Source organism: Juglans microcarpa x Juglans regia, chromosome 3S (assembly GCF_004785595.1).
Source record: "Juglans microcarpa x Juglans regia isolate MS1-56 chromosome 3S, Jm3101_v1.0, whole genome shotgun sequence".
Classification (NCBI taxonomy): domain Eukaryota; kingdom Viridiplantae; phylum Streptophyta; class Magnoliopsida; order Fagales; family Juglandaceae; genus Juglans; species Juglans microcarpa x Juglans regia.
Genome location: NC_054599.1, coordinates 7261403 through 7333491, shown reverse-complemented (window position 1 = coordinate 7333491; position 72089 = coordinate 7261403). Strand labels below are relative to the sequence as shown.

The 72089-nt window shown below is 36.8% G+C and overlaps 4 protein-coding genes across 4 annotated transcripts; 2 read left to right on the top strand and 2 right to left on the bottom strand.

Moving 5' to 3' along the window:
• The first annotated feature begins 13440 nt into the window (after nucleotides 1-13440).
• LOC121258250 lies at nucleotides 13441-18254 on the top strand. Its single transcript, XM_041159687.1, has 8 exons — nucleotides 13441-13660; nucleotides 15351-15622; nucleotides 15850-15905; nucleotides 15995-16073; nucleotides 16163-16301; nucleotides 17164-17277; nucleotides 17890-18084; nucleotides 18115-18254. The coding sequence occupies exons 2-7, from the start codon at nucleotides 15453-15455 to the stop codon at nucleotides 18079-18081; spliced, it is 750 nt and encodes a 249-aa protein (XP_041015621.1). The 5' UTR covers nucleotides 13441-13660; nucleotides 15351-15452; the 3' UTR covers nucleotides 18082-18084; nucleotides 18115-18254.
• A 4433-nt stretch (nucleotides 18255-22687) lies between these two features.
• Nucleotides 22688-25407, top strand: LOC121258088 (WUSCHEL-related homeobox 1-like). Its single transcript, XM_041159443.1, has 4 exons — nucleotides 22688-23266; nucleotides 23457-23771; nucleotides 24240-24316; nucleotides 24639-25407. Exons 1-4 carry the CDS (start codon nucleotides 23065-23067, stop codon nucleotides 25122-25124), a joined length of 1080 nt encoding a protein of 359 aa, XP_041015377.1. The 5' UTR covers nucleotides 22688-23064; the 3' UTR covers nucleotides 25125-25407.
• Nucleotides 25408-43321: 17914 nt separating this feature from the next.
• Nucleotides 43322-58326, bottom strand: LOC121257955 (protein ESMERALDA 1-like). The gene is made up of 11 exons (XM_041159246.1): nucleotides 57949-58326; nucleotides 54635-54704; nucleotides 53714-53781; nucleotides 53492-53580; nucleotides 49870-50067; nucleotides 45995-46199; nucleotides 45747-45914; nucleotides 45026-45184; nucleotides 44747-44937; nucleotides 43668-44173; nucleotides 43322-43455 (listed from the first exon to the last, which is right to left on the bottom strand). Exons 1-10 carry the CDS (start codon nucleotides 58324-58326, stop codon nucleotides 44011-44013), a joined length of 1689 nt encoding a protein of 562 aa, XP_041015180.1. The 3' UTR covers nucleotides 43322-43455; nucleotides 43668-44010.
• Nucleotides 58327-66701: 8375 nt separating this feature from the next.
• On the bottom strand, nucleotides 66702-67584 carry LOC121257956 (10 kDa chaperonin-like). Its single transcript, XM_041159247.1, has 3 exons — nucleotides 67387-67584; nucleotides 67158-67297; nucleotides 66702-67043 (listed from the first exon to the last, which is right to left on the bottom strand). Exons 1-3 carry the CDS (start codon nucleotides 67489-67491, stop codon nucleotides 66995-66997), a joined length of 294 nt encoding a protein of 97 aa, XP_041015181.1. The 5' UTR covers nucleotides 67492-67584; the 3' UTR covers nucleotides 66702-66994.
• Nucleotides 67585-72089: the final 4505 nt, after the last annotated feature.

Here is a 72089-nt window from a genome sequence, read left to right as displayed (position 1 = left end):
GTTTGTGAAGCATATATATATATATAATATATATATATATAAAAGCAGTAATTTTAACAAAAATTAATTGGTCAAATAAACAGTTTTCTTGTAATATAGTGCACAAATTTCAAAATGTAATGTTGGTTTATTGGAACCATATAATATAAACCGATACCTAGAACTCCTATTAAAAAAAAAAAAAAAAAAAAAAAAAACAGAACTTGTGTACAAAATAAACTTTGTTGTTGAGTATAAACATTTCCCCCCCCTCCCTCCACACCTGTAAATGCCTTCTTTAAAGCTGAGTCTTGCATATGCAGTTTGCCCCCATCTGATTCTCCACAAAACCCTTTCTTTGTCCATGATAATGGCCTAATGGGGGCAGCGCATGTCAAATGAAGGTGAAACCGTGAAAGTATTTGGGCTCCCAAGTCTCATTTCCCCAGTTGTGGATGCTCATCCATTTTCTTAATTTTGGCCCAAAATGATATGAATATTCCTTCTTTTCCTCGAGCTGAGCCATGTGTGCACTTGAAACCATGGCCCAAAGTTGAGCCATGGTTTCCATGATGTCTAAAGTTAATGTGATATGTTATGTTATAAAATTTATTTTCTTATAAAGTAGATTTAAGGTTGCATTTGAATGTTGAGATGATCTAAATTGATCTATAAATAGAAATGTCTTGTGGGTCTCAATAAGATGAGTTTGAATGTAAATAGGTTGAGATATGTGTTTAAATATATGAACTAGGTTGAGAAGAGTTTAACTTTTTTTGCATTTGGATGTTGAAGTGATCTTAGATGATCTAAGTTGATCTGTAAATAGTAGTAATTTGTGGATCCCTTTGAAATGTGTTTGAATATAAATATGTTGAATTTGTATTTAAATATATAAAATACGTTGAGATAGGTTTAACTTTTTTATGGGAAGCCGAAAAAGTAATGAGTTCCATCAATAATTGATTTGAGATTAGTTGAGGTAGGTTTGCCAACCAAACAAAAAAGTAATGGGTCTCATTAATAATTAGATTGAGATGAGTTGAGATAAGTTCAAATTAGTTCAACAACCAAACACAACCAATACATCGAGCTACATCAATTTGTAAATCTAATTTTATAAGATCTCTTTATATATAGAGTGCTACTAGGATGCCGCCCGATAGTGACTGCTGGGCGTGCCCCTAGGCCAAATTTATTTTTTTAATTTTTCTAATTTTTCTTATTCATATATATATATTTTTTTTACATTTCTAAACATTTTTAAAAAAAATACCAATACACTAATAGTCAAGCCTAGCAACTAAAAGAAAAAAATGTAAAAAAAAAAAAAATTAAATACATGAGCAGTCAAAATGAGGAGATAAAATGGAGGGCCATAGTAGCATTATTCAAATATGTATAGCACTCCTCTTTGTTCAAGACCTGTTCGGTAACAAGTAAAAGTAAAAAAAAAATTAAATACATGAGCGGTCAAACTGAAGGGACAAAATGGAGCGACATAGTAGCATTATTCTTATATATATAGCACTCCTCTTTGTTCAAGACTTGTCTTGTAATAAAGGTTCACAAGGGAGGAGGTATTGGTTTAAGTTTATTTATTTATTTTGTTAATTGGGGAATGAGATGTGATGTGAAATCTGTGAATAATAGTAAAATGGTTTGTGAATAGTAGTTAAATGGTTTGAGTTACGATATTTTAATTGATTTTGAGAAATGAGAGAGGAAAATTTAAAATATTATTTTTATTTTGAGATTTGAAATTTTTGAATTATTTTTTGTATTTTGGTTGAAAGTTTGAAAAAATTGTAATAATTATGTGATGATTAGATGAAAATTTTAAACATTTTAAATTGAAAAGTATTTATATTGAGTGATATTTGGGAAAAAAAATTGATGAGAAAAGATGAAACGAAATGTATTCCCAAACAAGCCCTTACTCACGTTGATGTAAAAAGTCTCCTTTTTCCAACTGATGCAATAGACAAACTTTTGGTTATTCGTCATGACTTTTAGCTGATAATCATCAATGTTGACACTCATCTGTAGTAGTCCTCGAGTTCTTTCATAGAGTTTGTTGATGTCGTGTTTCACAGCCCAAGCAGTACCATGATAACCAAGCACCACGCCACCTGCAACTAAGAGGGAGAAAAGGCTCCGTGGACGTCCGGGGTCACTCCGATGCCAAAGTCAGTGAATAATCCTCTAGGGACAAATAAAACTCAAAAGATAAGAGAGAATAGTAAAGGGTTGCTAGAGAGCCTCCCCGTAGAATGGATGGCTGCTATTTATAACTGACTCAGGTCCCACTGTCGAGGGAGATCGTGGTGTGTCAGGCCGTACTTGAGTCAAACCTGCTGCCACTCATTCCCTGCTACAACAGTGTGTCAGTCTGGGCCTTAGGCAGCAGACGGAGATCGTGGCGTGTCAGGGCTAGGTTAGACCTACCGCCACCTTTCTACTAGGACTAGGTGTCAGGTCGTGGTCAAGCCATCCTACACGCTCTAGAGGCATGTCGTTTCGTGCCGGGCCTTCTGACACATGCATTGAATGCGACATGCCTTGAGTCTGACGAGACCATGATTGGGCACGTCCAGTCGTCCGCGTGCAGTAGGGTGTGGTGTCATATGGTAGGGCTTGGTGGGTTGTCGAGTCTTGAGACCCTCTCCTTGGCGTATCTGAGCTCGGTGTCGGAAGGCCTTCCCGGGTTGGTTTGCAGTTACAAGCTTGGCCCGGGGTCCTCTGGCCCTGGTTCACAACCCACAGCTAGGTTTCGTTTTTAGGCCTAGAGTTCCGTAGCTTGACCTCCTTGGGCCTGGGCCCTTTTGGGATGGGCCCCTCCCTCACAGTATCTCGCGAATTCCTATCACGGGCACTTGGTGGGAATTCATAACACTTTTAATTATGGGGTTGCCAATCTAGCTTCCATCGCTTCAAGTTTCTCGAGGTCACTATTCAGTTCTGGTTGATTCGACTTCCCGAGGCCATTTGCCTATTCAATGAATTAAAGATTCTCCTCATGTCCTGCGATCGTCCCATCTCCCGACGATTGATCGGACATGCCGGCTATCTTTCTTCACGTCTTGGGACCTCATTGGTCCGTGCCGCCCATTCTTCTGACCCTTACAACTGCCATATGTGCCATCATTTCGGCCGCTGGTGACACATTACTTTTGACCCATCATTGTCGTCAGTACTGCTTCGTTTCCCGCTTTCCCTCCAGCCTTCCTCTCCTATATAAAGTGCTCCTCTCCTTTTTCTTCCTCTATTTCTTCCTTCAACTGTTTTGTGTGTCTTAGTCACTCCACTCTATTTCTTTCTCCAGTCACCGTGTTCCAAGCCATCATGTTTTTACTGTCGCTTCTTACCATTATCATGGCACCCAAAGTTGATCATGTTCCTTTATACTCGGGGGTAAACACTGGGTTTCCTCCATCTCCGGTGACGACCTCAGGACATTTCGCTCGAAGTACAGGATTCCTCCTTCTGTTGTTCATTCCTGGGAGTGGCAAGCATGCGGTGAATCCTGACGGCACTACAACGAGGGTGGCTCTTTTCCAGTTAATGTTCACCAATGGTCTCCGCATCTAGTTCTGTCTTCTGGATCGCGAGGTTCTAAATTATCTCGGGCTGGCCCCGGCACAGCTCCATCCTAATGTGTGGAGGCTCCTGATATCTAGCTGCATCATCTTCCGAATGATACTCAGCAAGACCCCTAAAGAATACCCGGATCTGATGGCTCGGAAGTTCTTATATGTATATCGACTTAACTACCGGCCAGGTAGCATCTGCAGTTTCCAAGCCTGGTCTCCAGGCAGGAAGATCGCCTCGCTCGAGCAGCGCTACTCAAGCATAAATGAGTGGTCCTAGAAGATTTTCTTCGTGTCTGGCCCGGATTGGGGGTACCCCGAGGGGGAGGCTGCCTACAAGGAGTATCATATTCAGGTGTGTTGGGAATTCTCCCCTTCTGCGAAAAGCCTAGAACTTACCCTCAATTAGAGGGAAGAGGCTCAGTTAGAGTTGGTAACAGCTTGGGTACGGGCCCATCTTGACGAGTCGCAGACTGATCTGGTCCTCTCAGACGAGAACATCCGCAATTACTTGTCTACGCCCAAACACTCGTATGCTATTGGGAGAAATTTCTTAGGTGCTATCCGTTCTTCTCGGGTCCGGTCCTCTCCCCGGACCAGGAAGAGCACCTCGAGTTCTTTTAGTCATCGGGCAAAGTGACCAAAGGTTCACCATGATCCTCCCCTACAAAGTGGTGAGGCAGGGGGTTTTTCTCTTTCCGGTGGTCGCGACCGGGAGCCAGGAAGTCAATCCCACATTCCTCGCGACCGGGAGTTCACACGTGCAGAGATTTCGGTTCCTTCATCATGGGGGAGCACAACGTCATTTTCTAGTGGTTCAAGCTCTGCTACCAAGCCCTCTACTTCGGTGTGCTCTCAGCTAGCTCCCGCTTAATATTTTCCAGACCTGTTGCTTCCTTCTGCAAAAGAATTGGACGCTTGCGACCATCAGGCGTCATTTTTTTACTCTCTGGCACACCCCCTGCCTCGCGGGCCTAGCTCGTTCAAGCTCTTCACTTCTTTCGATGATACACTTTGGGAGGAGATGGTCTGCGAGGTCCCCCAAGTTGGCTCAGCGGCAGGGCCCCGAGACGTAGAGCAGACTCCTTCCTAGGACACAAGCCATGGAGATGCTGAGGGCGATGAAAACAAGACGGTCTCGAGGCCAGGGTCACGGGAGGCTAAGCCAAGCCCCTATAGAGCCACAAGCCAAGAAGGGATGGGGCAGAATTCACCTTCCAAGACGAAGGAGAAGAAGATGAAGAAGAAAGAGAAAGAGACAGTGGGGAAGGAAAAGGCCTGACACCCGAAGCTCCTCCTCCTGCAACTCAGAGCTCGGAGGAGGTCGCCAGACCTGCCTCTGTGATCGTGGGGGTCGTTCCCCCCTTCGTCTACTAGGCCGAGCGGGAGCGATTGCGGCCCAGATTTCCAAGACCCTCCCATTATCATAGATCTGAGTGATGATGATGACTCTGAAGCTCTATCTCCTGTGGCGCCCTGGCCATGCAGCGAAACCTGGGGATCCATTCTAGATTTTTCTTGACAGCTAGCGGTCACTGGCCCCTTATCTTCCTCCAGGGCAAAGGGGACGCAAGCCCCCAGCCAAACCCTGGACGAGGCTCGTGCCGCTGCCACCGAGCGTGTGAGCCAGATGTTGAAACCCATTTTTGCCCAGGTAGGCTTTTCCTTCATTTGGTGTATTCTATCAAGCCTTCTCCATCTTTTGCTTCTTACTTATATAAATATATATATATATATATATATTTGCAGGTTGCAGACTAGTTGGCCACAACAATCAGGGAGGAATTGCGAGAGTTGGAGGAGGCCAACAAGGAGCTCGAGACCTTTTCGTGTTTTGGATATTTCAAGATGAAGCAGGCGGCCCGAAGAATAAAGAACCTCAGGACCGAGTGGAAGGAGCAAATCAACGAGGTGGTGTATGTGAAGGAACAAAACCAGCACTTGGAAGAGGTCGCAGCGAGGCATAAAGAGAAGAAGAAGACCCTTAAGGGTTTATTGCGCAATGCCGACCGAGACATCCTTCAGCTGACGTCGGTGAAGAGGCGCACAGAAGAGGCTCGCCAAACTTCTAAAAGGAGTTTCATCACTCGGGAAGCAGAGTTGGAGGCCGCTCGGGAGCAGTTGGAGTCTGCTCAGAAGGAACTGCGAGAGTCTAGGGAGGAGATAGAGTCCGCCCGAAGGGAGCTAGAGGAATCCTAGCGGGATCAGGCTCTAGCAGTTAGACAGCATTCACGGCTGTTGTTCGGGCATTTTAGGCATTCTCATGAGGCCCAACACTTAAGGGAGCAGCTGTGACAAGTAAAGACACGCATTGGTGAGCTTTTACAGTCCGGGATCCAAAAGAACATTGACCTCCTATCCCGCAACTTGGAGATTGCCAGCCTGAGGTCTTGTTTGGATGGCATTCACCAAACATTCCAGGAGATCCGATCTCGGATCGTGAATGCAAACGCAATCCAGGACACAGCCTGGTCTCACGGCTACCAAGATGGCCTCGATCGGATGCACAAGCACTTGTTGCAGAACCCCAAGCTGGACTTGCACACTTTGTCTCTATCCTCCCTTCCTCCAAGTTCCAAGGCGCAAGCTTACGCTAAAAACATTGGGAAGCCAGGGTGTCCCCGTTCCCCCTAGGCGCTCATCTGCCTCCTTCACCCCAGTGATGGGCTCAACCCCCTTCCCTTTCCCCTTTTTTTGTAGTACTTCATATAGCGCTCCCCGAGCTTTTCTTGTAACTGTGTATGTTTGATGATGAATGAAATGAAAACTTGTTTCTCATAACTACTGTGTTCTTTTGTTTCTCTTTCCTCTCCTTCTCCTTTCTTTTTTTTTTTTTTTTGTGGTTCTGACGAGGGCTTGGCTTTGTTGGACAAGGCGTCAGGACCCAATTCGGGGACTTGGGACCTTACCCCGTAGCGAGTCAAGGGACTCATTTTCTTGCTAGTGTAAAAACTCAGCTTTGTTGGATGAGGGGTCAGTACCCAGTCTAGAGACATGGGACCTTACACCGCAGCGAGTCAAGGGACTAGTCTTCTTACTAGTGTAAGGACTTGACTTTGTTGGACGGGGGGTCGGGGCCAAGTCCTAAGACTTGCCCTTACCCCACAGCGAGTCAAGGGACCCGTCTTCTTGTGAGTATAAAGACTCGGCTTAGCAAGTCAATGGATCTGTCTTCTTACGAGTGTAAAGGACTTGGCTTTATTGGACGGGGGGTCGGTACCCAGTCCGTAAACTTGGGACCTTACCCTATAGTGAGTCAAGGGACCCATCTTCTTACGAGTGTAAAGACTCGACTTTGTTGGATGGGGGGTCGATACCCAATCCGGAGATTTGGGACCTTACTCTGTAGCGAGTCAAGGGACCCGTCTTCTTGAGAGTGTAAAGACTCGGCTTAGCAAGTCAAGGGACACATCTTCTTGTGAGTGTAAGGACTCGGCTTTGTTGGACGAGGGGTCGGTACCTAGTCCGAAAACTTGGGACCTTACCCCACAGCGAGTCAAGGGACCTGTCTTCTTGTGAGTGTAAATACTCAAATTAGAGAGTCAAGGGACTCGTCTTCTTGCGAGTGTAATGACTCAGTTTTGTTGGACATGGGGTCAGTACCCAATCTGGAGACTTGGGACCTTACCCTGCAGCGGGTCAAGGGACATGTCTTCTTACGAGTGTAAAGACTCGACTTACTTTTTTTTAGAAAACAAGATATTTGAGATGAACATCTAGGCGTTCTCATTCATTCATATTTGTTTGTACATAGTGTTGCCTTACATTTCTACACATAGTACTTCTTTAAGTGTTTGGCATTTCAGAGGTGTGGTAGCTAGTGTCCTTGGCTATTTTTAGGCAATAGGAACCGGGTCGATTGCTCGCAGTTACTACATACGGGCCCTCCCATCGTGGTCCCAGCTTCCCTTCTTCTAGGATAGTTATCCCAGCCTATCACAGCACCAAGTCACCTACCTTGAAGGAACGCGACCTAACTCGTTTGTTGAAGTATTGCTCCACCTTTCGCTTATTATTTGTCGTTCGCACCGTTGCTTCTTCCCTTCTTTCCTCCAGGACATCCAAGCTCTCGGCTAGCCTTTCATTATTGGTGTCCGGGTTGAAGTGTTGGACACAGAATGTGAGCATCTCAACTTCTACATGAATTACCATTTCACTGCCATAGGTGAGGCCGAAGGGTGTCTTCCTGGTGGGGGTTCAGATAATGGTCCGGTATGCCCATAACAAGTTTGGGAGCTCTTCGGTCCATGCCCATTTGTGTGCCACAATCTTTTTCTTGTGTGTGGAGAGTAGGGCTTTATTAGTTGTTTCGGCCTGTCCGTTGTTTGAGGGTGTCCTGGTAAGAAGTATTTCACCTTAATTCCGAGCTCTGTGCACCATTCTCGATAATGTGTGCAATCAAACTGTCTTCCGTTGTCTAATATGAAGCTCTTAGGTATGCCAAATCGACAGACCACTGACTTCCACAGGAATTTCGTGATGGTTCGGGAGATGATACTCGCGAGAGACTCTGCTTCGACCCATTTTTTGAAGTAGTAGACTGCAACAATGATGAAGTTGGCCCCCTCTTGCTGTTGGGAATGGGCTAATTAGGTCCAGACCCCATTGGGCGAACGGCCACGGGGCCGAGATTGATGTTAGCTCCTCTGCCGGGGAGTGCAGAATCGGCCCGTGCTCCTGACACTTCGGGCATTTCTTGGCAAAGTCTTTTGCATACTTGAGGGAATAGGGCCAATAGTATCCGGCCCTAGTTACTCTCAAGGCCAGAACCCTCCCTCCCAAGTGGCTTCCACAAATTCCTTCGTGAATCTCAGCTAGCACGTATTGGGCTTTGTCCAGTGAGAGGCATCTGAGGAGCAGCTCGGAGAAACCTCTTTTGTATAGGATTTCTTCCAATAGGGTGAACCGGGTAGCCCTGTTCCTGGCCCTTCGTGCGTCTTCCGGGGAACTGGGCAACTACCCTTCCCGCAGGAACTTCTGGATGTCCATTGCCCACTCGGGAGATGTGGGGGTCATGACAGACACTTCCTCCCCGATGGAGGGGGCATCAATTGTTCTGACCATGGTATGTTCTAGAAGGGGGAGTTCTTCCTGCCTTGATGCAGCCCTTGCCAGACAATCTGCCTTCTGGTTTTCTCCTCTTGGCACCTGTTGGAGGCTGGAGTAGCGAAAGCAGTCGCACTAGTTGCAGACCAGCTGGAGATACTTCTTCAGCCTTTCTCCTATTGTGGCGAACTACCCCAGTACCTGGCTAACTCCCACTTGGGAATTAGCCCTCACTTCTATTTCTTCAACTCCTAGTAACCTGGTGACTGCCATTCTGGCTAAGAGCACTTCATACTCGGCTTCATTGTTAGTCATTTTGAAGGCTAGTTTGACTGCATAGTTGTGCTCATTTCCCTGTTTGGTGATAATGTGCACTCCCACTCCCCTACCAGCCCGAAAGGATGAGCTGTCCATGTAGACCTACCAAGGCTTTTCTTGGGGTGCGCTAAGAACTTCTTCCGGGAAGTTGGTGAACTCGACAACAAAATCTGCCAACACTTATCCTTTAGTTGCGGCTCGGGGTTTGTACTCCATATCTAGTTCGCTGAGTTCGATCACCCATTTTGTGAGTCATCCTGAGGTGTCTGGCTTCTGCAGTACTTTCTTGAGGGAGAGATCGGTGAGCACCTTCATCGGGTGGGCCTGGACATACAGCTTTAATCTCCTGGCCGTGATAACTAGGGTGAATACTAACATTTGGGGGTACCTTGCCTCTGCTCCATGGAAGGCCCGGCTCATGTAGTAGATAGGCTGCTACCCTTCTTCCGTTTTCCAGACAAGTACGGCTGATACGGCATGCGGCAACACCATTAGGTACACCGTTAGGGTCTCCTCGGGCCTTGTCTAGCTTAGCAATGGGGGCAACTCATGTACAACTTCAAAACGATGAAGGCTTTTTCGCAGGTCTCATCCCATTCCTCGACCTCCTTCAGGACTTTGAAGAAGGGTAAGCACCGATTGGTTGATCGAGCAATGAAGCAGTTCAGGGCTGCTACCCGCCCAGCCAACCTCTGGACTTCATGAAGGTTGCGGGGGGGAGGCATTCCTATCACTACTTCCACCTTTTCGGGATTCACCTCAATCCCTCTCTGGAAGACCATGAACCCTAGAAATCTACCTGTCTCCACTCTGAACGTGCACTTCAACGGGTTCAGCTTCATCCGATATTACCAAAGGACAGAAAATGCTTCTCGTAGATCTGCCAAATGATGTTCGGGTTCTTTGCTCTTCACTGACAGGTATTCTACGTACACTTCCATATTTCTACCGATTTTCTGTTTGAACATTCGGTTGACTAGTCGTTGGTAGGTAGCCCCCACATTCTTGAGGCCGAACGACATTGCTTTGTAGTAGTAGAGGCCTCGGTCTATTACGAACGCTGTCTTTTCTTCGACATCTGGGTTCATCTTGATCTGATTATACCCAGAATAGGCGTCCATAAAGCTAAAGAGAGGATGCCCCGCCGTCGAATCCACGATCAAGTCGATGCGGGGTAAAGGGAAGTTGTCTTTCGGGCAAGTTTTATTCAAGTCGGTGCCCATTCTGACAAAGGCTTCCTAGAACAGGATGCAGCCGAACTACCGTTGTCGACCAGGATCCTCCGGGTTTTAAAGTTTGCCACTTGCATCGTCATATGGGTGGAGGATGCCTTCTTCATCCCTTTTGTTGAAGGTTATCGTGGTGCCTCCAATGAGCCATAGGGGCCTAATTGCACCCCTTTCGGTAGCGAACACTTCCCCGTAGCATGCCCTTCGGGCGTGTGCCTTGAGGGTAGACGAAGTGGCTCTGCCTCTAGCATATCCTTCGGTGATTGTGCTGATTTTCCCAAGTGCTCTATTCTCAACTGGGAGGCTCCTCCGCGTCTCATTCCTTGCTCCCTGCTTTCTTGGGCTCGCACCCCTCCGAAAATCCTAGCGCATACCTCCACATAGGTCCATCTGGTCCTTCGACCGACATGTTCGGTTTTCACTACTCATCCTCCTTTATTCTCTTCAAGGCAAAGTAATCTCGGGTGCTATGTCAGTTGTTCATGTGATACTCGCAATACGGGCGGTTCTCCACATCTCGGGGTCGTTCTCTTTTGGGGCTCGAGCTTTGGTTCCCTTCCACAGCCAGGTTTGTGTGAGTGTGGCTTCCCCTAGGGGGTCGAGCCGGTTCTTCTCCCCTTCTCTTCACAGCTGGTGCTCCCCTCTTCCCCCCCCCCCAGGCGGTCGCGGCCTCCTCGTTGCCCTAACACCTTTAGATTCGCTTGATCTACCTCGGATTGTCGTGGGGCAGTCAGGGCCTCGAGGGTGTCTTCAGCATTGATGAACCCATATGATTGGTCCATGAACTCCCTTAGCGTGGTAAGAGTCTTTCGTGCTATCTTGGTCATAAACGAATTCCAATGCCTAATTCCTCCCAGGAGGATCGCCAATGTGATATTCTCGTCTTGGTCTTCTATGCTCATATGCACCTGATTGAATTGCGAGATACAATTTTAGATTTTCACCATCTCGTTTTTTGACAGTAAGGAGGTAAGCTGCTCAGCACCTCCTCTTAAGACTTGCCAAGAACTGTGGCATGAAGAGGCTGGCGAGCTCCTCAAAGCTATCTATCGTCCCTGACGATAGTGACCCAAACTAGGTCCGAGCGGCCCTTTTTAGTGTTAGTTGGAAAGCTTAGCAAACGACTTCTTCTGGGAAACCATGCAAGGTCATATGGGTCTTGAACATCTCCAGGTGCTCCAATGGATTTTTGGACTCGTCGTACGCTTCCATCTGGGGGACTTTGAACTTGGGGAGAAGCGATACTACCATGACTCCCGCACTGTATGGGAGGCTGATGAGTAGTTGGTCTATGGTGGATGGGGTGTCTATTTTCTTCTCCATTTTTGCACATTTGTCTCCAAGCTCTAGGATTTTGAGGTGCATCTTGCGTCTCTCTTCTTCTGTCGTGGTATCCGTAGGATCCACATGCTTGTTGCCGCTTGGTTCTCTGTCCCCCACCAACTCCTCATTGGCGAGCTTGAGGGTCGCGTTCTCCTGGTGGAGCTTCGTAGTTTCCTCTATTAGCCTTCTTATTGCCTCCTCCATGCTCGCAAGTTTTGCTTCCATCATTCTCTCCTCGTAATCCCCTATTCGTTTAGTTTGGGATCGCGCTGCTACCGGCATGCGAAGTACACGCTTTTATGGAAAAATGAATCTCATAGACAACGCCACTGTTGATGTTGTGTTTTGCATCCCAAGCAGTACCACAATAACCAAGCTCCACTCCACCTACAACTAAGAGGGAGAAGTGGCTCCAAGGACGTTCGAGGTCACTCTGATGCCAAAGTTAGTGAATAATCCTCTAGGTATGAGTAAAACTCAAAAGATAAAATAGAATAGTAAAGGGTTGCCAGAGAGCCTCCCTGTAGAAGGGATGATTGCTATTTGTACCTGATTCGGGTTCCACTGTCAAGGGAGATCGTGGCGTGTTAGGCCGTACCCGAGCCAGACCTGCTACCACTCATTCCTTGCTGCAACAGTGTGTCAGTCCGCAGCTTAAGAGGCCGAGGGAGATCATGGCATGTCAAGGCTAGGTCAGACCTGCCACCACCTTTATGCTAGGACTAGGTGTCAGGTTGTGGTCGAGCCGTCCTACACGCTCTGGGGGCACGCCGTTGAGTGTCGAGCCTTCTGACACATGCATTGAATGCATCGTGCCTTGAGTCTGACGAGACCACGATTGGGCACATCCAACCGTCCACGTGCAGTAGGGCGTGGTGTCATACGGTAGGACTCGGTAGGTTGTCGAGTCCCGAGACGCTCTCCTTGGCGTATTCGAGCTCTGTGTCGGAAGGCCTTCCCAGGCTGGTTCGGGGTTACAAGCTCGGCACGGGGTCCTTTGGCTCGGGCTCACAACCCATAGCTGGGTTTCGTCTTTGGGCCTGGGGTTCTGTCGCTTGACCTCCTTGGGCTTGTGCCCTTCTGGGATGGGCCCCTCCCTCAAAGAGCTCAACTTGGAAACTATTAAAAAAATAATAAAAAATTAAAATATATGATCAGTAAGCACATTTAAAAATCATATTAGCATTTTCCTTATTCATTATTCATCTCTTGTACTTCTCTTCTCTTGTATTTCTCATTATTATTACTTGTACCATTTATTATTGTTTCATTATCCATTTCTTGTATTTAATGTCACTTACAATATTTCCTATCAGTTACCGCTTTGCTCATTAATACTTCTACTGATCTTTATTACTACTTAATTCATAATCTATCTCTTGCACTTCTTGCCAATAATTTTTTTTTTCATTAATTATCATCGTTGTCTTCTTACGTTTATGATATTTTTTTTCGTCTTTCATATTAATTTGTGAGTTTATTTTTATAGCATCGTATTTATCAAAATGCAAATGTAATACGTAGCATAACTTAGGTTTATATTTATAATTTTGGTGCAAAATATAAATTACTCTTATAATTTAAAGAGAAATCATAAATATAATTTTGAGTGTGTAAATATCGTGCAATCATTTTGAAAAAAATGAATAAATACGAGACTCATAAAAAATAATAATTTTTTAAGTAGATTTTACTTTTTTATTTTTTAAATGATTGTATAATACTTGTATATTTTATAACTGTATGTAATATTACTTTAATTTAAAAAGGGTAAATATATTTTTCTCCTAACAATAAAGAAGACAAATAAGTTAGGAAGAAGTATTTTAGCTAGGAAAGGTGTGGATTGCGGATTGGTTGAGAGTGGAGAGTTGAGGGTTGAGAGTTGAGAGTTGGAAACAAATGAGGTTGGTTGTAATTTGGACTTTTAATAGATGGTGAGATGCGTAGGCCTGGAAGGAATATGCGCAAGTTGATGAGGAAGATTCGAGGATCATGCGCATCTCCGACTTCCCGATTCTCTTTACATTCCAGTTTCATGTCTGACCCAATACGACTTTCCCATTCAACTCAGCTACACCCCCAGTTCCTTTTCTCTCTTATAAATTCTTCATTCTTTTATATTGCCCGTCCACCTTGTCTCCTCAGCTACACCGCTTCGCCACGTCTTCCCAGGTTCTCTCTCTCTCTCTCTCTCTCTCTCTCTCTCTCTGAACATATTTTATGATTGTGTGCTAGTGCTTTTAAATTCTCAATGAGATGTTATCAGGGAGTATTTTTTACTCAGTGAAGATTTCCCTTTTGATTTTGTCTTTTGGTTGGCTGGTGTCATCGTGGGAGAGATGAATTAAAGATCGAATGGCTTTTAAGATAAACCGGATTAATGGGTTTAGTCTTGAAACCCTGTTGATAATTCGTGAGGGATATGGTAATGTCAATGCTATGTTCGACGAAATACAGCTGTGGGGATTCTTGAAACACTTGGCTTGTCTAATCAAATGGCAAGAAATAACATTATTTTCCTCATACACCTGGGAATTCTTTAAATTTGAGTTTCGCGATATGGTTGCTGAGAAAAGTTGCATTTCTGTTCTAGATTTATATATCGATTGGACAGTGTAGAAGTTCAGAAGGAAGAAATGTTTTGTATTTCTCATTAATTGAATAGCTGTGTACAAGAGACCCTAACATTAACCTTCACCTATTTCTGAGAATATTCTCAAACAGTTGGTGTGCATTACAATCCATTGCACATTACACAGAGTTTGTTACATAGTGTCTGCCATAATACTACAACCGTACCCAGAGGGTAGGCACCAACCTAGTCTAAGTAATTCCAGAAGATTCTAGAGTAGCATCTGACGTGGTGGAGAATCTTGGACCAGCTGAGGTGGTGGAGTGTTGCTGAGTCATTTGAGGAGTGGAAGATAATGTAGACTGTTCAATAGACAGGCTGAAGGCTAAGGCTACCAAGAGGCCTATATGCTTCCTATTAATGTCCTTTTCTGCTTTGTATTCCTAAAATAAGGAATGCAAAGTCAAGGAGGCACATCCTTTGAATGTCATGGGCCTCCTCTACATTCAAACTGGAGCTCAAAAGACAAGTTTTATACGAGCAGTCAAGCCAAGTTTTACACGAACTATATTATTTAATAACCAATCCTAATTTTGTATTCATGAGTGTCTAGTTAATAGAATGATTGAGCCGAGCTCAAATTTGATGAGCCAATTTTGAGTGGCTTCTCAAGTAGTCTTGGTTATTTACAGCCCTGCATGTGCATTGTGTGATGACTATCTTTCCAATGGGCTTAGATGTTATTAGAATTGAAACTTTGAAAGCTAAAGCAAAGAGTATTTTTTCATATAGCTAAACCATGTTACAATTAATTAAGCGCAAATAATGTTTTGCACCCCTAAACTACCGATCAAAAAAAATATTTTGCACCCCAAAACTAGTTATTATTTTAAAACTATCATCAAAACTAGCAAGTAGCATATCCTAAATTACCAAGTTCTGGCAATCCACACATGAATTTGTTGATCTAACCATTAAGATGGTTGAAAAATAGGACATCTAATGTAATCCTAACATTAACATCTTAATCCAAAATGCAAATTGCCAAAATTTGATAGTTTAGGGTGTTAGTTGTCAGTTTTTGTGGTTTAGGTTGCATATTGCAAAAGTGGTGGTAGTACGGGAATACAACTTCTAATTCCTCCATTTATCAAAGTACGTGATATTGGAAATTGGCACTTTGGCCCCGCATTGTTCAGTTGAAGCTTTTGCTAGTGCTCAATTCATTAAGTTCATTGTGTTCATACTTCATATTTGCACTAATCTCACTGCTGCTTTGTATTGTTACAGAATCAAGCAGTATAGTTGGATGCTTTGGGTACTCTTGGTCCAGTTAATGCCAGCAAGTTCTTGCTGGAAATCAAATTGATTCAATTTATTACTAAAAGGTTTATGAGGCACCAGACTACACTGAACCCAAGCAGAGCCCTTGAGGGTGTCCATGGGGTACATGTGGTGCCTCATTCACCGTTTGCATTGGAAGAGAATAATAAAGATGGGGACTTTCCTGAAGCAATCAGTAGAAGCTCAGCTATTGAAGCAAATCAGCGGCTACTAATGCAGTGAGTGAAAAATCCATGCTTGTTAAGTATTCAGATATGGTAAAGTAATTTGTATAATTTCATAAATATAAGAAAAATAGTGAGGAATTTGTCTGTAATTCTTGGGAATTGATTTCTCCAATGGTGAAGTCTGATTGCTACCTAGGTAACATAGCAGATCAATGGATGCTAAATTGATCGTGAAGCACCAGCTAGCCATACTAACTTTTTGTTTACATATTCCCCAGATGGATATGGCAACACAGACCAGCCTGTTTGAGACCCATCCAAGGGTGTTGTCATGGTATTGCAAAGAAAAAACCATTTTACTTTTCTCTTATGCAACCCAATCTCTAGGGAAACAATTGATTTACATGCTATATCTTTTGCCAGGTGACAAGAATCTGGCAGAAACAGTGGCTAATGTGCTTACTTCACTTCCTTTTATAGCTCTTGGAATCCAGGCCCCAAGGTTATATTTTTCTGCACATAACTTGAAGTGCATGAAAAAACCGTGCCTATTCGTTACATCTTGTTTATTTGCTTTTGTTGGGAATGCAGGAAGAACCTGAATACTAAGCTGTATGCTAATTCATTAGTTGGAGTTGGAGTTGCCTCAAGTTTGTACCACTCTTCAAGAGGAAAATTGAGGCACTATCTGAGATGGGTGGATTACACAATGATAGCCACGGCATCAGTTGTAAGTCAGACTTAATTTATTGATTAAAGACAACATAATGGGCTAATCAATCTTGGTTTTCTACATGCATAAAATGTTTCCCATTTATGGCTTTTGATTCTATAATATCTGCTGGAGGGAAAACTTGATAGGACAAGTATGAAGAAACAGGATTTTGGAAGATCTGCTATGCATTTTGTATTAATTTCTTGAGCTTCATGGATCTCGATTGAATATACCAAGATTAGCTGACCCGATGTGTATATCTGTTAGTATATATAACTCGGTGCCTTGGTCTTCTTTTGGTATTTTCCATCGGCTGATCTAGTTTAGTTTGTGCAAATCTACCAACAAGATGTATATGTGTGGTCTCAAACTACTGAGACGTTTCATGTATATGATAAATCCCCATGCGGTATCAGCACATGTAAGTTACTCGGTCAAACTAATCTTTAGCTTTAAATCATTCAAGTTAACTGGGAATATGCTTTGGTCAGTTTGCACACGTAGCATTGATTATGCTAATGTTAATTAAAGAAATGTCAAGATTAACTGCACAAAAAAATTACACATTATTACAACAAGCAAATGGTTTAATTTGTCAATGCAGTTGGTTTTTTTTTTTCAAGTGATTGATAAGTTACATAGCACTTAGCACGTCTTAAATCCAAAATCTTACACTTCATCCCTAATCTGTGAATATGCATATTTGTATATCGATCTAAGATCTTACATATTTCTATATCTGTATACAAGAAACCGTTATCAGCACTTCTTTTCTTTGCAAGCAATTAGTTCCGCCTACTTTGCTTTGCTTTTTCTTCAGGTATTTTCATTTACCCACTTAGGCATAAACTGAAAAACTTCAAAATTGTTTTGTCAGTGTCTATCGAGAGCCCTCAGAGATGATAACCCAAAGTTACTGATGGCTGCATCTGCATTTCTGTTACCTGTCCAGCCTCTAATGGTTTCAGCTGTTCATACTGGGATGATGGAGGTAACTCACCTTATTTCTGGACATATTTTATTATTAATTCATTACATGCTTCTTTTACTTTTCCCGATATCATGAGTTGTTTTGTTGCTATAGGAAATTATGTAGGGGATTAGCACCCCACGTGTTCCTTTGTTGAGTATCCATTAATTAATTGCTTGATTCCATTGTCCGTTTCTGTCATATAAGATTCATTATATTTTTATTTTTCTGGTGTAGCTGGTAAACGCAACACCAGAAGAGTTTCTCAATGGTCTTACTGGATAAAGGATTTTCAATTTGAACTTAATGTATGGATGGGTATGCCTGTTATTTTTCCTTTGTCACTACAAGAAAAATGAGAATTTGTGACGGATTGTTTGCGACGAGAATAATTATTTGCTATGAAAACAAAACAGACTCATTTTATTAGGAAATAGTCATTTTTTGCAGAAAATAGCTGGCCAAAAATAAGCTATTTTTTTTGTAGTGTATTCATAAATTGTTTATCCATATTGCACTGGCCCATTGCCACTGAAATGTAGTGTTTCTATATTTAAGATTCGTCTATATTTTATAACATCATGCTTTTGTTCATCCTCTTTAACTAGAATTATTTTTCATTTCTTCTTCCAGTTAGTATTTTCAAAAAGAGCATCAAAAGATCCAGATCTGAGGATGGCCCACAACGTGCATAAGATGTCATCGCTGTTGGGTGGTGTGCTTTTTATAGCTGATGATGTTTTTCCTACGACTCCATTCATTCATGCTGGGTGGCATCTGGCTGCAGCTGTTGGTGTTGGCGCATGCAATAAGCTTCTTGAGTAGTTGCATATATATATATATATATATATATATATATATATATATAAATCAAAAATTGATTCCAAATGTTCAAGTCGTCTAAAGATCAGCTGCAGCATCTTAATTACTAGGGATGGAGTAGTATATATTTCCTCCAAAGCTATTGTAGATTTAGATCAATTCATTATTTCATGCTGTAATCTTCTTAAGAATGATGAAAGTTTGGAACAGGCCAGGACTTCTGTATGAATATTGGTGCAGCTTTATTAAACCATGGAAGACAAGTTATAAGTTTTATGGAGTACTTTGTTATAGGTTTACTGCAATCTTCATTAGAACGATAAAACTGCAGACCAAGCTAGCTAGCCCCGGTCATGGTACCGGTGGACCGGTTTGTTTGTAACTGCAAATACCAACATGCAGATAGATCAGAGAGACAGAGAAGCACAAAATATCATCGGATCAACTAGGGTTTATTCGCTTTAAACTTTGAAACAAGCATGACGGAATCGACTTGTCCATAAATAAATGACTCAGAGCTTCTTTTGTTCAATTCCAAACCTTTTTATGTTTTGGGTGGTTACAAGTCATTTCCCATACTGACCGGGAATTATAGAACAAGCAAATAGGTGAACTAGACAGTACTCTAACATGAGATGAAGGGTGATATTTCCTTATAATAACGATCGAGTTTGATTAAGTTGTTTTGGCTTCAAAATCTATATATAGGATCAGACAAATGAAGGTTATTAGGGGTTTGGATTCTATTATGAATATATTTTCCTTAATTCACTTACTGATCAGGAACAAACATAGAGGGAAAAGATCAGCTTTAGCTCCAGCTTTTTGGAGCTTGGCGGTATGCATGTGTACGCGTGAGAGAAGTAGTGTTTAAAAAGGCGAGAGGGAGGCATATACACACACGGGAGAACGGCCCGGGTGCCTTAGCTCCAGGATGCATCCGATATAATGATTTAAATAAAATAAAAAAAAAATGAAAAAATTAGTAATTTATTTATCTAGGAAAAAAAATATAAGATTAAAGAAAGATAAAAATTAAAATTAAAAAAAATCTAAACTTCAGTAAATTAAGTATGAGCATTGATCTGCATCCATATTGGATTATCTATTTACTCTCTATATAATAATAAAATATTATTAATTTAATAATTTTTAATTTTATCACATTTTATAGTTCTACTAATTATTAAAATATTAATAATAATTATATTCTAATCAAATTAATAATATTCAATATTAATAATAATAATAATAATAATTATATTCTATTAAGAGTTTTTTGGTAAAACATGATCATTCATTAAATTCTATAAGAGAGTTACATGTCAAATAGTCAAAGGTCTTAAAGACCTTTTGGTAAAACAGGATCCTTCATTAAATTCTATAAGGGAGTTACACGTCAAATGGTCAAGAATTTTAAGGATCTTTTGATAAAACAAGACTTAACGAACATAACGGAAAAACAATAAAAATTATTATTTACAGTTAGCTAACCACTTATTATAATAGAGTGTATATATATATATATATATAATTAGGTAGGTCAGCATGATCATGAGTATGCTGCTGCAGATTGTTAAATAGCTAGCTAGGATGATCAGGTTTTTTCTACCTTCATATATCAAAAAAACTATGGGGAATTCATGATCATCATAGATATAAATTATATATAGATCATCTAGGCCGATCTACCCTAGCTAGCAAGGAAAATATATATATATGTATATGCGTGCGTGTGTGCAATATTGGGGTGTCATAGCGGCCAGTCATCGACATCACGTGTGCTGCATGTACGACTTATTAATGCAACATTCATGTTGATCTCCATGGTATTCACCTATATATACCAATATATGCTTAACTAACCCCACCAATTCATTACAATATGACACCTTTCCAATAATAAATTCGTAATCATGTACGGCTCTTTCAACTCATGTCACCGCACACACATGTATACATGCAAGCTGGCCATGGCGCCCTAGCTAGCAGCTAGCTCCTTTAATTGATATATAAATACATGATCTTGGGGGCGGTCTGGCAGGCATATATATTATATATATATATATATATATAAATGTTAAATGGATTTAAAAAAAATTTATAAAAAAAATTATTATTTCTCTACATATCAATTATTGATACATTAAAAATCATAAAATTTGAAATAATTCAAAAGAAAATTAACTAAATGAGTCTTATAAGTAAAACTGTAAGTACATATAATACTACTCACATATATATATATATATAATATTCTCTCTGTTCATTATATATATATATATATATATATATATATATATTACCTTAATATTCTCATAAATTTGCAGACAATTAATAATTATAGTACGCACGTCAAAAGTAATATCAAAACTTATAGCTAGCAAGCAAGCATATTATATATATATATATATATATATATATATATATATATATATATACGAACAATTATTATGATGGACAATTATTATGAGCAACTGAATAAATTCAGCATGCAATTTAATAATGATGGACACGGCCTCCCGCGGGCCCAGACGTAGTACGTACACTTGAAAAAAATTTATATTTATGATTCGAAAGGCTAATTAAGAGGGGAGGCAAGGAATAGAAAGTCAGGTTCAAGTTGGCATGCGAATTAATTTACATATACTAGATCGAGCCGACATGGAATTATGGAAAGCCCCACTAAAATCGAATTAAGCTTATCAAATATTTAATTAATAGGACAGCACCCATTACGTACGTGGTATGTGGACGATCGAACATCATCGATCCCAGCTTTAATTTCCATGTTGCAACGTTATTGCATGGTTACAATTCACACGCTACCACATTATTCATGTGAGGGGCAGGGCTAGCTAGCAGCTTTATAAATATTTATCATGTTGATCAATATTAATATCCTTTTTCTTTTTCTTTTAGTTTTTTTCTTTTAATTTTTCTAGTCATAAAGTGGATTTTAACTTTCTCCCACGCAAGCCGTACGTACATATATGTATTAAAACCACTTTCATTTAGGGCTCGTTCTATAATTAGAAGGATCAAAGAAATTCAAAAAATAACTTTCATGTAGGGTTAATTGTCTTAGCTAGCTCGATCGCATGCATGTTAATATCAATTAGTCCCTCTACGCCTTGGGATTTTGATCAGAACATGATGCATGCATGTAAGAGTACGTACGGTAATTGGAGTTCATATATATGGTGTCTAGTACTGATGAATAGACCTCATTTGGTTACACAGATGAAATGAAAGTTGAATATAAAAATATTATTAGAATATAATTTTTTAATATAATTTTTATTTAGAGATTTGAAAAAATTGAATTATTTATTGTATTTTATATGAAAATTTAAAAACATTGTAGTGATTAGATAAGACGAGATGAGATGATTTGTGTAACTAGACGAGACCTAAGACTATTTGGTTCAACATTATAAATTCAAACCATTTTTTGGGTACTCAAACTCCTCAATTTTGACACATGAACTGATCATTATTATATAAATAAATGCATCATGTTAATTGTATCACCAGCATAACCCAAATCTAACTGCAAATAGTTCTCTAATTAACTGAGTTGACCCTTGTTTACCCTAACTCCACTACACATGAAGCCCTAATCCTTTATTTTATCTCTTGTCAGGTTGACGAGTCGTATAATAAATTGTTAGGTCTGAGTCCATGGATCGAGTGAGATTCTCGAAATGGAAATGCATCCTAGCTATAACAGTACTGTGGGGGTTGATCTAATAACTAGCTAGCAAGCTGATTGTGCACTAATTATTGACCCTTAATTTGATGCATGGATTTTATGATCGATCGAACCAGAATTAATTGTCTTTTGAGGAAGGTTTGAATGAATATCTTTAACGAGACAAGAAATCTTTCGATCGAAACAAATCTTTTGTGAATAATAGTAAAAAAATAATAAAAAAATAATGATAGATTATAGAATAGTAATAAATAATAATAATAAATAATAATAAAATAAAAAATAACAATAATATATTTTCACCTCAGTATCCAAATTAGGCCTAAAACGTGTTGAATGACGATGATGAAATCAAGCCTTCAACAATTATTATATTGGTTTAGGTTTTACTTGACAAGTTAATGTCATGTAAATATTTATCATCCATATATATAATTAACTAACAAACTTTAGATGAAGTAAAATGATTTATACACAATATTTTTTATAATATTTTATACAACTATATTTTAAATATGGAATATTTTTATAAAATATCTTATAAAAATAATATTATTTTATAAAAATATCTTTATTTTATAATATTGTTATGAAATATATTGTGAAATATATTTTGGCTATATCATTACTACTCATATAGTTATTATCTTATATATGTATCATTATATATAGTAAAAATGTCAGATAGATATTTTTGGAGGATGGAAATATTAACGGTTTAGATTTCATCTCGAGAAGTGTGAAAGGCATGCAGCAGAAGATCATGGAACAATAATGGGGAGGTGGTCGATCTGGTGGGGCTTTATGATATAAAGATCAACATCATGATGAATATTGCGTTCACGTCCTTTTTATACTTCGTCTCCCTATATCTCCTAGAATTCCACGCTTCTGGCCTGCTCCCAATTCTTCTGCTTTGTCCTCCTTGAACCCTCCCTCCCTTTCTTTCATGCATGTTCTCTATATATGCTTGTGATTTAGGTTTTCAGCCCTTTTAATTAATTCCATATAAGATGATCAGGAAAGCATATATAGTCAACCTAGCTACTGTCTTGGTCTTCCCTCAGACGACTCATCTCTCATCTGTTTAAGACCAAATACTTCAGAACTTTCTTCATCTATTTCCCCCCTTCCAGCTTGCTTATTCTTCCTTCTTTTTATCTTTTCCTCTTGCCAGGATTAATATCCTATTACACCATCATCTTGAACTTATATCGACGGTCCCTCAACAAGAGACAGATCAAAACTAGGTAATTTTTTGGTGCTTCACAATGTGGACGATGGGTTCTCATGGCGATGGCAGGGAGATCACTAACCTCTCTGACCCAGTCAGTGGTTTTAAGCTTCGGCCCCTTATTCCAAAGCCAACATCTTTTGTCCCCAGAAATACTATAATCTCTCCAATATTGGCCCCTCCTTATCGTGATTGCAGCACTCATTTCACCAGTCTTTACTCATTGAATCACCAACCAGGTATGCCATGATCGCTGGCGTGCATGTGTGTGTGAGAGAGAAAAGATATATAATATGTACTTGATTTTGGCAATCTTACTTTATTTTACGTACATCTGATTCTAATTTCTCCAGCTTATACTTCAATATGCTCTTATATATTCATTAATTTACTCGCCTTTTATTCATCCATGATTTTGTTATTCTACAGGCCGTTATGTAACTGAACAATTTAGGACAAATTTCAACCCGCAGCCATTGGTGACTACTCGGTGGAATCCAACTTCGGAGCAGCTTCTGGCCCTTGAAGATTTGTATCGGCGTGGAACACGAACTCCAACAGCTGAGCAAATCCATCAGATTGCAGCATATCTTCGGAGGTTTGGAAAGATTGAAGGGAAGAATGTTTTCTACTGGTTTCAAAATCATAAAGCGAGAGAGCGGCAGAAACGTCGGCGTGAAATGGCATCACATTTACCAGAGCAGCAACATGGTGGTAGCAGTCCAGCTGAGAAAGAATCGGCCGGTAACAATTTATATATTCATATAGAATCATATCCGATCTATTTTACCAATTATTATTTCTTGGGTCTTACGAAAATCAATCCAAAAATTTCAAAAAAGAAAATAGAGAAAAGAAAAGAAAGGCTATAGGGCACTATGACCTATTCATGATCTATATTTGCATGCATCCATCACAATTAATGTCTGGTTGTGTTTTCACAAAATGATTTTAGGACTATTGTCTTTACAGTATACAGAAAGAAAACTTGTAAGCACAGTGTTTTCAATGTACTCGCTAATTTTCGTCAGAAAACATGCATGAATTCGATGTTTGGTACTTTTTTAAAAACAGTAAAACATGTCCTAGGCTAGGACAATAGTTCCAAATTGGCCCCAAGTTCTGTTGTTTTGTCATTTTTTTTTTTTTTATTTTAGTCTCGATCGAGATGGTCTAAAGTTGAACTTGCTTTGTTTTGGATTCCATCTACAGTGACGAGGAGGACAGTGTATAAAGTTAGACAAGAGAAGAAGTGGGCACCTCTTCTAAACTGCAGTGAGCTTAAGGAGGTCTGCATATGATCTTTGTCTTTTGTACTTCGTGTAATACTCTTCACCTTAGCTAAGGCTAATACCCAAAAGGGATTTAGATGCCATATAAATGAAAGGTCAAATTAGATCAGTTGATACCAAAAGAGAAAAAATAATTATATAAGGAACATCAATACCTTTCGGATCGATGTTGGGAAAAGCTTAATTAATAGCTTCAAAAGCTGCATTCCTTAGTACTACTTCCTGTTCGAGGGCTGCTATATATATTGCAAGATTTTAGAAACTTTTGAACGAACTTTGCTTGAATTTTACTCCAACTTTCACTGTTTGTAACTTTCAGGAATCTGCGACGTCAATGAATAAAGCAGCAATAGCAGATGAAAGATTCACACATGGTTGGTGGGTTCAGTTTGAGGAGAGAGAATCACAACAGCAGAGAAGAAGCACAGGAGATAGGCGTGGTGGTACGTGGCAAAGTACAGAGACGCCTTGTTCTCCTCCCATCAAAACCTTGCCCAGAACAGCTACTTTGTCAGACACAACAAAGCTCTTAGACAGTCATTATTTTATGTCGTTGACACCCGACAAAGAAGATGTTCCCCATCTTGGGGATCAAATTAGAAGCTGTGAATCTAAAACTCTTAACCTCTTCCCGCTCCCCGGTAATGATAATTCGGATGGTAACGATCATGTTTCTAGGACGAACACCAAAGTGCCCATCACGTCTAGGCCGGATGACAGCTTTGCTTCAAACCAATTTTTCGAGTTTCTTCCTCTGAAGATCCGAGGAAAACAGCCAACCGATCCATCATGTGATCAGAATTAAACCAGTTCATGCTAACCAGCTTGTACGTGAACATGATGAGATGCATCGATCATGCATGCATGGTTCACAGCTAGTAGTTATCTTGCTACGTAGAAAGAGATCAAAGAGAGATGGATGATTTATAGTTCAGATCATTAATGTCACTCCACTATGCCGGAAATTGAAAATTAATAGGATTATTCTGTTTATAATATTGTATCATGCATGGTGCAAGAGTGCAAGATCAGAAGACAGAGCACGTAGTACTTGTGCATGTGGAAATGTTGTTTCTTGCCTCTAATGATCAGAGAATTATCATGCACGTTGGTTTTGTCCAAGATATATATATATATATATATATATATATATATATATATATATATAAATATGGTTTCAAATAATATCTCCTCTAAACGTACGACTCATTAATTGGATAATCCCAAACTTAAGGCCATGAATAATTTATCTTCCTTGGCTCCTGAAGTAGTAGGTATTGCTTATAAGATTAAGAAAATAATAGTTTTAATCAATGGATATGCGTGCATGCCTAGCTAGCTAGCTAGCTATAATCTTATACCATGTCATACATATATATAATAAGATTATTATAATATAGTCATTTTTTGCCTATCAAAAAAAACATAATTGTCTATTAATTTCTGTTGTTGGATGTCCTATATATAAAATATGTTTCAGTGCCCAAAATTAGTCAAAGACACTTTACTTTCATGCAATATATAATATTAATCTAATAATTTGTTTTCATTAATTACGTACGGTACTACTACGCGATATATAATATTGTAATAAGCTTCCACTTTCAAATAAAATTTAAAAATCACATGTTTCTCCATTTCTTAAAAGTTTTGTTTTTTGTGCAAATTGGAATACCTGTATATAACTAGCTAATGCCATTCCATCCATCATCTACCTTTAGGTTGCAATATTTGGATAGTAAAGTAATTTTAAATATTCTGTGAATAATAGTGAAAAAGTAATAATAAAATAATAAAAAAATATTAAATAATAATAAATAATAATAAAAAATAGATAAAAATAATAATAAAATAATAAATAGTATGCAAATACTCCATTGCCTAAACTAGCCCTATTTGTGAAATCCAATATGAGTATGGATCACTAACCTTCACAACTTTTAGCTGAAAAATCTCATGTGATTTCTAAGAGAATGATATTTACAGTTTTAGGGCGTATAAACTTCTCATAATTCTCTTTAAAAAAATAGATAAATTTGAGATTTATATAAAAAATTATTTTTTTAATAGTAAACCTTACTTTTTTTTTTAAAAAGGAATGCGTTGGACTTGGACATGATGACGTCCCTAAGAATGTATATAACACTATTACTCTTTTTGTTTTAAATCTTAGCTAGTCATTATTTATAAATAAGTGGTTTAGATTTTATCGAATCAATATTTATCACATGTGATGCGAGTAGTACTATTATTTGAACGAAAATAAAATAATATTTTAAAATTTTAGTACATGTTATAAATGTTGATTTGAAGAAATGTGAATCATTTTTAGTTTGAAAATAACGATTTATATATATATATATAAGAATAATTTAAAACGCCCGGCAGAATTTAAATTTTTGATAATTTTAGATCAGGATTTTGATTCCATAATACCTTAGCATTGTTCAATTATTGATGTACTAGCTAGCTAGTTGCAACCATTATTGTCCTCATTTTCAACCATGTATGAGCCTCACACGTACACCTCCCGGCCAGTTAATTTTCACGCCTCCTGTCTCTACAGTGCACGTTGCACCCCAAATTTTCCGACCTTTAAAGAATAAAAGACAAATGATATTTATAATCATGAAATGTGCAAGTACAACATAATTTTTAAAAAATAATAATAATAAATATAAGATTTACATAAAAAAAAAATAATTAATTTTTAATAATGAATCTCAATTTTTTTTAAAAAAGTAATGTTAAAGAGAAATTATTGTAGCAGTGCATACTTTACATTCACTGCATGGTTACTTTTAATTGATTGTTTCTAATACTTACTTGAGAAGATGTGTGGTCTAGATGATGCCACATCATGTATACAAAATAGATATTTCTAAATAGTAATTTCGATTTATATTTATTCTTTTTAAAAAAATTATACGACACTTACGTACTACATAACTGTATTTAACGTTATTTTGAAACACTATATATATTTTAGATTAGTTGAGCTAGAAGTCATAGAAAAGGATAATTTTATCTTTATTTTTATTTTTTACATGATCAATCTATTGGAAATTAATATATAAACGTGTTAATTATCAAAATTAAAGATTCTGATCATGGTTTGATCACAAATTAATTAATAACGCCAAAACTAAAGAGAGAATTGAAATAAAATTCGAAAAATAAATGAGATGATATTCCTTTGTCAGAACTTCTTGGCCAAGCAACCCACCATTATTCAGCAATTTTTATGGAGTGCACAGAATTAATAAAATCATAAATAAATAGTAACATAACCATGAGAGAGAAGAGAGAGAGATCTGAGGAAAAATGTACAAAAATACAGCTAGCCAGCGGGTATTGCATTGTATGTCATAAAGGGCAACTTTCATTGCCCTAACCAAAAGTAGGAAGCCTCTCTTTACTCTGTCCTTCTCTGTCTCTAACATGCATGACAAACAATATTACACGCTTACATTTCACAACAGCTGCTGGTTTTTGTCTTTTTTTAGCTCCTCCTTGTATGAGTTGTACGTACCAATAATACTACTGTTTATGCATTCCCATCTCCTCTCATACCATGTAATAATAAGAATAATATTATATATAATCGTATAATACATAAGTATTATATAATTATTATTAAAAAATTAATTTTTTTATATAAATTTTATTTTTTTTTTTAAAAAAAAAAATTATGTGACAGTTTCGCATTCTATTATTACAAATATTATCATTTCTCATGTAATAACGGAGATTCTCTGAATTTCAAACTTCATTTCTCATTCAGGCTGTTCTCGAGACTCGATAATTGAAGTTTAATTTCTTCCTCGTTTAAAACTACATATATAATCACAACTTTTCTTATGATATAATCCACACGCACGCGCGCATGAAGCGATTGGTTATTAATTAGGTCGGTAACATGTGAATCTAATTAAAATGTGTCACATCATCGGCTGCTATTAATAATGATGATAAAATTGAGGATGAAGAAGGGTACATTGCTCTTTATAATTTGTCTGCTCATGACACGTTCACAGAAAGCATATCTGAAAAACCTTGAACAAGTATAAGATATTTCTAACTGTGTTTGTTACTACGCCTGTCAACAAGGTTTTTAAATGTTGTCATGGTGCAGGCTCACTCATTCATTTCACAGCTCTCAACTTCGTGAACTAAGATCTGCTTCCCAACTTGATAGATTCCTCTCGGTAGATTACTACAGACTTTTCCCTGTCAGGTTAGCAGTTATCTTTCTTAGCCCCAGTGAATGCGTTTGAAAAAATAAAGTAAAATGGTCAAAGATTCACACTCTAACATTGACAATTGTGACGGTGTTAAAATCGTCATTAAAAAAAATATTTTATGTGATGATTTGTGAAAATCATCATTAATAACAGTCAAAAAATTACATTATGTTCAAACGTATACATATTTACATTCGAATAATTCCAGAACATTCGAGCATTGAGGATAAGGCCCACAAATAAGGCCTAGGCTGGACCGAGTTGGCCTGCAGGAGGCCTAAAAGGAGAAGCACTGGACAAGAACGCTAACAAAAGAATGAGAGGTAAGGCAGGACAGCCTAACACCATAACTGGCCGACACTTAGAGACATCCCCTATCCTTGGCCCTATTGTCCAGACGGCGCAGGAGGACGAACGTGCCTGACCAGAACCACGTTGTCTTTATCCCCTGTCCACCTCGAGGTTCACCCCAGCCAGGTATAAGTACCCCATCCCTAAGCTGAGAAGGGGGTTACTCAAACTCTTGAATATTTCTATTTATCATCTTCCTTGATCTATTCTTTCTCTCTGTCTCTCCTACACTAAAACTAATTTAAGTATCGGAGGTACCACGGCCTCTGAGCCCCCCATTCTTCATCTCAACAGGAACCAGGTTCGAGCCCAACAACGTGGAGTTGCCCAGGCTGCGAAATACGACATCAACAAGATGAGTTAGAAATTGTTTGAGTTAAAATATTTTATGGGATTTTGAAAAATAAGTGAGAAAAAATGGAACAAAATATTATAAAGTTAAAATATTTTTAGAATATAATTTTTTCATATTATTTTTGTTTTGAGATTTGAAAAAATTGAATCATTTTTTATGTTTTGTTTAAAAGTTTGAGAAACTTCTAATAATTAGATAATTATTAGATAAAAAAGTTGAAAATTTAAATGATTTAAGATGGGTTGAGACCGTCTTAGCATGTAAACGTGGGCAACAAATGGAGCCTTTGACCACATTTGGTTACACATATGAGATAAAATGAGAAATATTTAAATAATAGTAAGATAATTTGTTAATAGTAATAAAATAGTTTGAGTTAGAATTTTTATGGAGTTTTGGGAAAGGAGAGAAAAAAAATTGAATAAAATAAATATAAAGTTAAAAGAGTGTTAGAATATAATTTTTAATATAATTTTTGTTTTGAGATTTGAAAAAATTGAATTATTTTGTATTTTGTTTAGAAGTTTGGAAAAATTGTAATGATTAAATAATGATTAGATGAAAAAGTTAAAAATCTATACTTGAAAAATGTTTATATTTGAATGATGTTTGGATATTGAGATGTGATGAGATGATTTCAAAAGTTTGTGAAACCAAACTAAGGCCTTGGCTTGATTTGAATTGTGAGATGAGATAAAATGATGGTGAATAGTAACGAAATAGTTTGTGAACAGTAGTGAAATAATTTGTGTTGAGATGTTTTATGAGGTTTTGAGAAATGAGAGAGAAAAAATTGAATAAAAATATTACAAAATTAAAATATTGTTATAATATTATTTTTTAATATTATTTTTGTTTTGAGATTTGAAAAAGTTGAATTATTTTTTATATTTTATTTAAAAGTTTGGAAAAGTTAAAAATTAAAAATTAAAAATATTTTTATTTATGGTATTTCGGTATTGATTAGATGAGATGAAATAAGATGAAAAACTCTTGCTATCTATACCAGGCCAAAGACTTCCTAATGGGACAAAAACTTGCATGTAAACTTGTTATACTAAAAAAAATTGACCAAAAATGAGAGATTTCATTCCCTGCCTCCATGTAACAATAACTGAGAATCATCCTCTTCCTACCATCGCTATGTATCCATGTCTCTTCTCAGTGAAGCACAATCCAAAGAGTCATCCTAATACAATTTGCAAATAAGATTAGTAGACAACCGACGTAGAGCAGGCTTCGTCTTGAACAGATGGACCACAAACCAAAATAGAGACAAGATGTATTTTTTTTCACTGATCAAGACAAGTGTTTCTTGAAGGAAATAACTTTTTTGAAAAGTACATTGCAAATTTCTCCTGACTACGGCTTGTTTGGAAGTTGAGATAGTTTCAATATGTCTCATCTCATTTACACATCTAAACATCACTCAAATACAAGTATTTTTTAATTTTAAATTTTCAACCTTTCAAATTTTTAACATTTTCATCTACTCATTATCTAATAATTATAACTTTCTCAAATTTTTAAACAAAACACAAAAAATAATTCAACTTTTTCAGATCTTAAAACAAAATTAATATTAAAAAATTATATTCTAACAATATTTTAACTTTATAATTTTTTTACTCAACTTTTTCTCTCTCATTTCCTAAAACCTTATAAAACATCTTAATTTAAATAATTTCACTACCATTCATAAATTTTTCATATCATTTATCTTATCTCAACATCTAGACGAGATCTACGTGTTCATGCATATACAGTGCCATTTTTAAAATGAAAACAAAAAATTATTATTGAGTTTTTTAGTTCATGACAAGCACAAATCCTGGAAAAGTTTTTCATCTCATCTCATCTTATTTCATTCCCAAATATCATTCAAATACAAACACTTTCAAACTAATCATTACAATTTTTTCAAAATAATCATTACAATTTTTTCAAACTTTCAAATAAAAAACAAAAAACAATTCAATTTTTTTAAATTCCAAAATAAAAATTATATTAAAAAATTATATTATAATAATATTTTAATTTTATAATATTTTTTATTCAACTTTTTCTCTCATTTTTCAAAACTCAATAAAATATTATTCACAAACTATTTTACTACTATTCATCTTATTACTATTCACAAAATTCTGATCTCATCTTATTCTCCATACATCCATTACACACCCATTTTTTTTTTAGTAGTATTACACACCCATTGCAAGATGTTTTTATGAGAGAGGGTATATATACAAATGAGATGTACAAGAAGTCAGACATCTGTGTAACAGGGCGTTGGTGAATTTTGTGGGTATGCTATAAGGATATAGAGAGATGCTCCGGCTCCACTTTTCTTCTTATCCTGAGAAAACAAAGAGAAAAAAATTAAGGAGAAACAACAATCAGTGTTTATAATAAAGCCGATATGGATCTATATAGGAAATTCACAACCATTTGAAGGTTATCCTAACCAGGTGATTGAAGGGAAAAGGAAAATAAGAACAAGAAAGGAGGGCATGAGAGGATAATGTTTTTTCTTTTCTTCCAACAGTTTGAGGAAAGCTGAGTCATGACAAAGGTATAATTTTCTCCATAGGATTGCAAATAGTCCAATGTGAGTAAGATTTTTCAGGAAGATTTGCACTCTTCGGGAACACCATAAACTGAACACAAGTTCTGTGATAGAATTGTTCCATCCCACACTCTCTCACAGGTGGCAAGGCCAAAGGAACTACTCACGACATAGAATTTTCTCCATGATGTGACAAGCCAATAGGTCTTAACATAAAAGTAATTAGCAGGCCATGTTTAGAAGTTCTTTGTGGATGTCAGTGTTGAAGGAAAATTGGTTTTGTACATAATATAAACAAATAAATAAAAATAGGAGAAAGACAAGCATAGCATGGTTGGAAGAAAAATACGCCAACCACCAGAAAATTATTTTTTTTTATAAGTAATAAGATTTGTTATAAGCACAAAAAGCCATATTCCAACTACAATGAGATGTGTACAAGAAAGTCCGATAGCTAGAGATAGAAGAAGAAAAAGATGTAAGAGAATCACGGAAACAAAGCTCATTGAAATTCATGGAAGTGTCCAAATGATGAGAATGTTGAAAAAGAAAGTCTTGATCCCCTCCATCATCCATTCACAGTCCTCAAAATTTAAGTCATTCATTTCTTTTCTGATACACCAAATAAGGCATGTAGGAATCATTTCCAGACTGCTGAAATTTGTGGGCTACCACCTAATTCTCTCCATGAGTGAAAATGGTCCGCTTCACTCTAGGCATAACCCAAGACAAACCAGCCCCGGCTAAAGAAATCAGTTCATAGAGTATTAGCCACCTCACAATGTAGTCAAACGTGATTGGGAAATGAAGGGACCAAACCAGGAGTATACATAGTACAGACTCCCCACTCATGCACATATAACATCACTCTGTAATAACAATCTGTCTTTTCCTCACATTATCCAGAAATTGCAGAAACATAATTTGTTCCCTTTCTGAAACAGAGGATAATTCCCAATTGAAGGCATTGATAAGGAGCGGATGCTTAGTGCAATCTGTCACTTTTTAAAAAGGGTTTAAGCATGTTTGAGAATAGAGTTTTTAAAGACTGGGTCACTCTCATGTAACACTGCACATATACAGCCCATTCATCACAAGATTAATTGTCAATGAAAAATGAGCCAGGCAGCTTCAATATGGAAAAAATAAAGAAAAAGCAATCAAAAAAATTATAACATAGGGATGTACCATAGCTTGTTGATGGAAAGTTGTTTTGGTAGTTTTAAGTTTCCATCATCCCCTCAAAAATCCTTCTCTATCAAAAGTAACAACTATCAATCAGCACAGCACAATTATAATTCCATTCCATGAACACCAAAAGTAACCAAATGCTCTTACATAGCAATGGCAAGACGACTAGAGCATAATTTCTGAAATTTTATTCAAGTAAGAAAAATATTCACTTCAACATGAATCTCTTGTTTCTAACTTAGCTTTCGTCCCAGACTCCCAGCATAGACCTCTCCTTTCTTTCATCCGAAGCTCTGCTAGCGCTACCCTCTTGTACTACCCTTTCACACTGCCCACCTCCGGAGCAGAGGGAGGAGCTTCTCCCTTTCTCCCATTCCTTGCTGAATACCTCAATTTCCGGCTGGCCAGATCCGTTCTTAGTTTTCTTCTACCATTTGTAAGCTCTTTCCTTCTTTATTAAGGTGTTTTTGTTGCTTAGATCTGCTATAAAAAAAACTGCTACAAAACAAAACGTTATACAAAAAATCTGCAATAAAAAGAAAATTATTTATGATATTAATTGCTAATTTGTTACTAACTTAAAGTATGTCAATATACTAATACTATATGTTATACATTATTGAATATATATTATATATTATATAATAATACATTGATAAAAAATTATTACTAATACTATATATTATACTAATAGTGATATTAATACTAACATATTAAGTTAACTATACTATTATACATATATTATGTTATAACTCTTATAATATATTAATATATACTATATATTATACTATTATAGTGTTACAACTACATATAGTGTGTGTGTGTGTGTGTGTGTATATATATATATATATATATATATATTATAATGATATAGTGATACTAATACTCTATGTTATATACTATGGAATATATATTATATATTATATAATAATACATTGATACTAAATTATTACTAATACTATATACTATACTAGTAGTGATATTAATACTATATAATAATATATGGTCATAGTGATAATTATATAATATCTTACATATAATTATAATATATATTATTATATATAATTATAATTTATATTATTATATAATATAAAAAATATTATATATAATATTAAAAAAATTAATTTAAATATATATATTGTAGTGAACCGGTCCGGTCCGGTCCTAAAAATCATAGAACTAGAACCGGACTAGTTCCAGCCAGCTTTTGTATTTTAGAAACTGGTCCGGTTTTCTGGTTAAAATTTACACTCCTAAGCTAGATACCCAAACTGTGATATGGAATCCTTAATCTCCTCCCAACTAGCTTCTTCTTCTTTCCTATTTGATGAGTAGCTCTGTTGTGGTTGTTTGTCCTTCATGTTTGCATGGATGATCTCGTTGTCCAGCATGTGCTTCAGAAGTCTCTCAATCTCCTCCTTTTGGAAATAAGGATACTGGAAAAGTTGAGCACTAACAATGCATGCACCTTTCTTAAGAGGTAACTTATGATTTTGGTTCCAATAGGGAGATAACCCTTTAGGCTCTTGAAAATGGCTGCTTGACTTAGAAATTAAGGGTTGCAACTCTTCGGGAACTTAATGAGGCAAAAGGTGCTACTGTTGTCTCCATTGTTTGTAGAACTAACCCTTTGTGAGTCCCTTTAGATTAGAAACTAAAATTCTCAGCAGCTTCCTGAGATCCTAAGGATTGACCCTATTTGAATACAAGAAGTGTTGCATCTCATTTCATCTCATCATTATAACTTTCTCAAATTCATAAAAAATATAATAAACAATTCAACTTTTTCAAATTCTGAAACAATCAAAATATTAAAAAATAATATTCTAACAATATTTTATTCAACTTTTAATTTTCATCTCAACTCAACTCATCTCAACTCACTGTCCAAGCCACACCTAAGTCCTTGAAGCTAAATCACCTTCCTGTGCTAAGTAAACTTCATAGTGAGTTTAGTAAAATTCAAAAGAATCAGTATCAACAAATAGAGTCAATTCACACCTAGTTTGAGAAAAATGTCTTACCCTGAAGCATCACATTGGATCACAAATAGTAGAGAAAAATTAGGTAAAGCCAACAAAGGGGGTTGAGTTACTACCCTTTTCAATTTCTAAAAGGTTTCCTTAGCTTCTTCATTCCAACAAACTGATTTTTCTTTAGCAACTAAGTAAGAGGGGATGCAGTGCTTCCATACCCCTTAATAAACCACTTGTAGTATCTTATTAAGCCCAAAACACCCTTTAGTGATTTCAAAGTAGTTGGGAATGGCCAGCTCTTCATTGTTGCCAACTTCTTAGGATCTATTTTTACCACTACAGCAGAAATTAGATGTCCCAAATAAGACACTTTTATAGTAGCAAACCTGCACTTAGAATATTTAGCCAACAAGTCGTGTTGTTTTAGGGCCTCCAAGGTTACGTGCAAGCGTTGGATATGCTCTTTCATGGTTCTGTTGTATATCAAAATGTCATTAAAAAACACTAGGATAAACTTTCGTAAATAGGACCTAAAGATTTTATTCACTAAGCTTTGGAAGGTTATGGGTGCATTAGTTAATCCAAATGGTATTATTAAGAATTCATAATGCCCTTCATGAGTTCTAAATGATGTTTTATGAATGTCCTTGCGTTTAACCCTGATTTAGTGTTGACCTGAACGTAAGTCCAGCTTGGAAAAAATGTCTTGACCCACTGAGTTCATCCAGCAACTCCTCCACCACTTGAATAGAAAATTCTTCCTTGATAGTCACATTGTTTAGGGCCCTATAATTAACACACATTCACCATGTACCATCAGTCTTTTTACCAATAAAACAAGGGAAGAATAAGGGTTGTGGCTAGGCCTTACACCCTCGTGCTTAGCAATTTCCTCACAATATTTTTTAATTTCATCTTTTTGGAAATGGGGGTATCGGTATGGTCTTATTGAAACGGGTTTGATCTTTGGAATGTAATAGAATGGTCATGGGATCGGTGTAGGGGCAGTCCTTTAGGGTCACCTAAAAATCCTCATATTGGCTGAGTAACTCTTGAATGGGAGAGGGTATTTCTTTAGCTAAGTTTTCCTCTCTATGCTCAATTAATTGTAACAACAAGCCTTTTTTTTCTCCAATTTATTATTCTGATTAGAGGAATTATACTTATCAACTATTATTCACTCTCACACCCCACACCTACAATTTTTTTATAGGGTGTAAAGTAATAAATAGTGACTAATGAGAATAATTTTTCTTCTAATTAATATTGTCATCCTTAATGAGATTATAGGGACATAACCCCTACAAATTTGTTGCCATTCCTTGATACTGAAACTGCATGGAAAGATCCCTGAAGTTCCACAAAATGAGTCTCAAATCACCCCTAATATTACATCACAACTAGCAGGCACTAAAATAAATGTATCAATAGTAAAAATAGTCCCTTGCAGCTTAACCTTGAGTGTTGCACATCTTCCCTCGCTACTAACATGTTCCCCATTAGCCACCTTAACTCTTACCTTCTCATGGATATTAACTGGAATCCCCCCTCCTCCCTCCCCCCCCCCCCCCCCTTTAACAAGTGAAAGGTCCAAAAGATTGTGAGTACTTTCTGAATCTATTAGCATAACCAATTCTTGATTCCCTATCCTTCCCTTAATTCTCATTGTTTTTGGGTTTAAAGAACCAATGAGTGCATGTAAGGAAATTTTGGGTTAGTTGGGATTATTGACAAAGTCTAGAATTACTTCAGTTGCTGCCTCCTTTCTTCCTTCTTCAATTTCATCAGATTCATCATCAACTTGGAATTACAATGATAACACAACCCCTTGTCCCTCCTCTCCTCCATTTGTTGGGTTTTAATTTTCTGACCTGGAATAATGGCTTTTGGGTTAGTGTGGGTGCTCTTTGAGTAGTAGCAGTGTTGTGTTTGAGAATTACATCATGTTGAGAGTTAAAAACTCGAGGATTCTTCCTACTCTTGAATCTTAGCAAGGTCATAGGCTATCAACAAATTTTAGGATTAAATATACGTACTGGAAACAACTAAGTTTGTATCCTTCTGATAAACAACTAAGGAAACAACTAAGTTTGTATCCTTCTGATAAACCTCTTAGCTGATTAGACAAACCTTCAAAACTATATTTATACTCTTCTACAGATATGTTTGTTTAAGCATAGTTAAGGACTCATTGGATCATCATAAGCAGGATGGTCCAATTCTTATTAACAAAACCCTAGTGAAACTCTCAATCTTGGATTTCCCCGGACTCCTCCAAGTCTTGGAACCAAACCAAGGCTTGTCCTTGCATGTGAAATGAAGCTAATATTAGCTTATGGTGTGGAAGTGTGTTGTGGTATGCTAAAAAAATGGTTAGTCTTATATAACTAGTCACGAGGATCTTACCATGGAAAGAAGGGGGCGGGGGGGAGGGGGGGGGGGGGAATCAATTCTTACCAGATGTGAATGGGGCTCTCCTCCTTGCTCCACTTGCTCATTCTGAGAGCCATGGTTCCCTTGTACCATGATTTGTCACTTGAGATAAAATATCTGATACCTAGAATGTAATACTCTTGTATTTGTGTTGTAATATATGATGTATTTCTGTAAAAAAAAAAAAAAAAAAAAGATTGGTAAAGGTTGATGAAAATGGCAAATGGCTTACTTTGAGGGTGAGTACCTCCAAAAATAAAGAGGAAGAAAGGGAAAAAGATAGTAACTGTATTCTCATAAAATTTGACATAACCTAATACGTATAAAGACTGACACACGGAAACCATAACTACCAATATTCCCCTTCTAAACTTGTACTAAATAACACACAATAACATATACTAATAGCTGGGTTGACTGACCCATTAGACTCAAGTTATAACGACTAATGAAATAATAAAGACCCAAAGCATAAAAACAAGGACCCATACTCTAATTACCCATTATGCATTCTCGGCCCATTGCCTCAGTTCCCCCATCCAAAAACAAAACCTACACTTCATCCTTTAGATCTGAGCTGCGAAGATGTTGAAATTACTACATGAAACCTCTCAAGTTCCTCCGGTTCATCCAAAGAAGCAAATCACAGAAGACTCGAGAACGTAGTGGTAGAATATTTTATGTTTTAGAGTTGTTACAATGAGCTGTAAAATGTATTCTTTTATTCATTTTCTTTTATTCCATTAAGCAGTTGTCTATAAGTAGCAGAGCATCTGACGTTGTATAGAATCTTCAATTCCTCATTTGCACTTTGTCATTCTATTATTGCATTGTTCCTTTACTCCTTCCATCATTTCCATTATGGTACCAGAGCTATAAGTCAAGATAATTCCCAAACCGATTCAAACATGCAAAATCTTGAGAGTAACCCTCATCATCCAACAAGCCCATACTTCATTCAACCTAGTGAGGGTGCCTCTTCTCCCCTGGTTCCCAAGCTCTTAACAACAGAAAACTATGTAACCTGAGCAAGAACTATATGACGCGCCCTCAACATCAAGAACAAGCTTGGCTTCATTGATGGTAAAATCTCTAAGCCTATTAATTCATCTGATCCCATCTTTACTCCATGGGAGCATTTCAATGACATGATAATAGCTTAGATCCAACACTTTGTTGGTTTTGAGCATAGATCCACCATCGCCCATACTGACACTGCTGCTAATGTCTGGAATGACCTCCATGAGCATTTTTTCATCCAAAATGCACCACGTGTTTTTCAACTCACGAAGGCCATTTCATCTTTAGTTCAAGATGTGAATTCTGTGAGCATTTATTACAACAAACTCAAAAGTTACTGGAATGAACTCAAAATTTATGAGCCAATGCCTCTATGCACTTGTGGCTCGGTGAAGACCTTGATGGATTACAATCATCGTGGCAAGGTGATGCAATTCTTGATGGGACTCCAAGATTCCTATGACTCTATTCAAGAACAGATTCTCCTATATGATCCACTCCCTACTTTGAATCGCGTCTTGTCTCTAATTCAACAAGAAGAACAACACCGACAGCTCCACTCCATTCCAACGCCAGTAGCAATGGCCACAAAAGGACAAGACCAGCGGAACCAGCCTTCATCTCGCAAGGACAGACTATATTGCTCTCACTGCAATACCTCTAGCCATTTCGTGGAACGATGTTTCAAAGCTAATCCAAATCTCCCTATTTGCTCTCATCGTCGCATCCCTAGACACACCAAAGAAAAATGCTACAAATTACATGATTTCCCTCCTCGACACAAAAATAGTTTCAAAAATAAATCCTATGCTAACAACATTTTTCTTAAGCAAGACCAAGTCACCAATGGCTCGCCTATTACTCCGGAGCAATACAGCTAACTCCTTGCCTTGCTCAAGCCAACACCAAATGACACCACCTTTGTTGCAGTTAACCAAGTCCATGCCATCCCACCTGATCCAAACACTACTTCCATGTCTGGTACAATTTTTTGTTTATCAGCACTCACACACAGCACCACTCAATCTACACCATGGATTATCAACACCAGAGCCACATATCACATGGTCAATAGCCCCAATTTCTTCACACATAATACTACCCGAGTCACTCATATGGTCAAGTTGCCTAATGGCACCACCACTACTCACATGGGTAATATTCACCTTTCACCTCATTTCATTCTAAAAAAAGTGCTTTGTGTTCCTGATTTTTCTTTCAATCTTATTTCTGCAAAATCCTTAACTAAACATTCTAATTGTTGTCTAATTTTCTTCTCGAATTCTTGTTACATCCAATACATTTCCTCTTGGATGACAACTGGACAGGGTAAGGTGCATGATGGCTTGTATTATTTGTAACTCCAAAGACCTATCCCAACTGCTCTGCACTCATTTTTTCATACTTTATTTCCTTCGAAATCTATCAATATTGTTGTTGTTGTTACAAAGTTTGATAAATTTACTTGATGGCACTATCGGCTTGGACACAGCTCCATAACCCAACGTATTTTAAATGAAATTAACAAATATTATGTTAGACATTCGACTATTGCAAATCTACCATGTGATGTTTGCCCCCTTGCCAAACAACACAAATTACCTTTTCACAATCTGTCACCAAAGCCTTTGAACTTATAGCAGTTGACATAATATGGGGTCCTAATCCAATGCAAGCCCATGATGGCTCAAAATACTTCCTCACCATCGTCAATCAATTCACTAGGTGCACATAAATTTATTCATTAAAAGCTAAGTCTGAAACAAGAGGTTCCCTTCAAAACTTTTGTTCTCTTGTTGAAAATCAATTTGAAACCCGTGTTAAAATTATTCGAACTAACAACGGAATTTCAAATGCCTAATTTCTATCAAAACAAAGGCATTTTCCATTAACTTACATGTGTTGCAAAACCATAACAAAATGCCTTAGCTGAAAGGAAACATCAGCATATTTTAAAGAGCTTTAAAATTTCAATCCGGTCTTTTCATGAAGTATTGGACAGATTTTGTACAAACAACAGTTTATTTAATCAATTGAACACCGACCCCAACCCTTGATTATAAGTCATCCTTCAAAGTCCTATATCATACTAAACCTTCCTATTCACATTTGCGAGTATCCGGGAGTCTTTGTTTTGCTTCCACTCTTAGTCATGCTCGAACAAAGTTTGATCCACGAGCTCGCCAATAAACTGTTGTAAAAGGATACAAGCTACTAGATTTAGCCACTTACCAAATTTTCATTTCCCGAGATGTAGTGTTCCATGAAGACATTTTCCCTTTAAAACAATCCACAACACTACATAAGACTCTAACCAATCCTTTTCTCCATCACCACATGAAACATTTCCTGCTACTCTTATACCACAGACATCCCAAGAGAATTTTCACTTTCCAACATCATCCATAGATGCACCATGGATCCTATTGATATCACTAGTGCCTAAGACAACAACCCAACCTTCACTGAAATATCTCTCACCATTGATTCCTCCTCTGATATTATTTCCTCCCAAACATTTCCACGAAGATCAACCAAGACCAGAAAAGCCCTTACATATTTGAAGGACTTTCATTGTGGACAAGCTGCAGCACTAACATCCTTCTTATTGAAATCCAAGCTACAAGGTCCATCTCCTTTTCCCACCAAAAATTCACAGGTTCTTTTCCCTCTATCTTCATCTATTTCTTATGATTTTCTTTCACCTAAATTCAAAGCTTTCACTACTTCCATATCACTGCACACTGAGCCCACCTCTTACACTCAAGCAATCCAAGATCCAATTTGGCGTGAGGCAATGAAGCAAGAGCTCACTACCCTTGATCTTAATAAGATTTGGACCATTGTTGACTTACCTCCTGAAAAGAAAACAGTTGATTGTAAGTGGGTTTATAAATACAAATTCAAAGCGGATGGAACAATAGAATGAGCTAAAGCTCGCTTGGTTGCAAAAGGCAGTGTGAGGGTATCGATTTTCATGATACTTTTTCTCATGTTACTAAGCTTGTATCTATTCGATATCTCCTTGCAGTGGCAGCTATTAAAGGTTAGGATCTTCAATAGCTTGACGTGAATAATGCCTTCCTCTATGGCGAACTCGACGAGGAGATTTACATGCGACCACTCCCGGGTCATCCCTCAGCAAAGACCAACCAAGTATGTCAATTGCAGAAGAGTCTTTATGGACTACGACAAGCTTCACGGCAGTGGAATGCAAGATTATCATCTTCCTTGGCTGAATTTGGGTTCATCCAGTCCAAATCTGATTACAGCTTGTTTACCAAGTCCCCAAGAAACTCATTTACAACATTACTTGTCTACGTAGATGATATAGTCCTGCTGAGTTCGGATGCTACCTCCACTGCAGCTGTAAAGAAATTCTTGGAAACCAAATTTAAAATCAAGGACCTTGGCAGCCTAAAATATTTTCTTGGAATGGAGTTGGGGTGTTCAAAAAGGGGAATACAACTTTCTCAAATGAATTATGCACTAGATATACTTGTAGAAACAAGGTTGCTAGCATCCAAGCCATCTCACCTACCCATGGAACCCAACCTCAAACTCAGAAAAGATGAAGGAGAAATTTTCAATGATCCTACTCTATATTGAAAATTGGTTGGCAAGCTCCTTTACCTCACAAACACTCGACTAGATTTGAGCCAAAGCGTACACTTATTAAGTCAGTTCATGGAAACACCTCGTGTCCCTCACCACAATGCGGTTCTTAAAGTTGCCCCGATACACGATGTTCAACTGTCGGATTTTATGTCTTCATAGAGAATTCTCTTGTTTCTTGGAAATCAGAAAAGCAAACCACAGTGTCAAGATCATTTGCGAAATCCGAGTATAGAGCAATGACAGCCGTGGTTTGTGAGCTTACATGGCTTCGATATTTTCTCACTGACTTACACATCATTATTTCAAAGCCTGCGACTTTGTATTGTGATAACTTGGCAACTATTCATATCGTTGCAAATCCCGTCTTCCACGAATGGACAAAGCATATTGAACTAAACTGTCATCTAATTCGAGAGGAAATCTCAGACGAACAAGTAGTAACAACTTATGTTCCCTCAAATCTTCAATTAGCAAACCTGCTGACCAAGCCTTTACATTCTCCTTCGTTCACTCAACTTTTGTCCAAGATGGGAGTTATTAACATATATTCTCTATCTTCCCACACGGGTTGGGCGGGGGGGGGGGGGGGGGGGGTGTTGAAATTACCACATGAAAACTCTCAAGTTCTTCCAGACAAGCAAATCACGGAAGACTCGAGAACGTAGTGGTAGAATATTTTATGTTTTAGAGTTGTTACAATGAGCAGTAAAATGTATTTTTTTATTCATTTTCTTTTATTCCGTTAAGCAGTTGTCTATAAGTGGCAGAGCACTTGTACATCTCTGACGTTGTATAAAATCTTCAATTCCTCATTTGCACTCTGTCATTCTGTTATTGCATTATTCCTTTACTCCTTGCGTCATGTCCATTAGACGAAATGTGACATAATGATTTAAATATAAAAGCTTTGTAATACATGAATTCGGTAGAAATTTCTCACATTTACATGATAACGTCTGATGAGAAATTTAAAAATAAAATTGACTAGATTTGCCTGAGCAATCCCCAAATGGGGACTATACCTGGAAGCAATTGCTTCTGTCTGATTTCTACAACAAGTTGTACATCCCTACTCAAACTAAAAAAATATAGAATTCTTAAAGGCATCTTACTCTCTGACCGACAAGCAGAAATCACTACAAGTACTGTAGAACAATCGTTAAAAACAAAAACGAAGTGTATAAAATCAGGGACTATAGTATGTTACTATGTGACCTTAATACAAAAATAAGACGGAAGAGAATATGATGAAGAAAGAGTAAAAGCATAAAGTTTCTAATAAGAGAACTGCTACATAAACAAAGAGATTACACAAAAATAAACTTACAAACTAATGTAGTTTCATGGGATTTGTTAGATCTACTTTTCAATATAAAGGGCATCTTCAAAATACTGGGGCCAAAATGCAATATGAAGAGCTACAACTTTTGGAACAAAAGGAATCTGTATTCTGATTTCTAAGAAATGTACAGGAAGTTCAACCTATGTCTACAGTCTTGCACATGCTGATCAAACTCCAAATGATGTACAAGCTTGGCAAAACCAGTGCGTGTATGGATGTTAAGCTGCTTCATGTCACAGCATTCACGGCAACTGCAACTTAACATATGAAGCAAACAATGCTGTGTGTCTAGATTGCCCGGAAACTCCTGCGACGGGACAACTCCTGCAATGGAAAGAATGTGCGTTCTATGTTCTCCACCCGCATCATATAAAAAAAGAAGCAAGTCCACCACAAGCCAATCCCGGAAATAATCAGGTCAATGTAACGTCCAACAAAATGTTTGAATCTCCCAAAATTGAAGTGTACCCTCTCACCGCATGGAAAGGGGACAAAGAATGAAAGAATTACAACATGGAAAAAGGGGGTCGGCAGCAACATGAGCTCAGAAAGTTGGGTAGGAGAAACACCCATAATAGCTCTTTATCCAAGCAGATCAGGTAGCTGATGATGATCTTGAAACTTCTGATTTGTTCAAACGGCACATGCAATCTGGGCATGGAAACATATAAATCGAGTCATTTGGCCTTTTAAGTTCGTATCCCTTGGAATCGCTATGAGTCCGCATATTCAGAATCTGACGCTTGAAACTTCTCCATCTAAGAACAAAACAAAGGAAGATAAACAATCAGACACTGCAATTCTATCTATTGCAGGTTACGAGCACTTTGGGCAAAAACAGCCAATATAAATCATTGATTCCACGGTTCTTCAATCTTGACCCCAATCATAATTTTCTTCTTGTGTTTGGGGGGAGGGGAGGCAAGAAAGGAAAAACAAGACACTCGAACTTTAGTGCCTTTGAGATTGGCAGTCCTAATACGACAATGGTATAACATATATATTATATTGAAAAAAAAGATACTGGAAGTCTGGAAGGGTATTCGGTATCCATAGAACTGACACATTAAAAACTTCAGCTTTGCTATCTTGAAAAGTATACATGGCCCGAACAGACTGTTATGGTAGGCATCTGACTTGCCAAAAATATATCCCCCTCCATGATGATTCAGACCCTTTTTGGTCTTTGCCTGCACATTTGGCTAAAGTCCTAAAGAGAAATGCATTAGTCTTTTCTTCTTAAGTGAATTTGTAGCAAATTTTGCCTCCATTCTGCCATTTCAGTCTTTATAAAATGGACAAATGATTTAGCAATTGAACATATTGCAAACCCTATATTCGGATTATCAAGGAGTAACGCTAACTTTCGCTTGTCGGGCCTGATTGTCTTTGAGTGTCCTCCGTACAAGTATCTCCGGTGGCCCATCAGAAAATGGGGGAAGTTTCCACCTTGAGTTGTCACAAAAACCTCACTATGGACACAAACAGTGTAGTCTATGGCAGCCATCCTGGAAGAATAATTCTAGAAGAACTAGCTTGAGTCAAAACAAGGAATTTAAATTCAACATCAAAGATGGAAGGAAATACAAATATCTGCATATAATTCAAACCTTAAATGGCGCAAGTTCCGCATTTGATGCCAACATCTCTTTAGTTTGCAAATTAGGGAACATCTCCAATAACGGGGCCATGTTTCTTTCAGCACTGTATATCTTTCCAGATGCCAAATAAATATAAGTGCTTCTATCAAAGCCCATTCCCAGAAGCAGCTATCTACAAACATGTATACACCCTAAATATTATATATACATCCTAAACATATATAAAAATTAAAGTTGGAGAAAATTTATAATAGCATCGAATAAAATATCCTATGCGCTTAGCTCTGTAGCATAAGGAACTTGACAAATATCCAATCCGGTCAGTTAAGAAGACAAACAAGGCACTTGATATAAACTGAAGTCTTAGCTTATCCTTTTACTCTGTCACTTATCTAAAACGATATATAAATTTAAAGAATACAGCCTTTTCAAGATTCTTGTACCCTTCTATGTAGACATTTAGAGTTAAAGAAATATTTTATGCACATTATCACCTCGTCTTTACGTAAATAGTTCCTACGCAATTGTAATGCAATAAAATAATGATACACAAAAAGTTTGGAGTTGTAGGCAAATGATAATAAATTAAACCAATGAATAAAAAAATTGTGGTCCTGCAGCAAACACAATGCATATGGTCACAAAATGAAGTGTTGGCATTCTACAGTTGAGTAATAGAAGTTCAATATGCATAATTACATTCGATGGAACTATAGCAAGGCTTATTTACTTCTAAAAGAGTAAGGGGACATTTGCCATTGATCCTGATTGCTCCAGGACGTATAACTCGACCAGGCTTCGTAAATTTCCCTTTCCAACCTCTTTCCCTTGCTGCCTTCATGTCTGCACTTTCTTCCTCTCCACCATCATATACACAGCAAGAGAAAGCAACCATATCCTGTACACGTGAGAATCATTATTAGAACTTGCAGCAAAAGCAAATCAAGCCACCACATTTCTTATGTAATTGAATGTGACCTCCTCAAAGCGAAGATGCACAGAGATGTATTTGCCACCATTACTTGCACTGCGATCTTTCATTCGTGCAACCAAAGTTTCTCCCAATGTTGATATAGCACTTGAAAACCTCAAAGCTTCATAGTTTGCAAAGCACCTAAGCCTTTGGACAGCTGGAGGAGCATCGAATGACAATCGATTTGCAAAAGGAGATAACCTTATAAACCTGTATTATTCAAAAAGGAAAAAAATTTGATGCTTCAAATGACCTATATTAAACATCATCCTGTATTCATGAATTACAAATGATAGATAACCAACTCCTGAGTTACATGAGCATGTGTGTAACACCCGGACCCAATCAAGCTCAATTTTTTTATTTATTTATTTATTTATTTATTTTGTTTTAGTTTATTTTATCTTTTTTTTTTATATCCACTCCACGCACGTCTCCAACTCTATTTCCATGCACACACACGACTCTATTTTCAGCTCTCTCCACACGCACCTCTCCCTCATTTCTCTAGGGTTTTTCCATTGCCTATATATATACTTATACTCCTCTCCTGAAAAGTATTAGCCGCAGCAACCCAAGCGCAACTCCCTTTCGTTCACTGCCTCTCCACGTTCTCAGCTCAACGCTCGTCAACTTTGCACCCATAAACCAGACCACCACTTTCGACACACTCCGGCTCACCCTCCGTCAACCCTCCACCAAGTTGCAGCCGCTGCTAGCGTCTTCAACCCAGCCGTTGCACAGATCGACGCAGCCCGTGCTTACACGAAGCCCGCACTGTGCATTGCCGTGCCACCCAAGCACCTCCACATAGTTGTCATCCAGTTCATCCACCCCTCGTAAGCATCCGCCAAGACCAACCACCAGAACCGCGTTCCACAGCCATAGGAAACAGCAACCCACCACTTCTACCAAGTCAAAATCCTCTGTTTTATCTCCCAAAAACAAAGCACTTTGTTTCGGCCACCATGAGTTCGTCTTTACCACCCAGCCGCCGACATTGCCACTGTCCATCTCCCAGCTCTTTGCACAACTCCTTCCCGCACGTTCGACGCTGCCGGGACAGCCATCTTCATCTCCGCACCTTACGCAGCTCCTCCTTCGCGGTGAGTTTCCGTTCCCTCATTCCCCGTCTCTCCCTCACTATCCATTTCCCTCACCGTATTGCTCTCTCTCTCTCTCAATGCTCCGCCAACTTCACCACCTCCCATCGCACACTGCGCCGTCGCACGATACCTTCTCGATGAGTCCCTACCGCCTCTGCACTTCTATTATTAATATGTGTATGTTCATCGCTAGTTTTCTTCTTAAGGTGTATTTATATATATATATATATATAATATATATATATATGAAAGGTAGTTTTAACCTAATGTTTTCGAGTGAGAAGTTTTTTTTGGGTTTATATTTAAATGGGATTTTGCTTTAAGTTTCAATAAATATTATATTGTATTTTGATAATATTGTTAGTTAAAGGAAGTAAACCTATTTTTCTTAAGAGATGAGTTTTTCATGACTTATTTTATGGAAATTTTAGTAACCAATGTATTCCTTTTAGTTATAAAATATTGTTGGTATTTTAGATATTTTGAATATTAATTTTTATTGAGTTTTATAATTATCGTAATACTTATTCGATAAATTTTCTTCTTCAGTATGAATTCGATTAAGTGGATATTGATGGTCTCAGAAAATGATGGTATTTTAAGGTTATGAGGATTTTTAGGTATTGAATAATTAAAATAAGTTATTATAGAAGCTTCGGATTAAATATCGAAATGTGTGATTAATTGAAAATTTACAAGAATTACGTGATTATTTTATAGGTGACGATTAATTATTGTTCGACATTTTGAGAAAAATTCCGAAAAAGCTAAGAAGTCCAGGTAAGCGGGGTTCCTATGCTAGACTTTGCATTAAAATAAAATGAGTTGTGGTTGACTTTTTGGAAAATATATATTTTTGGTTATGAAAAAAAATTTGAACTACCTCAGTTATTTGTTCTGCATTACTCATGAGATTCTGTTTAAGAAGAAAGTATTTTCTGTCATGACAGGTGTAGGCATGAGCTTATTTTTGACATTTTGTTTCTGAACTTTGAAAAAGAGAGCGAATATAAAATTGTGCATAAATTATGTTGTTATATGATTTTGTTCTGTTCTGAAGATTTTCTATACTCTGATATGATCTAATGTGATTTCTGAAAACCTCTGGCATAACATTCTGTTTTTGTTTCTGTTTCTGTTTCTGTTCCGTTCTGACCTCACCACAGGTGTAAAACTGTGGCCTCTGTTCGGGTTGGTACCAACTTTTCTGTTTCTAGTGCACCCACTTTGGAAACAAAGTGATTTTCTGCGTGGTCTTTCCTATGTGCACACTCCGGGCTCCAAGAATGAATAAAGGAAAGATTCACATTCTGTTTCTGCTCGGTTAGCTACCGGGATTTGCACAACCCTACCACGGGGATTAAACATGGTATTTGTCCTGATATGATAAGATAAGATGTGATGTTTCAGTTTATGCTATGCCAAAGGGATTTTGATTATGAATATTTTTGAACTTTTGCTCAGATATTTTTGAAAACATTATTCTGATTTTGCATTCTGAAAGAAAATATTTTTGTTCTGCATTCTTAACTCTGTAAATACTCATGTTTACAAACTAGTATATGTCTTCAGCTTACTGAGTTGTTGATAACTCACTCCTTATCTCCATATATTTTTTAGATAATTTTGATGATTCGGCTGGAGAACAAGAATAGGAAGTTTTAGCAAGGTGTGATGATCGAAGTGGAATAAGTGTCTGAGGGTACAAGTGCTTATTTGAGAGTCGTAGTTAGTAAACTGATTTTATTTTTCGGGTATTTTGATTTGATAAGTTAAGGATAATTTCGAGTTTTTGAAGGATTTCTAATTTATGTTATTAAGAATTTTTTTATTGTTCCCATGGAGGAACTTAGATATTTGGATTGATTAAATGGATTAATATTTTATGGGATTTTCTGGATTTTATAGTTGTGTTATTTAAGTTGATTTTAGGTATTAAGAGCTAACTCTCCGGACCTTCAGGATCGGGGCATTACAATGTGTGCCAGTGCCATGCAATGCAATGACTTTACCAAGTATCAATGTTTTAACTTGAGTTATCAAAGAAGAAATTCAGAACCAAAACTTAAAAATTTTAAATTCACTGTCACATAATATTAAGTAATGAGAAGTGTTACAGCCACAAAGAAATCCCACAAAAGTAAATCCACAAACTAACATGGCTTCATATGATACGTTAGATCTTCTTTACAATAATAGTAGCTCTACAATCTAATATACATCAGACCACATCAGTTTGTAGATTTACATTTATGGAATCTCTTTATGGCTAAAGTATTTCTCTTAAGTAACCGATCTCCCCCATTCTGCAATCATATATCAATTATTGCTTATTTACCACTGAACAGGTTGTATTCAGGTGAAGAATTTAGAAAGTTTAACCTAACCCATTTATAGGTTTTATTCGGTCACACAGTTCCCCCAACACCTAGAGAGTTGACACTTCAGCCACATGGTAAGTAGGTCATCATACAAGGATGAATACAGCAATATTAGCTCTTCCCCAGTGGATCCTTCTTTATGGCAGGTTAATTAAGAAAGAAAAACCCCCCTAATCATTTTGTAGTATATAAAAGATACCAGTAGCTCGAGTACCGAAATGTGTTATCACTACCTAACACACTACCTGGAAAGCATATGCCAACTGGCATAGGTAAGCATTTATTGTGTATACAAGTTAAAAGATCAGATTCTTTTAATGCTAAGATATAAAGGAAAATAGTGATCACGCAAAAATAAGAAACAAAGAAGGAAAAATTCACATTTTAACTCACTTTTCTTCAAGGAGCCTTGGGAGCACTGCATCCCTACAATACTGAATGGGTGACCATGCTTTTATTCTGAAGTTGTAAACATTGCTCATATTCTGGTCAAATCGTTCCATTATGTACGCAGGAACCTTGTTAACAACTCGTACATCATTTTCCAAGGTCCTGATGAAATAATCTTCATCATAAATGTCTTTGAATTTTCTGTACAAGTAAAACCAAGAGTCAGAAAATCTAGCCTATGTTAGATTTATTTATTTTTATCTGTGCCTACGTTATACTATAAAAACACAATGTAAAATGGAATTATATAAGTCCTTATGAATTACCGTGATATCGAATGGATAATGCAACAATATAGTGAGCATGGTCCTCACTAATCCAAAACCATAAATTTAATGTGTTTGCAGATAAACTGTCCAAAAACCAAAAAAAAAAAAAAAAAATCTGTTCCTTTAGATATGGAACTAGAAAAAGAAAACTTGGAAGTTGAAAAACATTCTCAACTCTTTGAGTTCATTAATGCAAAGGGAAGAGAAGGAAAAAAATAATCCATGAATAAAAAGTGCCTAGAAAGTAAGAGTTGCACAGTAACACTACATGCACAGCCAAAAGCATGTTTTCTACAGTGATAGGATATTTAATTACTCGTGAGTCATGAGAACAGTAAATGATAATGTACTGTACCATTCATAAAGATAGCCCATTAATCTGCCTATAACTTGACTTTATCACTGTCAGAATTAGTTAGACAAAACAAAAGGAACTGAGAAATTCACATCTCACTAAACATTTAACAGCACTGAGCTACCTATCAAAAAAACATTTAACAGTAATGAGCTGCTATTAGACTCATAGAGTAGTTTAGATTGCACAAAAAAACACTGACAAAAAAGCATACCAACACCTCAGCTTTATTTTTTATTGGCACAGGGGGTCCAGAACAAAGTCCGACTAATCTCGTGGGTGCACAGGCTCTTGGCAAGGAGTTTTCTGCAAGTGTACCTCGAGTAATTCAAGGAGAAAGTCCCCTAGTCCGATGGCCCCTAGAAATTCTTTGCATCCAAGAGTTCGACCCTTAGACTTAGAGGGAGCATACCAACAAAACCAAGGCTCTCACCACTTGAGCCAGCCCCTAGTGGTTCCAACACTCCAGTCTTATTATGTGGAATATCCAATTAAAGCCGCCGGCTTAAAATGATATCCCACTTAAGGACTTGAGGATTATGCTAACCAGTTTAGATTGCATGAAACAACTCCTTCAACATTAATATGCATCATAAATGCTATTAACTAACAAACCACCCGAATATTTTTGTAATTATAGGATGTGTAGAAACAACTATGGGGGCCATGGAAGATATTGGAGGTTTGGCCCATATACTCGGATGTAGGGTGGCATCTTTAGCTATGAAGCATCTGAGTCTATGTTTGGGACTGTCATTCAAGGAACAATAAATATGGGATGATATTATAGAGAAAGGAATGTCACTTGGCTGTCTTGAAGTGAATCTATCTAAGGTGGCCCAGGCAGCTCTATTTTGATAGCACTCTCTCAAATTTTCCACCTATTTTTTGTCACTTTACCTATTCCCGATTGGGTAGCTAATTGCATCAAGAAGCTTCAGAGGTATTTCTTATGGTGTGATGTTGGTGACGAGTTCAAGGTCCACCTAATTAGCTGGTCCAAATTTGCACTGCACTTTCTTCAGGAGGGCTAGGAGTTAGCATCCTACCATTTATTAGCCAACCCTATTGGGGAAATGGTTGTGGCAGCATGCAATGGAAAGGGAAGGTTTGTGGCAATTGGTTGTGGAAGTCAGGAATGAGTCAGATGGCATGTGGGGAAGAATGTGTTCTAATGAAATGAACCTTACAGGCTTGGGATACAGAAAAATATAAGAAATGGGTAAGGGATCCTAGATCCTTAAATTTTAGGAGCCATATATTAACAGTCAGCCTTTCTTTTCCACATTTAGGGCATGTTTGGACACTTCGATATTCTCAGATATTCTCAAAACTTCTCATAATTTCTTTTCCTAAAATCACTCAAACACAAAACACTTTTCAATTTCAAATATTCAACTTTTTCATCTAATCATTACCTAATTATTATCCAAACACAAAACTCAATACAACTTTCCCAAACTTCCAAACAAAACATAAAAAACAATATAACTTTTTCAAATTTCAAAACAAGAATAATCTTAAAAAATTATATTCAAACAATTTTTTAACTTTATAGTATTTTTATTCAACTTTTTATCACCTTTTTCCAAAACCCAATAAAACATCTTAATTCAAAACTATTTCACTTATATTAACAAACTATTTTACTATTATTCAGTATTCACTGAATTCTGAGATATTCTAAGGGTTGTTTTGAGAAGTAACATCATCTCATCTCAAAACTTCTCATAATTTCCTTCCTAAACATCACTCAAACACAACACTTTTCAATTTCAAATTTTCAACTTCTTTATCTAATCATTACCTAATCATTACAACTTTCCAAACTTCCAAACAAAACACAAAAAACAATAAACTTTTTCAAATTTCAAAACAAAAATAATATTAAAAAACAATATTCAAATAATTTTTAACTTTATAATATTTTTATTTAACTTTCTCTTTCTCCTTTTGAAAACTGAATAAAATATCTTAACTCAAACCATTTCACTACTATTTACAAACCATTTCACTACTATTCACAAAATTCTCATCTTATCCCATTACCCAAACATGCCCTTAAGACCTAAAACTATCAATAACTGAAGAAGTAACTTCCAAGGTAGGGTCATTCGGACCCACCCCTGCAGAGTAAACCCCGGTCCCGTGCACCGCACCCTCAAAAGTTTTCTTACACAGAACTAGTTAAACCGCTAGCTTTTCACCAGGGGGTGTGACCCCAAATGATTGTTTGCACCCATAAGGTGTTGAACCTTGGACCTTGAAGGAAGTGATACCCCAAGACCAAGGCTTTCACCACTTGGGCTAACTCCTTGGGGTTAAAAAAAAGGAAAAAAAAAAAGAATAGTCTCCAGTTTTGGTCTTTTTATTTTTTCAAGAGAGGAAGAGAGGGGATCAAGCACATTGCATTTACAATGGACCAAATAAAAGGCCAAAAATGTTACAAGCAATCCTATCAATTTTATGGAAAGATTTTTCAGCTCGGGGAGTGAATTTCTTAGTCCCAAATAAATTCCACATATATGTTACAAAAGAATGCCATCTAAATATGTGCTTAGAAGATTATAGCAGTAACATGTTAATCAGTAACAATGCGCAACATAATACTAACAATCAAATGCATTCTTAAACCCAAAAATCTATAGAACATGTACCACAGTACTTAAATTTACATGGTACACAAATTCCCAACATACTCTATCATCAATAGGACTGCTTGTTTTTTTGGGGTAAGATATAAATTTGACGCTTGTTGAAACTTAATTCATCAGAATTTCTAATAGAGAATCATCTAGTGGTTACATATGCAAATTTTTAATCTATCTCCATTTAAAAGCTACATCTGTCAATGACTACTTGTACCTTGTTTCCTGCTATTGCAAACCAGGAACCCTGTATCTATGACCAAAAACACAAAGAAACGAAATTGCTGACCAACCTAGGATCTCTCCAAATGCTATGAAAATGAAAATTGGGGATTACAAGGGTTGCATTAAGGTATCCTGCCACAGCAACTGCATTGCATATCTACAAAGAGTCGACAAAACCATGTAGGGAAATGTGTCAACATAATTATCAAATACGCAGTCTTCATATTAAAAAGGAATAATTGATGTAAAGATATATGAATAAGAAACTTAAAAAAATTAAGTAAACCAACCGATGTCCTTTGCTGATTCAGGCCACCATTCGCCTCAATGTATATGTAACCATTTGTATCAGGCAAACCTAAAAAATGTACACAACCACCACGGAATCAAATTTGAATACATCCAGCATCTGGGACTGCTTTAAGCATGTATATAAATTCACACAAACATACATTTATACATGTAAGAATATTGCAGATACTGGAAGGGGAGGAGGTAGATACAATATATAGGAGGGGAAGTTGAGATGATCAGGATTTACAGCATATCTATCAGCAGTCAAGTACATAGTAAGAATTCCATGAGTATTCTGGAGCAGAAAGTGTTTGAATGATTAATGTTTTTTTTATAAGAAAATGAAAATCAGGGCAAGATGTAAATCAAAACAGTCGCAGTTAATAATGATAAAGGACTGTGAATTGTACTGCTAGTAGTGCTTATTACAGCAGTAATAATAGAGCTGGAGCTCAAGGTCATGGTGACTGCAATGGTAAAAGTTTGTGCCTATAACGATGCGATGGTAAATGGAGAAAGAATTCATGACGGCACATTAACATTTACGAGTGTGATGGTGGGTGGCAATCATATCAACAGAAGATAAAATTCTTGTTGCAATCTAACCGAGAATGGATGGTCTTAGATTTCTTACTATTCTCTAGCTTGGAATGTTCACTTTAATTAGGATCATAGGAAAATTGTGAATAAAAGCAATATAAGAACAGAAAAGTACATTGAAGAGACAGTAAACCGAACCTATCACCAAAAGCAGCATTAACCACCAGAACTGGTCAACCCTAAATACGTAATAAACCAGCCATTAAAGTGTACTACTTTACGATCCAAATAGTAAAAAAGGAAACCCCACATGAATAGAAATTGAAGGAAACATCATCATTAACTCACCAGACTAAGACTGTAAATAGGTTTCATACCTCCTGAAGACCTGTTAGTACAAGCTCTCCACTCACCACCTTTATAAGAGTGTTTCCATATAGTTGATATCTAATGGGAGTTGATAGCTTATGTTTAGAACCAAGCAGCACATGAGTAAAATATTTTTGAAACTGCAAAAAAGAATCTGTACACTAAACAATAAGTAACGACCTCACAAAAAGAGACTGAAGAAAAACATCTACATCAGAATTCAGGAGTCACCAGCCAGTTTTGAAATGAACAAAACCCACTATTCCAGAAAAGAATTATGGTACCAGAACCGCTTCTAAGCGGTCCGGCTGGTTTTCCTAGAGAAGCAGCCCACTTATTATCGGTTGCCACATCAGACATCACACAAAATACAGAGTAGATGCACCCACATGCAATCACAAACCACCCAGATTGACGCAGCCTACATATACGAGCTATTTGACGACGAAGTTATGCAGGAAAAGACTCGACATGAGCGCAGTTGGAGAATTTTTCCAATATGACCTCGATCTGAGCAACACCAGAGGAAAAGAAGAGGGAAAGGGTAACCTGGAGTGGGGATGATTTTGCAGTGAACACCCCCCCCCCCCCCCCAAAACTTATGAGGAAAAGAATTAAAGTAAAAGCCCCTCACAAATTTATGAGATTTTGCAGTTCATATCGAAACCTTTTTGTACAATTTCTTCTGAGATTTTGGGCTTGACTCGGTTTCCTTCTTTGAAATCATGACGACTTCCTTTTCGTCTTCTGTGTTCTGTTTCTGCTTCATTTTCTTCTCTGTAAACTTGTTTACATCATCTGTAAAAGGAAAAGATAATCGATGGGACTGATATTGGAAGGGGAAGAGAACGACCAAGTCTTGCTTCTACACTTGTGATATTGGAAGGGGAAGATAATCGATGGCATTTTCAGATCCCATAGCAATATAATACACTTGTGATTTTCTCTTCTACATTTTAGCAAACAACTTGTATGCACACTGCGTTCTCCATTGCAGCAGGTCTTCTACATTTCCATCATCCTTTTCCTTGATACAAACAACCAACATTCATACCTCCAACATAAACTCTAATACTTCAATCCATCAAAATAGAAACAGAGAAATTGAGAAATTTTTCGGGAGACCATCATCATCTTCTTCTTCTTTTTTCTTTTGTTAATCTAATCCAATTCCATTTTTCTGTTTACTTTATTCATGTGTTTTTAGAAATTGAGAATTTGTTTCACAGAGAAGGGTTTTTCTCAAGTACTGATCTGGTTCACATCAGGGGGGTTGTTGGGGGCCTTTTGTGTGAGAGAGAATTTGGGGGGGGGGGGGGGGGGGGGGGGGGGGGGGGGGGGGGGGGGGGGGGGGAAGTGAATGGCTGTAGATCGTATATAGTGCGGTTTCACAGAAAGTAACATGTGCAGCGTACGTGGCAATCCACTAATAAGGGGCTGTTTTTTGTGAGTTATAAGCCCAACCGATCCTAAGGTTTTCTCTTATGGTACAGGTCAACAAATGAATGGAAACTAAACAGTGAAAGGATTAATTGTATTACTATCCATATGATCTTGCCTAAAACTAGTAAAGAAAAAGTGCGGATGTTTTCTCCTACAAGAATAATTATATTCTCGAGGAATATCTCACTATAAAAAAGAATATATGACCAGACATAAATTGTTGCACCAAAGAACATACTCGAACATTAGCAAAATACCATCTCTAGTTGTAAGTGTTATAATTGTTAAGGAACTAGTTATCCACAAGATTGAACATTCCAATTAAAAAATTATGTTCATTTTCTGCTTTCTCAAGTAAGCAGACTCATTAGATCAACCTGTCCATACAATCCATCTTAGGTAAGCACTCCGAGTTTTTCTAACCCAACATAATCAAAACTTGCCAGCTAAAGCATCACTAACCATATATGTAGAGAGAGAATATATAGTTTGCTAGAGTTAGTTGCATTAGATTTCAAATACTAAATTACCACAATAACCACCTTAAAGGTACTTATAAAATACTGCCTTCAAGGTGACCTCTTTCCTGGCCATTAAGGCAACCTTTTGGCCAAAAAACCATGGAACTGGATGAATCAATTGCCTCTGGCCCTCTTATGTTCCCTCCCTTCCCTACTAGAGCGATTTACCGGATCCCCACCCACTCCTTCTGGACCCTATTTATATTAGAACTATTACCTCATCTGGTCGAGGGAAAAAATAATCAATACATTGCACTAACCGAAAGACCTCAACACAACCAGCCAGCTACACACAAAGCAGGGCAAGATTCCCCCAAGTTCTGATCCCTATTATAAGCCGGCCGTAACAGTTGGAAAGTGCAGCTAAAAACAAAGCATAACAAAAGACGGGTTTCATTTTATAACAAGCATTGCACTAACCGAAAGACCTCAATACAAACAGCCAACTTCCCACCAAACAGGGCAAGATTCCCCCCTGTTCTGATCCCTATTCTTATCCAGCCATAACACTTGGACCCCCCCCCCCCCCCCCCCCCCCCAAAAAAAAAAAAAAGATTTCATTTTATATCAAATATTTCCCATTTTCTTGGATAGATCAATGAAATTCAAGCAAATAAATGATTTGCTAGATGACACGTTTACAAACCTAATTGCAATAACCAATCAGCTGTACAACTCTAATATTTGAGATTAGAAATAGAGCAGTCCTAGCCTGCCGCCTAGCACTGACCGCTGGACGTGCCGCTTAACACAAATTCATCTTCTCATTTTTTTCAAATTTTTTATTTATATTTATTTATTATTTTTAAATATTTTTAAAAAATATAAAAAATAAAAATAAAAATATATGAGTCCAAGTAGTATTTCTTAAAAATATACGTGAAAATGCCATTTGGGCTCCCCTTTTTTTTGCCCGATTGGGCATTTTATTTTTTTTTTAGTTTTTTTTTTCTTTTTACTTAGTGATTAAGAAAATAGAATTTTGATTTTTTTTTCACATCTTTTTTTTAACAATTTTAAATATTTTAAAAAAAATACAATAATATTAAACAATATTTTCTTAATAACTAAGTAAAAAAAAAAAAAACTAAAAAATAAAATAAAATGCCCAATCGGGCAAAAAAAAGGGGAGCCCGATTAGCATTGCTCAAATGCCAAATATCAACAGAAAACCAGGAAATCCAACACACCCACTTCCCAAGTCCCAATGATTCACCAGAAAAGCTACAAACCCGACCCACGTCCAGTTCCCCATAATTCACCAAAAAGTTTCACAAACCAAATGGTATCCACGTCTAAAAATCCAACAAACGCATCAATATTCGGATTAAAGAAGAGTAGCAGCATTGAAAACGCACCGCATCGGCGGAGGAATTGTCGGAGTTCATTTCGGGTCGGAGCTTGGCATAAATCTGGGGACTCCGATAAATGGAGCCGGGAGAGGGACAATGGGAGATAACGGGAACGACGTTGAAGGAGACAGAGCCCATATAGAGGAGCATGCCAGAGATGTAGTTGAGAGGAGCAAAGAGGAAGATGCCCTGGCGCCGGAGTAGGACTGAGAGGAGCAGCCAGGCGAGGCGCTGGGCAAGGGTCCGACCCGGCTGAAGCTGTGCCGAGCCAAACCTCCCCGCCTTTGACCGGCGGTACCGGGGAGACCGGGATGACCGGAGCGGCGATGAGGGCGGGGACGGCGTGCTGTGACCGCTGCTCGGTAGCCTGTTGTATGCGTGCATCTCTCTCTCTCTCTCTCTCTCTCTCTCTCTCTCCCCCTCTTAGTATCTCACTCAATACGTCTTCATAAGAGCTGGCTTGCCCTTTTGTATCTTTAGAGCGAGAAAAAATGTCAGAGGTGAGAGAGAGAAGGAAATGTGTGTATGGGTGGACGAGTGGAGGAGTGGCGTTTGTTGGGAAAGAAAGTATTTTCCTTTTTGCAGGGAAATTGTGGGGGGAGGAGGGAAAGAGATTACTTTTCCTCTTGCATTTGCACATTGTTTTTCGAGGACTGACATCCAGATCGAAAATGGAGGAAGGAAAGTTTTCATTGAATATCGTGTCTCATTGGTACAAAAGTTAATCGGTAATCCCTGATCATCAAGTTTAAAGCGGTTTGAATAATAAAATTATTTCATCTTATAATTATAATTTTTTAAAATTTTTATATCAAATATAATAAATAATTTAAATTTTAAAATTTTAAAATAATAATAATAATAAAATATAATATTTTAACAATATTTTATTTAATTTTTTAACTTTCATTTTATTTCAATTTACCAAATGATATCCAAATTTAACACCTATTTTTTATGTTTTATAATTTAGTTGAATTCCATTAATATTAATTACAATTTATTTGTATTTGATTGGGATGTCAATAGGTAATCAGTTGTTTTAACACTCCGAACTGAGGCCATTATTTCCTATGAACTAACCTATATATAATCATATTCCTATTTTCTTATAATTAATGAGACAAGATTATAAATTGAATTAAAAAAAAAATTATTCATCATCTCTTTTTTCATCATTCTCTCATCATCTTATGATATGACATTAGATAATAAGTTCATAAATAAAATATAATAAATAATCTTCAATCATATAATATCACATCATGAGATGATAAGAGTATGATGAGAATTGAAATAATAAGTAACATTACTCATTGAATTAATAGTTAACAATTATTCCGATGTACGGAGCACCGCATACATCACTTAAATGGTAAAATTTAATTTATAAAATTTATTTTTTAAATTAAATTATGTCAATAAGTATTTTACTAAATATATTATTTACACCAATTTATAAATAAATTTTCAATAATTAACGCATATTTTTCTTATATTTTATGCAGATACAAAGGTATCATAGACTCAAGCATCCCCAAATTTGAAGAATTTGAAAAAGTAAAGAACTGGTAATCATATTGATTTGTGAACTTTGAAAGACTTTTGTTAAGCGAATTTGTAAAGTCAACTCCAGCTTGTAATGACAACTACTTTTGATCCTATATATCTTTTTATTTTATTTTTTCCAATTTTCAAGTTCTTAGAAAAAGATAATAGTTAGAGAAATCATTTTTATTTAAGAAAATAAAAAATTTATGCCTTACTAATTACATAAATTTCAACACAAAACGCATTTAAAAGTATTTTTATCTATAAAATTTTGAATACTGCCCACACACTTAAAACAAAAACCAATATAAAAATATCTCAATTTGTTTTCCAAAATTAGGAAGATTTTCTTACCAAAAGTGTAAGACTACTAGAAAGCATCGATGACAAGAGAGACTAATTTCAATTAGGAATTCCTTAGGGCCTTTAAGATTAGAAATAGCCGCTGAAAAGTAATAATTTTAATTATTTTATATTTTAAAAATTTATAATCAGAGCATACTAACGTTTTAAGTATTTAAAAACAGTTGCATTTACTAGCTACTTACTCAAACCAAGGCAACAATAAGCCCATGAATCCGAGCCCAAATGAACAAGATATAAAGTGCCAAGGGTAAGGAAGAGGAAGAGGAAGGCGAGATATGGAGATGCGAGTGGGTAAAGCATTGGTGACTCAAAGGGTGAGGATTGAGGAACCACGGAACTCGCCCGACGCCTGATCCTATTGAGGTGGAAGGAATATCAAGGAACAAGGAGAGCGGGAACCAGGCAAGGAAGTAAGAGTGAGTCCCACAAGAGGCATGCTCGAGAAGTCAAGGGATTAGGGGACGTGCAACAAGACCTATCATCGATATATCATGGGTTGAAGGGAGCTCGAGTCATGGAAGATGACAAGAGCCAAGCTGGGTTGAAGTGAGGATCAGCAGCTTCAGAAGGGTCCAGAGGAAAAGGTAGTTAAAAGTAGGTGGTCTTGGTGTAGCACAATCGTTTTACAAGAAGTGAGAGTATGTTTTTTAATTGTACATCGTCGTTTTGAATAAGTTGTATGATGCCATTTTATACATGTAATTGTAATATGGCAAATGATACTATATTATCTTTCAATTGCAAATGTAATACGTTGACATTTTGTGCCTTAATTGTAAGTGTAATACACTGCCATTTGGTGAAGAGTATATAGCTGGAGAGAAAAGGAGGGAATAATCATTGAAGTTCAACTACCTGAATCATCTTTTCTCTCTCTCTTTCTCTCTCTATTCTTTTTGGAGATTGACTAATCTCGAACACAATCAAGAGGTCATGGGTCCATTATAAGTGGTATCAGTAGTCATGGCTGAAGGCACCCGATCCTACGCTTAGTTGGTGGATTCTTTGAATCATCTTAAGCAATAGCAAGATCGACAAAAAAAAAAAAAAGGATTGAAGACAATCTCCATTTTAGTTTAACAACAAGAAACAACAAGATTTAATAGGGAAAATCAAGATAAAAGATTTAATGACGTGTTTCAAAAAATATCACGAACTTCAATTAATGTTTCAGTAGGGAATGACGCGGCTGGAAGGAATTACCAAGATAACCATACTTTTGGGCAGAATGTTGATGTTCATGAAGGTATGGGGGAAGTGAATCATCATGACACTTTTGATAGAGGTGTTACTAAGTGTATCAAGCTAGATTTTCAAGAATTAGTGGAAAGAATCCATCGGCATGGATATATAGGGTAATATTTTTTGTATCATCAAGTCTTACCTAGTCAAAGAATTTTCATTGCTTCTTTCCACGTGAATGAAGAAGCATTGGTGTGGTTTCAAGTTGCTAGTGAAGCTGGGGTGTTTCGTTCTTGGGAAGAATTTATTCAGGCTATACAAACTTGATTTGGGTCATCTCCATATGATGATCTAATGGAAGCACTTACAGGATTGAAACAAGTCAACACAGTCACTACTTACAAGGCTGATTTTGAAGTTCTTTTAAATAGAATTCGAGAGATCTCTAAAAGAAACAAACTTAGTTGTTTCTTGAGAGGTTTACGTGATGAGATCAAGCCGCCAGTGAGGATGTTGAATCGTACGAACCTCAATGATGCATTTGGGTTGGCCAAGATTCAAGAACAATACATTTGGAGTACTAGGAGGCAAATAAGGAATGGGGTTTCTAATAGCACTCAGCAAAACATGGGGACTAATGTGTGTAAGTCTGGCCAAAGTAGCTCTATCTTGGGAACTCCCAACTCTCTGCCTCTTACAAAGATGCCTGTTCAGAAAGTAACTGAGGCACAAATGCAAAATTGTAGAAAAAAAAAAGGTTGTGCTATTTTTGTGAAGAGAAATGGCATTAAGGGCATAGGTGTGTTAAACCTAAGCTCTATCTTTTGGAAGGTATGGAGTTGACTGATATTGGTAGTGTAGATTTTGAGTTGAAACAAGAATAGCATATTGATATGGTGGAAGGACTAGCTGAGAATTATGTGCATATTGCTTCAATTTCACTGCATGCAATGGTGGGCACACCAAATCCTATAACAATGAGAGTAGTGGGAAGATTGAAGAAGAAATTGGTGGTTATTTTGGTGGACAATGGCAGTACCTACAACTTTGTGGATACCATAATGACTTCCAAATGTGGCTTGAGGGTGCAGCAGTCTCAATCAATTCCAATTAAAGTGGCTAATGGAGATGTGTTGACTAGCCAAGGGAAATGTACTTATGTTGCTATGCAAATACAAGGTCAATCCTTCACCACCTATTTTTTCACTCTTTCACTTGGTGGATGTGATGTTGTTCTGGGAGTGCAATGGCTCTTATCTTTATGTCTTGTTCTTTAGGACTTTAGAGAATTAAAAAATGGAAGTTATATATAAAGAGAAGTCATCTTGTCTTAGAGGTTTACCCTTTAATGGTGCTACATTGATTGATGATGATAAAAAAAAAAAAAAAAAAAAAAAAAAAAAAAAAAAAAAGAAGAAGTTTGCAGAGCCTCTCCTATGGAAAATAAAGGTCTTTATTACAGTTGATTTCTATTGAATCTAATGTATCGAGTTTGGTTGATTGTAAAGAAGTCTCTGAATTGTTAGCTCAGTTTGATAGAGTTTTTGAGAAACCTAAAGGGTTACCTCCTCGAAGAAACCATGATTATCAAATACAGTTGAAAGAGGGGACTGTACCTGTCAGTGTTAGGCCATATAGATACCCATATTATCAGAAAACTGAATTAGAAAAGATTGTGGAGTAATCGATGCAGTCTGGGGTAATCAAGCCTAACCAATCTTCTTTTTCCTCTCTAGTTTTATTGGTTAGGAAGGCTAATGGCATATGGAGGATGTGCATTGATTATAGAGTTCTCAACTAAGCCAATGTGAAGGACAAGTACCCGATACTAGTTGTAGATGAGCTTTTGGATGAACTTTTTTATTCAATAGTTTTTTCTAAATTGGATTTAAGATCGAGGTATCATCAAATTCGTATGAGAGATGAAGATATACAAAAGACTGCTTTTAGAATACATGAAGGTCATTATAAGTTCCTTGTGATGCCATTTGGACTCAGTAATGCATCTTCTACATTCCAAGATTTAATGAATGATATTTTTAGACCTTTCTTGAGACATTTTGTCATTGTTTTTTTTTTTTTTTTTTTTTTTTTATGAAATTCTTGTTTATAGCAAGGTCTTCGGTCCCATTTACAACACCTTAGTATTGTCTAGTAAACATTGGAGAGGCACCAATTATATGCAAAGAAATCCAAGTGTAGATTTGCTTGTTTAGAAATTGAATACTTGTGCCATCTAATTTTAAAGGAAGGTGTGAGAGCAGATCCTAAAAAATTCGACTCCATGATTAACTAGGCAATACCTAAGAATGTCAAGTCATTGAGAGGCTTTTTAGGGTTGACTGGTTATTATAAAAAATTTATAAAAAGTTAGGGCTAGATGGCAATTGCTTTGATAGCCTTGTTGAAGAAAGACAATTTTCTGTGGTTTGATGAAACTACTGAGGCATTCAACCAGTTGAAGCTAGCAGTCACAAAACCACCTGTTTTGAGCCTACCTTATTTTAATTAGACTTTTGTGATTGAATGTGATGAATGTGGCAGTCAGTGTTATTGGTGTTGTTTTGATGCAAAACCAGAAACTTTGGCTTTTTTAAGTCAAGCTTTGAAGAGAAGAAACTTACAGCTATCTACGTATGAAAAGAAGTTGCTTACACTTGTAATAACTATTAAGAAATGGAGGCCCTATATGCTTGGGGGATCATTTTTCATACGTATTGATCATTACAGTTTGAAATTTTTACTTAAACAGAAAATGGGAACTCCTGCACAACAGAGATGGATCTCTAAGCTGATTGGCTATGACTTCTCAATTTAGTATAAGCAATGAGTGGAGAATAAGGTAGCTAATACCTTGTCTAGGAAAGGTAGTAATGAGGAACGTCTGTCCTTATCTACCATTTATTTTCCTAATCCTTCTTGGTTACAAGAGTTGAAGAAGGCTTATGAGGATGATGAATGTGTTCAACAGCAGTTAATTTAGGTTCAGAAGGGTGATTCTCAGAAGTCTAAGTTCAGCCTTAGAGATGGGATTCTGTTTAAAAATAACAGAATTTATGTTCCAAACTCCATTGAGTTGAAGATGAAGATTCTACAATTTCGGCAATCAAGTCATATTGCTTGCCATTCAAGGTTCCACAAATCATTAAAAAGAGCAAGGGCAAATTTTTATTGGCCTGAGCTGGAAAGTGATTTTAAAAAGTTTATTAGAGAGTGTGAGATATGCCAAAAAAATAATGTGGAGAGTATTAACCCTGTTGGGTTATTGCAGCCTCTTCCAATTCCATAAAAAAATTGGACTAATGTCTCCATAGATTTTGTGGAAGGGTTACCTGTCTCAAGGTTTATTCTGTTATAACGGTGGTGGTGGATAGACTATCGAAATATGCTCATTTCAGGCCATAAAACATCCATTTACAGTTTCTAAAGTTTTTTTTTTTTTTTTATAAGCAAACATTCATTCATTAAAATTAAATAGAGTCCTTGCAAATATTGTTTTTATCAATTCAAATAGCTTGACTTACAAAAGAAGGACAGAAATCCCACCACATCTCTATATCATTAACACCGCATGCATGTCTTACCAACTAATACGCAACCATATTTCCCAATCTATGCACATGCAAGACTTGAACTTCTTGAAAAAGTCTCATCATTCTTCGAATATCTTGAAGAAAGAATTCAAAATCTGTTAGAAACTCGGAGAAATTGTTCAAAGCATTAACAAGAATTAAACAATCAATTTCTAACAATAATTTTGGAACTCCCCATTATGCACACAATTGAAGACCCCTTAACAAAATTATTGCCTCAATAAATTCTACAAAAGAAACTTCCCGCTCCACTTTGCTACATGCCACTAGCACATCACCTTTATAATCTCTAAGAATCACCCCTACTCTAGCTGATTGATGATAAAAAAAAAAAAAAAAAAAAAAAAAAAAAAAGAGGTAACCCCATCCACATTTAGCTTTAAGAAATCTGTTAGGAGTGGTTTCCAGCACATAGGTTTAGTTGCCTCTTTATTTTTGTCTAATGTCCTCAAACTTCATAAGAAGCCCAGAAGTATTGTTTTCGACAAGCGGTCTACTTTCACTAGCTCTTTTTTTAGGAAATTTTTTAAATTGCAAGAAGTTAATCTGTTATACACTTCTGCTTACCATCCTCAAAGTGATGGACAAACAAGAGTTATCAACAAATGCTTGAAATGGTACTTGGGATGTTTTTCAGGTGATAAACCACGATTTTGGTTTGCTTGGTTACTACTTTGCTAAATGGTGGTATAATACAACCTTTAATTCATCAACTAAATTTACCCCTTATGAGGTTGTCTATGGTATTGCACCTACTAAGCTTCAGGCTTATGTACCAAGGTTGACTAGTAACCAAGCAGTGGATGAGGTGTTGAGGACAAGGGAACAGTTATCAAAAATTTTAAAAGCAAACCTGGTAGTTGCTTAAGATAGAATGAAGATGCGTATGAAAAACACAGGACTAAAAGGGAATTTCACGTAGGGGACTGAGTTTATTTGAGATTACAACCTTATAGACAACGGCTAGTAGCAGTAAGAAGGAATCTGAAACTTTCCCCAAGGTTTTTTGGATCATTTTCTACGACTCACAAGATTGGGAAGGTAGCATACAGAATTGACTTGCCATCTAGCACACAAATTCACCGTCTTCCATGTGTCCTATTTGAAGAAGAAATTGGGCCAACATGTTTCACCTTTATCTATTCCTTCCCCCAATAGATATGCAACGTGAGTTGAGGCCTGAACCACAACAGATTTTGGAGCGACGCAGCAAGCAGGTGAATAATAGAGGTTTAGTGGATGTACTTGTGAAATGGCAAGGAATGAATGAAGAATAAGCCACTTGGGAGCCTTAGAATAAGCCACTTGGGAGCCTTACTGACAGTTGAGAAACACATATCCTCACCTTGTGGGCAAGGTGCTTTGAAGTGGGAGATTATGTTATGGGTTGAAAGGAGCTCGAGTCATAGGAGATGACGAGAGCCAAGCTGGATTGAAGTAAAGATCAACAGCTTCAGAAGGGTCAAGAGGAAAAGGTAGTTAAAAGTAGTTGGTCTTGGTGCAGCGCAGTCGTTTTACAAGAAACGAAAGTATGTGTTTTTTAATTGTACATCATCGTTTGATGCCATTTTATACATGTAATTATGTAATTGTAATAAGGCAAATGATACCTTCTTACCTTTCAATTGCAAATGTAATACAATGACGATTTGTTCCTTAATTATAAATATAATACGCTGCCGTTTGGTGACGAGTATATAGCTGGAGAGAAAAGGAGGGAATAATCATCGAAGCTCAACTATCTGAATCATCTTCTTCCTCTCTGCATCTCTCTCTCCGTATCTCATTTCTTTCTAGTGATTGACTATCTCGAACACAGGCAAGAGGTCTTTCTGGTGATTGAATATCTCGAACACGGTCAAGAGGTCGTGGAGCCATTGCAAGACGACAATAAGGAGTACTGATTCAAAATAACTAATGGGTTGAAACATCGCAGCTGTCTCATCATGTTAGTTCCTGAACAAGTTTTCGTTTTCACTTTATGATTCGAACCCAGTTCCCATTGCATTACTGAATGAAACTATCGAATTCCATTGGCCATTGTGGATGATATGGTTGCAAATCATCAAACAAAGAAAAATAAATGGCTAAAATTTCGTGATGATTCTGTCTCAATCGATCACAGCCGAAGAAGTTTTACTTGCGTCCTGCTGCTGAACCATTAGCAAGCGCAAATAAAAATGAAAACAAAGAAATTGTCACTGAATAAAGTAGTTGCATTAGCATGCGCCAAATCAAACTTAGATCAATGGAATAACTCCAATAACTAATCAGTTTACATCCATTGAAACCAAACTTCTCCAACTCCCAAGCATAATTTCTTCCTTTAAAGAAGAATCCCATTGCATCCAAGAAATGAATCAGTCATGAAGAGTGCCCAAGATGTCCTCATCCCTGTATAAATGGAACCTACACAAACCCACATACCAAAAACCATCCAAAATTAAAACAAATGAAAAAAAAAACCAAATAAACATATGAGCTTGGAAACAACACAGAGACGGATGGAACTAATGAACATACTCTTTGTCACCAAGATTAACTTGGGTACCCCCATACTCTGGCAAAAGAACAGTGTCACCCTCCTTCACAGACACTGGTATCAGATTCCCCACCCTATCCCGTGCTCCCGGTCCCACCGCAACAACTTTCCCGGAGTTCAACTACACAACCAACGGGACCAATCAGTACCCCAGAAATAGAGAAACAAGTTACAAACAAAAATGGATACACATTAAGAGACGGAGAATACCTTGGAGGCTTTCTCAGGGAGAAGAATGCCGGCGGAGGTTTTGGACGGGGGCAGGACTTTCTCGACTAGGACACGGTTGAGTGTCGGAATCAGACGCTTCGCCATCTCTGTCTGGGGTAAAGACTCCTAACAAGTAAGGCGATTAATAGGGTGGTTCAAGGTCTGGATGGCGGTGGAAGCTTCTAGGTTTTTGTTTTGTTTATAGGGTTTAGGGTTTATCTGAAGGTCTAATATATATACGGGCCTACAGGCCCATTGGATATGTCTGTTTCATCTTCCAAAAGGCCTTCGTCAAGCGTTTGAATAAAATCTAATAATTAAAAATTTAGAGTAACTGAAAAAAAAAATTAAAATTTAACGGAATTTTTACAACTAAGAAATAAACCCCATGTTGAATTAGAAACTTACAAAAATTTATATTGAGCCTCACCACGACCCCTCTTAATTGAGACAGGATATGCATGAACTAGAGAGTAGAGAATCCAATGAATATCATTATACATATTAAGTAGGATTGGGCATCCATTATAAGAGTCGATTTGGATTAGAACTCATCTCACTACTATTCATAAATTTCAACTCATAAATCTCACCATTATTCATAAATCATCTCAACTCATCTTATCTTTGAATCCAAACAAAACTTCCTTTTTATTTCAATTTAGTTTGTATATATATATATATATATATATTTCGTTTTTTTTTCAATCTAGCGCAACCGCTTTTCGCCTTATAGGAAAATCAAGCGTGTAGCTATAGTCGTTAATGGAAAGTTCAATCCAAAGCCTACTCCCTCAAGAAAAACAATCCTATTGGCGAACCATTCCCTTTCGTGTTGAAGTCGCCTGACATGCTTCCTTCATTAACTCTTGGATTAAAGAGTAATGCTAGATATAATTATAAATTGTTTTAGTGTCGCGCACTCATTTTAAAAAAAAATGAGATTTATATTAAAAAATAAGTTTTTTTTTTTTTTTTTATGTGGGTCTTATATTTACTCATTTTAAACAAAAAAAGTGATTGACGCTTGCTCACTCTATAACTATAAATATCATTTCTCTGGATTAAAAACTATTCCGAACTTGCACCACAAGACATACTTCACTTGCTGCAATAGCGCTCAGTGTCGGTCGTGTATCTGGTGTATCCATGTCCACCCACTCAAGCTTTGGCTCGAGTTTAGCCGTCCATGGCAATCATTAACCGTTGGGTGTTGTGGCTCGAAGGAAACCAGATCCAAATCAATTGCACTATAATCCAGAATCAAAGTCTTTGGTGGATTATTCTCACAACAAATAAAAATTCTATACAACATACCATCATCTCACTTTCATCCCACTAAGTATGATGTGGCACATTTATCACCATTAAATGATTATTTATTACATGCTTCTTTATCATCTAATGGTGATAAATGTGCCACATAGTACTTAGTATGATCAAAATATGATGAGAGTATGGTGTACAACATTACTCCACAACAAAATACTTCTAAGAAGGCCAAGCGTATTGACTGTAACTAATTGATATTTATCTATAATAACCATATATTATATGTCTACACAAATTATTAATATGATACACATAATATATACTATATATCAACATTTTATTTATATTTCTTACATAATAGTATATGAAATTATTAAATACTACCGACTAGCTACTGTACAAATTATGAAATAGTTACTATAATTTAATTACGCAAGTACTGAAGTAAATAACATGTAGTTATAAAGTATATTCAATATATATGCATAAGTGACTAGAAATAAATAATTAGGTTGCATGCTATATATTTAAGGGTGCGGCTATACATCAGCCGCACTCTCCGCACACTCCACATGCAATTTTTTTTTTAAACGTAGCACAGGGTGTGCTGCGGCTGCAGCACACAGTAGACTGCAATAAATATTTTCCCTATATTTAATTATAAAAGGTGCCATGATTATTAACTAATATATATATATATGTGGTAGTTTTTCTCTTGGACTAGTTAGCTAGAGATTTGCTGGTTCAAACAAATCTTTTCATTTCTTTCCTTTTAATTTAACCAAATACAAAAGTTGATATAACTTTTATTAATAAGAAAATTTTGCAATAAATTTTTGAAATAAGAATTTGTAGTATTATTATTTTTGTACGGAGTTGAAGCATGAAAACTTGATTGCTGAACATTTCTCTTCTCCTCATAGCGAGGCAAGTACCATTAATGAGAAACTTGACAATTAGGATTGCTATCTGCACCTCCGAACGCATAGCTGTAACTGAGCCGAGTTAGTCTTTGGATAGTCAAGCTCGGCTTGATTAAAAAATATTGAAATCGAGATTTTTATCTAATATTTATTCGAACTTAGCTCAGTGAGCTAATCTTCCAACTCGAGCTAGACTCGACTTGACCCGAGTTTCTATTACCTATGAAGATGAAAAAAACTCATATTTATGATAGAATATTCAGTTTTAAAGTTCGATGTGAAATACATCTGTTTTTCAAAATCAATTATTTTTTGCTATATAATTCTCTCTTTAGTGTCTAAATTCGACTATTTTCATAAAAAAATATAAAAATATAAACCAAAGTGGTTGCGCCTTTATGTAGTTTATTTTCTTTATGCCATATTTATACATGTAATAAAATACATCAAAAAGTTTAAGAAGCCAACCTTTTATTTTTGAATTTAATAAAAAAAATATTAATATTTTTTTTATATTAATTGCTTAATCGGTCAAGTTCAAAAAAAGAGTCCACCTAATGAAAATTATAAAATGAAAATGAGACTAGTAGTTAATTGTTAAAGTATACATTATTTTTTATATAAAAAATAATTCCTTTTGTTTTTCATTTCGTTTCACAGATGGTCTTAACCTATCTTATTCTCAGATGGTCTTAACCTATCTTATTCTATCTCATCTTATCTCATCTAAACATCTAAACATGATTAAAAAATAAACATTTTTCAATTTTGAATTTTTAACGTTTCAATTTTTTTATCTAATCATTACAATTTTTCCAAACTTTTAAATAAAAAATAATTCAACTTTTTCAAATCTAAAAAAAATTATAATATCAAAAATTCATTTTCTAACAATATTTTAAATTTATAATATTTTTTTCATTTTTTTCTCTCTCATTTTCCAAAATCTTTATAAAACATCTTAATTCAAACTATTTTACTACTATTCATAAACTATTTCACAACTATTCATTGATTTATCATCTCATCTCGCTAATAATTAAGAATTGGAGAAATTGCACAAAAGATTCTAAATTTAATAGAATTTTTACAACAAATAAATCCTCTATTAAATTTGAAAATTGTAAAAATTTATAAATAATTAATACGTAACTAGTTTATATTCATCCATTATAACCATATATTATATGTCTACATAAATTATTAATACCTAAACATAATATAATAGTATGTATTAACATTCCATATATGGTTCCTACTACTACTATATTAAATTATTAAATCTTATTGATTAATTATTATATAAATTATAAAATTTATGAAGTAAATTCAATATATAAACAAAAGTGACTAGGTATAAGTAATTAGGTTACATACGGTATATTTAATTATAAAAGTGTGATGCTTATATTATTAACCAATACACACACACATTTTTTTATGTATGAATAAGCTTTAATCGAGTTGAGCGTAAATGAGTGGGCTTTAATGAGCCTTAGCCAATTGAGTTTAGTTGGGTATGTGTTATTTACTGATCAAGCAGATATCTACTTTTATGGGCAAGTTTTCTTTTCTCATGAGTCAAGTTTGATTTGAATTAAATTGAACGAGTATCGAGTGGGTTATCGAATGGTTAATTTAAAGCCTTACCCAGACAGGTGGCCTTCAACCCAGCCGGGGGTGGGGGGTGAGTTTGGCCCTTGGGACCCGTCCCCTTGGGTAGGTGCATCCGTCTAGATGCTGAGGGTAGATTGGTGCTACCAGCGTCCGACTACCCCATCTAATACCATATTTTTACAAAAAAGGTCTAATAAAATCACACAAAGCAAAGTTACAAATCTTACAAATCCAAACAAAAACCAAAACAAACTTACTGACCAAACCAAATAAACTTAAAAATTAGAAAAATCTCACAAATCCAACAAAAAAACTTACAAAATATCAGATCAAACAAAAATAAAAAAAATAAACGAAACCAAGCAGTAATTGGCAAATTGAACATATCTTTATATTTGTACACAAACTATCTATGCACAAACCCACGAGCCACAATCGTGGTCATGTGTCATATAGATCTATTCATAGATCTTAAAAAATCTATGGGCAGATCTATATGGCCCATGGTAGTGGTTGTGGGTCATTAAACTCACAGACCCATCAAGACATCACCCACAGTGGTAGCTGCCAAACATGGGTCACTAAAAAAATATGACTCATGACAACGAAGAGATCTCAGAACTCGCAACCGTTAACCGTGATCCATGACAACATAAATAAATTCTCTACTAGTTAAGGGGAGGAGGAGGAGAAGAATGGAAGAAAGAGTATAAGAGAAATGAGAAAAAAGAGATGATGGTGGTCAATGAGACGTGAAAGCCTACAAGGAAGGGATAGAAGAGAAAGGAAGGGAGGACAATAATGGAAGGAAAAGAGAGAAATGAGAACATTGAGAAGAGAGAAATATATATATAATGAGGAGACCTAAGTCAATCTTTGTTCTTCTTTTAG

Coding starts and splice junctions, on each gene's coding strand:
- LOC121258250 (XM_041159687.1), top strand. CDS start 15,453: ATGAGGCACCAGACTACACTGAACCCAAGCAGAGCCCTTGAGGGTGTC. Junction 15,623..15,849: donor AATCAGCGGCTACTAATGCA/GTGAGTGAAAAA, acceptor CATATTCCCCAG/ATGGATATGGCAACACAGAC. Junction 16,074..16,162: donor CTTGGAATCCAGGCCCCAAG/GTTATATTTTTC, acceptor TTGGGAATGCAG/GAAGAACCTGAATACTAAGC.
- LOC121258088 (XM_041159443.1), top strand. CDS start 23,065: ATGTGGACGATGGGTTCTCATGGCGATGGCAGGGAGATCACTAACCTC. Junction 23,772..24,239: donor AGCTGAGAAAGAATCGGCCG/GTAACAATTTAT, acceptor TTCCATCTACAG/TGACGAGGAGGACAGTGTAT. Junction 24,317..24,638: donor ACTGCAGTGAGCTTAAGGAG/GTCTGCATATGA, acceptor TGTAACTTTCAG/GAATCTGCGACGTCAATGAA.
- LOC121257955 (XM_041159246.1), bottom strand. CDS start 58,326: ATGCACGCATACAACAGGCTACCGAGCAGCGGTCACAGCACGCCGTCC. Junction 45,915..45,994: donor TGCATCTTCGCTTTGAGGAG/GTCACATTCAAT, acceptor TCACGTGTACAG/GATATGGTTGCTTTCTCTTG. Junction 44,174..44,746: donor CTTGATAATCCGAATATAGG/GTTTGCAATATG, acceptor TTTTGTTCTTAG/ATGGAGAAGTTTCAAGCGTC.
- LOC121257956 (XM_041159247.1), bottom strand. CDS start 67,491: ATGGCGAAGCGTCTGATTCCGACACTCAACCGTGTCCTAGTCGAGAAA. Junction 67,298..67,386: donor TCCCTGAGAAAGCCTCCAAG/GTATTCTCCGTC, acceptor TTGGTTGTGTAG/TTGAACTCCGGGAAAGTTGT. Junction 67,044..67,157: donor GTTAATCTTGGTGACAAAGA/GTATGTTCATTA, acceptor GGGTTTGTGTAG/GTTCCATTTATACAGGGATG.